This window comes from Miscanthus floridulus, chromosome 15, assembly GCF_019320115.1.
Source record: "Miscanthus floridulus cultivar M001 chromosome 15, ASM1932011v1, whole genome shotgun sequence".
In the NCBI taxonomy this organism is placed as follows: Eukaryota; Viridiplantae; Streptophyta; class Magnoliopsida; order Poales; family Poaceae; genus Miscanthus; species Miscanthus floridulus.
In genome coordinates this window covers 24,921,016-24,993,104 of record NC_089594.1, presented here as the reverse complement: position 1 = coordinate 24,993,104, position 72,089 = coordinate 24,921,016, and the positions used below count along the sequence as shown (strand labels likewise).

The following is a 72,089-nucleotide window of genomic DNA, read 5'->3' as shown; positions in this document are numbered from 1 at the left end:
TGCAAGTGGGTTTTATTCAACTCCTTAAAACTTAATGCACAACTATAATTTAAACTACAGAAAAGTAGGGGTTATGCACCGGGGCTTGCCTGGGTAAGATATATACTAAAAGTTAGTATCTGCATCTTCAGATCATCCACCATCAACTGAATAGAAAGCCCATTGCATCATCTCCTAGAGAGAATACCATTACACCATCTTCGGATTCCCGATCATCCTTCAATTGATCCGTTGATCCATCATCGTACCTATATAATATGCAATGCGATGCAATGCAAAGACATAATTAATCGACTGCAACCGTGACTCAAAAATACGATTCACGCCTCTCACGTTAACGATCTAGTTCTAACGACGACCGTACTTAGGCTACATATCCATGTTGTTGAATAACTCATTATTTCCTAACAATTATTTTAGTTATATAAACCCAAGTTGTTTCTTTAGCCTATTCTATCAATTTAATCTTTATTCGCAATAGGACATCATTGTTTATTTAGCAAACTAATTATTCCAGAGCTACAAAAATTACAGTGAGTACCTAATATTGCTAGGAGTCTACTGTACAAATTTCAGATTCAACAATATTACCAATTTATCCCAACAATTCCTACAATTTTATATTTTTACCCTATTAAGTATCTTAAATTAATTATATAGCTTCCAATAATATTATCGAACTATGTGAACAAAATATACTAACAGGTAGATCATGATTTTTTTAACTTAACGAAACTAGTTTGACATTTTTATGATTTTTCTACTATTTACTATGGATTCCAAACATTCAGCTGATTACTAATATTAACAAAATACCAAAGAAAGAAGAAAAGACCCTTGGGCCCAAAGCGGCCTAGCTTGCCTGGACCAGCAGCCATGACGGCCCAGGCGGGGCAGCCAGCGACAGGCCGGCCCAACAAGCCGGCCCACGGGGGAGAATCCAGTGATGGTGGCATCAAATTGTGAAAAGGCCCCTGTACTTACTCCTAATCCACTAAGACCCTAATTGTAAACCTATGAGCCTAGCGCTTTTGCAAAAAGAACACTATAAAAGGTTCTATTTACACATAAGTCCATTTCTACCTTTCCATCATCCTCAGAGCAGAGCACAGAGTAGAGGAGGCCATCTGCCGGCCATGGAAATGGCTCGTCGGTGGCGGTGCTGACTTGTTGCGGTGCGCGGAAGCATCAGCGGATCCGACCGCACCCGTGGACGGCCGGCGGTGGTGGCCACAGCGCATCAGCGGAGCGTCGGCACAGCCACAACGCGCGGAGGAGGCGCACGGAAGGGGGCAGCGATGTGTAGCCGAAGGTCTGGCGTGGCCGTGGGGGCATGCGCGCTCACGCGCACATGTGAAGAGCAGGGCAATGACATGGCCACAGAGGCTCTACAGAGCATGGGTCCTCGGCACCGATGGCAAGGCACGCATCCGGCCGGGGCGGTGCCATGGAGAAGGAGGCGACAAAATAGCGCAGGCACAGCGAGAATGTCCATGGGGTAGTGCGGCACGCTCGCGCGTGCTCGAGGTGCGCCATGGGCGGCGGCGGGGATGCCAGCGCATGGGCATGGGAGTAGCCGCGGCGTTCTAGTGTGATGTGGCTGGGGAGCGGCTGTAGGAAGGAGAAGCGGCGGCAGCACTCCACCACGGATTCGGTAATGGCGATGATAGCACAATGCAAGCAGAGAGACCAAGAGAGCTACCAAGCGGGGAGGGGCAGTGTAGTAGGCAACGTCGGGGAGAAGCTATGGTCCCGAGCGAGGAAGGAAGGTGCAGCACGGCAGCGCATGACCTCAGCGGACGTACAGCAGGACAGTGCCTCAGCTTCGGTGCAGACGGCGCAGGAGAGGTGGCCTAGTCCGCAGCAGGGAGCGGAAGCGTGGCTACGCTGGTGCATAGAGCGTGCGTACGCAAGAGCAGGAGGCAAAGCCGATGATGGAGGCGTTGCGGGACACGACACGGTGAGCACGGAGCTTCATAGGGCACGGCGTCCGAGAGCAAGTGGAAACACGGGCGGATGGAGTGCGCGGCTAGAGGCAAGAGCAAACGTGTGCGAGAGAGAGAGAGTGTGGAGCCGGGTGTGGCTCGCTAGGGCGCCGAGCGTGGTAGTAGCAAGCGAGGGAAAAGGGGCCTGCTGCCACTGAATGGCTCGGCTGGCGCGGCCACACGGGACGCGGCGGGCACGGGAGACAGCGGGTGCAGACAAGGCGTGCTGGCACGGCAGCACAGTAGATGCAGACAGAGGCACTGATTGCTACAAAATGATGCAACGGAGCAGGTAGATACAAGCAAGGCAGCCCACAGAAATAGAAAAGGATGAAAACAAGAGTGTTCGGCCAACTTTCATCAATTCAGGAGCAACGCAGAAATATTGAAGAGGCAGACAAATAGAGGCAGCAGCAGCAAGCGCGGCCATGGTCGGAAGGACAAGAGCGGGGCCGACGAGGAAGCAAGCGCACATGGGCGGCCGGCCAAGGCGCGCGTAGGGCAGTGCCAGCGAGAGCACATGCCATGGTCACTAGTTCGATGGAACAACGGAGGCAGGCGAGGATGAGACCGTGCAAGGAAGGCAAAGAGCCAAGACAAGGGCATTGGAAAGTAGGCGCACGAGATAGAGCGGGGAAAAGAAAAAGGACCTGCTGCAGCCTGAATGCTCGGTGCGACTGCCGCTCACCTAAAAACATCGAATGTGGTAGCTCATACTCGTACCAAGCCATGGAACAAAATATTAAAGTGTTATGTGATTATTTTACGTAAAACAATTTGCCACAAACAACGCTTAAAAATATACTTTCTGATTTTTACCATTGATGCGAGAAGCTGGTTTTTAAATTTTAAAATCCAAAAAATCATCTCAGTAATTTTTCTTAGGCCTAAATCATGGTGCTAAACAAGATCGTAACACTAGGGGTGTTAAAACCGTTGATCTGGTCTGCCTGGGTTTGTGTTAGGAATAAATTCCCAGCTGGTTGAAATCGATTTGAATCGTCGTTTCTCCCGGATAGTGAGAAACTTGGCTAGTCCCAACATCGTAGTAATTGTATTAGGGAATGTGATGGTTCAGATAAAGATGGAATTACTACACCTGCTATGGTTACTGTTGTATGCTCTTAAAATGATATACCACATGTTTGGCACAAGATAGTTGCTAATCTAGAGATGAATAGCTATAATTAACTCGATGACCAAAGTATAATTGTATAACTGAGTTAATCATTTTTATGCAAATTGTTGTCAAGCTACCTCCACTTATAAAGCCTTGCATAATCCTTGGAGTCCATTTATTTCTGGTTTATGACGGGTAAGTCTAGTTGAGTACCTTGTCGTACTCAGGGTTTTATTCCCATTGTTGCAGATGGTACCGTCTACCATGGGTATTACAAGAATTGCTTCTATCCTGCCATGGATGAGGAGTGAGCCTTGGGTAGACATCTTTAATAATCCTTCTATATGCTTTTGTGGATGGTGATCATGAACTAGCACTGTAATTGAACTATGTTGGCATATGCTACTTTTGAACTTTAATTTGCTTCCGCTACTATCTATCAAACTTGGTTTGTAATAACTCTATTTCGTACTCTGAGGAATGAACTGTATATGTGAACTTTATGTAACATGTGACATGTATGTTGAATCATATATGGTTGTATGTGGATCATTTATCAAGACCTATCATGGTACTCGACGGACTACCGGGTTTATATGGGCTCAAGTATGACAGTGCGACCACTTGCGGGCTGCCATTGTACTTGTGCTCTTATAAATTGGTCGGTTCTATGACAACACCCATCCTAAGAAAAGCATGATGAGCAGTAGTAAAGCATTTGAGTTATTGCACATGGATTTGTTTGGGCCAACACAATATACTAGCATTGGTGGTAACAAATATGGCTTTGTGATAGTGGGTGATTACACTAGATACACTTGGGTATTCTTTCTAGTAGACAAAAGTGATGTGTTTGCAACCTTCAAATCATTTGTCAAGGGCATTCACAATGAGTTTGAAACAACCATCAAGAGAGTTAGAAGTGACAATGGTAGTGAGTTCAAGAACATTAGAATTGATGAGCTATGTGATGAATTTGGAATTAGACATCAATTCTTGGCCAAGTACACTCCACAATCAAATGGCCTTGTTGAGAGGAAGAATAGAACACTCATTGATATGGCAAGGTCTATGCTTAGTGAGTACAATGTGAATCAATCTTTTTGGGCCGAAGCTATCAACATGGCTTGCTATTGTAGTAACTGCCTCTATTATCACCCATTGAAAGAGAAGACACCATATGAGCTCTTGAATGGCAGAAAGCCAAACATTGCATATTTTTAGGTCTTTGGTTGCAAATGCTATATCTTGAAGAAAGGTACTAGATTGGGCAAGTTTGAAAAGAAGTGTGATGAAGGATTTCTACTTGGTTATTCCACTACAAGCAAAGCATATAGAGTTTGGAATTTGGATAGTGGCACTCTTGAGGAAGTTCATGATGTTGAATTTGATGAAACCAAGGGTTCCCAATATGAGAATGAGAACTTGGAAGATGTTAGAGGCATTCAACTTTCAAATGCCATGAAGAACATGGATGTTGGTGAATTGAGGCCTAGGCAAGTGAATGATGATGAATATGATCAAATGCAAGTGCTCCCTAACTCAAATGTGCAAGATAATATAAATCAAGCTATTACAAGTGGCTCTCATGACAATGAATAAAATCAAGTGGCTAGCACATCATCTCAATCCAATGATCAAGCAAGTGCAAGCAATCAAGTTCCAATACTCCAACAAACCAATATTGCAAGGGATCATCCATTGGACACTATAATTGGAGATATTTCTAGAGGTGTACAAACAAGATCAAGATTGGCTTCATTTTGTGAGCATTTCTCATTTGTGTCATCCATTGAACCAAAGAAGATAGATGAAGTATTGAAGGATGTTGATTGGGTGAATGCTATGCATGAAGAATTGAATAACTTCACAAGAAATCAAGTATGGGAATTAGTAGAGAGACCAAAGGGACACGATGTGATTGGAACCAAATGGATCTTTAGAAACAAGCAAGATCAAGATGGGATAGTAGTAAGGAACAAAGCAAGATTGGTAGCACAAGGATATACACAAGTTGAAGGTCTTAACTTTAGAGAATCATATGCCCCGGTTGCTAGATTGGAAGCAATTAGAATCTTATTAGCCTATGCTTGTGCCCACAACATCAAACTCTATCAAATGGATGTCAAGAGTGCATTTCTAAATGGTTACATCAATGAAGAAGTATATGTTGAGCAACCTCCCGGTTTTAAAGATGACAAGAAGCCTGACCATGTGTATAAGTTGAAGAAGGCATTGTATGGCTGGAAGCAAGCACCTAGAGCATGGTATGAGAGATCGAGGGACTTCCTACTCTCTAAAGGGTTCATGATGGGCAAGGTTAACACCACTCTTTTCTCCAAGAAGATTGGCAAAGACTTGTTTGTGTTGTAAATTTATGTTGATGACATCATATTTGGATCAACCAATCAAGACTTTTGTGAAGAATTTGGAAAGATGATGGCTAATGAGTTTGAAATGTCCATGATTGAAGAGTTAAGTTACTTCCTTGGTCTTCAAATCAAGCAATTGAAGAATGGTACATTCGTGAGTCTGTACATCAAATACATGCTCAAGAAGTTTGGCATGAGTGATAGCAAAGCCATTAGTACACCAATGGGGACAAATGAAAATTTGGATAGTGATGCAAGTGACAATATGGTGGATCAAAAATTATATCGGTCTATGATTGGAAGCCTACTCTATGTGACCACATTAAGGCCGGATGTCATGTTTAGTGTATGCATGTGTGCAAGATTTCAAGCCTCACCAAGAGAAAGTCATTTGAAGGCTACAAAGAGAATATTGAGGTACTTGAAGCATACACAAAATGTTGGTTTGTGGTATCCCAAAGGAGCAAAGTTTGAGCTTGTTGGTTACTCCAACTCGGATTATGCGGGATGCAAGGTTGAAAGGAAGAGCACCTCAAGCACATGTTAATTGTTGGGAAGATCACTAGTTTCATGGTCATCAAAGAAGCAAAAATAGTGTTTCATTATCAACCACCGAAGCCGAATACATATCCGCCAGTAGTTGTGCACAAATACTTTGGATGAAGGCGACCTTGAATGATTTGGGAATCAAGTTCAAGAAAGTACCATTGCTATGTGACAATGAGAGTGCAATCAAGTTAACCAACAACCTGATTCAACATGCAAGAACAAAGCACATTGATGTTCGCCATCATTTCATAAGAGATCATCAACAAAAAGGGGACATTTGCATTGAGAGTGTAGGCACCGAAGATCAACTTGTCAATATATTCACCAAGCCATTAGATGAGAAAAGGTTTTCCAAGCTAAGGAATGAGTTGAACATATTGGATTTCTCAAATATGTGTTGATGAATCCCCCACTTATATGACATGCCTCTCCTTTGAGCAATCCAAGGTAAAAGTTGATTGGCATGGCATACATCCTTTGCTAAGGACATGTTTAGTGCATCTAGTCATCTTTCACATTTAATAGGCTCATTCATGAAAATCAAATAATTTTGATGTTTGTATGGTACCACTATTGCCTCTATGCTTGACTTGATCTAGTGGTAGCATATGACACATTTGTAGGCTTGTAAACCTAGTGTTTAATCTCGAAAATGAGCTATAAGTGTTTAACTCAACATGGTACAAGATAACCCTTATTTGGAGGTGTGAAGAAGCTTGTCCTCGGATCAAACCGAGTTAAATATCTTTGGTCAATGATCTAGATTGGACCAAATTTGGGAAGATGATCCTTACCCCATTGATTGACATTGATAATCTTAACCTATCTACATTTTGAACCTCTGTGTTTATTGATGACAAAGGGGGAGAAATAGTGTACAAAGATAGTGAAAAGACAACAAAGGGGGTGAAAAACAAAGATGTAAAATTGACATAAGGGGAGAGACATGACAAAGGAAGGGGATCAATTAAAATTTTGAGCACACAAGTATGGGGAGCAAGCTCATGAACTTGTATGGTGCATTTGAATGTGCATTTCATATATTTGCTTACATGGCACAAGTTTTAAATTTCAAATATCCATGCTTGTGTGGTGTATGCTAGTTGTAGGATTGAATGCTGAAATGAAAAACTATCATGCATAAGTTAAGTAACTAGACTCATGCTCATATTATGAAAACTAGACCCTTACTTCTAATATTGATCTCATGGGGTATTCTAGTTTTTGTGTATGTCTAGTTACTAATGGTGCTAAGGATGGTATATTGATGCACTTCGATTGGTATTATGCTTCAAAGGTCCATCTCTTATACCTTAGCATCATTTGGTAGACATTGTCTCCTATATTTCCTATCTAAGCATATGTGCAAGCTACAATCCAAACTCTTAGCACATATGTAGGGGGAGCAATTGCTACCATATGGGATTCATGAAACTTGTCCATATCCATTTACACATGGTAAATATGCTTGGGCAAGCAACATGGATTCAAATGAATTTAAATTCATATCTTTGTGAAAGGGTTATCATCAATTACCAAAAGGGGGAGATTGAAAGCTCTAGTTTGGTTTTGGTGAATTGATGAAACCCTAAGTGCTAACCTAGTTTATCAAAGTGATTATGAGATAGGTGGCACATTCCAAGTAGTGAAGCAAATGAAGATCATGACATGATGATGATAATGCCATGGTGATGATCAAGTGCTTGGACTTGGAAAAGAAGAAAGAGAAAAACAAAAAGGTGACACACTTGGTGGTTGGCACATTTGAGCAAGGGTGGAGAAGTTGGTGAAGTGAAGGAGATGATTGTCACTATGAAATAGTGGCCGGACGCAGGTCACGTAGTGACCGGACACAGGGTTCGAGCATCCGGTCAATTTATAAATGAAGGTGGTGCTCTTGGGCTCGATTTGTCCTATGACCAGACTCAGAGAAAGAACGTGATCGGACTCTAGCTAAACACTGTTCAGAGTCCGGTCCTACTGACGTGGAAATGCGCTGATATGGAAGAACCGCCTAATCTAATGCCTCCTAGGAGTGCTTGCCTTCCCTTAGACACCAAGCACTCAGGGGAGAACACTAAATTACTCAGTTCCGTCGGATACACCCCATGGGAGAACCCGAAAATCCATATTTTTGTCATCAGGATCACAAATAAGAGAATAAAGCTTACATCATTCTTAACCATTTCTTACATCACTTTTAATACAACATCAGAGTATAATATTTATTCTTATAACAGCGGAGTGTAATCATATTATCAGAGTTATGAACAATTTAAGTTAACAGCGGAATATAAACATGTTATTAGAATTACAGCAGAAATAATTATCTAAACATGACATGATGAAGCATTGATATGTGAACTAGGACAACAGATTATAAAACTTTCATTTGTAAAAACATTTAGTAAGATTTATAAATAAAAAACTATGATCGCAGCATAAAGGAAATCCTCTTTGAGCCCACCAGGAGGAATCCACACACAAAGGTCACCTCAAGCCTCCACCTATCACCTGCAACAGGGGGAATAAAACCCTGAGTACTTAATTGTACTCAATAAGACTTACCCGATAGGAGGAAAGAAAAGACTCTAAGGATATGCAAGGCTATCTGGCTTGTGGGTTTATTGCATTTGTAGGAAGCATTACTAAGCGTGCATCCTTATATTCGATTATTATTAATAGCCACAATAGTTCATTAACTAACCATTCTATGTAAGCACATGTGCTACTTTCACGCAGGCGATAAGCAATTAGATTTCCTTTTTCCCTCTTTCATCTTTCAGTTCTTACTATGATGCTAAACCGTAGACAAGCCATACTGAAACGCCGGCAATTCGCGAAACAATGCCCCCAGCTGGGTACCCCAAAAACACACGCCCTGCTTGTACCCAAGGCACAAGCAGGACCAACCCGTCACCCTCCTATCCTAGGGTTCTAGGTCCCCATCCAAACTGGGACTCCAAGTCCACGCCCCTGAGTCCCGGACACAGTGCGGTGCAAGGACCTCCTCCACAAAAAAGTAACCCTGACAGTCGGTCCGGAAAGAACCAGAACCCACGACAAGAGAGCAACAAGTCTTCCAAGCGCCCATACCCAAGTATGTGCTCGGGATAACTAGTCTTCCGGCGTGCGGGCACGGGAGGAGCCGTGGCATTCCAGTGCGAGGTGGCTGGGGAGCGGCTACAGGAAGGAGAAGCGGTGGAAGCACTCCACCATGGATTCGGTCATGGTGACGACGGCGCAATGCAAGTAGAGAGACCAAGAGAGCTAAAAAGCGGGGAGGGGTAGCGCAGCAGGCAACGCCGAGGAGAAGCTACGGTCCCGAGCAAGGAAGGAAGGTGCAGCGTAGCGGTGCGCGACCCCAGCGGACGTACAACAGGACAGCGCCTCGGCTTCGGTGCAGATGGTGCCAGAGAGGCGGCCTAGTCCGCAGCGGGGAGCGGGAGTGTGGCTGTGCCGGTGCGCAGAGTGCGCATACACGAGGGCTAGAGGTGAAGCCGATGATGGAGGCGCTGCGGGACCTGGCACGGCGAGGAGGGAGCTTCGCAGGGCATGGCATCCAAGAGCAAGTGGAGACGCGCGTGGATGGAGTGCGTGGCCGGAGGCAAGAGCAAACGCGTGCAAGAGAGAGATTACGGAGCCAGGCGTGGCTTGCCAGGGCACCGAGCATGGTAGTAGTAGGCAAGGGAAAAGGGGCCTACTGCTACTAGATGGCTTGACTGGCGTGGCCACATGGAACGCGGCGGGCACAGGAGACAGCGGGTGCAGTCAAGGCATGCTGGCACGGCAGCACAACAGAGGCAGACAGAGGCACTGATTGCTGTGAAATGATGCGATGGAGCAGGCAGATACAAGCAAGGCAGCCCACAGAAATAGAAAAGGATGAAAACAAGAGTGTTCAGCCAACTTTCATCAATTCAGGAGCAGCGCAAAAATAATGAAGAGGCAGACAAATAGAGACAGCAGCAGCAAGCGCGGCCATGGTCGGAAGGACGAGAGTGGGGCTGAGGAGGAAGCTAGCGCACATGGGTGGCCAGCCAAGGCATGCGCAGGGCAATGCCAGCGAGAGCAGCATGACATGGTCACTAGTTCGATCGAACAATGGAGGTAGGCGAGGATGAGACCGCGCAAGGCAGGCAAAGAGACAAGACAAGAGGCATTGGAAAGTAGGTGTGCGAGATAGAGCGGGGAAAAGAAAAAGGACATGCTGCAGCCTGAATGCTCGGTGCGACTGCCACTCAGCTAAAAACATCGGACATGGAAGCTCATACTCGTACCAAGCCATGGAACAAAATATTAAAGTGTTATGTGATTATTTTACACAAAACAGTCGCCACAAACAACGCTTAAAAATATACTTTCTGATTTTTACCGTTGAAGCAAAAAGATGGTTTTTAAATTTTAAAATCTGAAAAATCATCTCAGTAATTATTCTTAGGCCTAAATCGTGGTGCTAAACAACATCGTAACACCAGGGGTGTTACAACCAACCCCACTTAAAAAGAATCTCGTCCTGAGATTCGACGCAAGAACCAGAAGAGGGGAAACACGATTACATTTCGTAGATCAGAGGTTACACAAAAGATTACATGACTTCGAATACTAAACCATACGGGGATCTAGGGATACATGGTCAAGAGCAACCTGGTACAACCGAGACTTAATCTAGAAGTCGATATAGATGAGGACAATGGAGAAACAACAAGATAATGAGTATCCAAAACATGGTGTAGGTCCAATAAATCCAGAAATAGTAAACAGAGAAATAAAACATCATGAACCCTATGATTGACTACCCCAAAGGGAACTTGAACTTCTTCGATGATCTAGATCCTTTCTTCTCCTCAGATTACACCATCGCCTTAGACTGATGAATCTAGCTTCACAATGTCGACTGGATTTCATAACTCTGCTCCGAATGCGAGGGGAATGGGGACAAAGAAGAAGAGCAAAGACCAAGGGCATTTTATAGTGGTGAATGGAAGTGGGGCACAACACACTGGAGGTAGAGACAGCATGGATGGGATACACAGATGGTTCATGCTGTGGGGATAAACTCGACCATGGTGCGCTCCCTGCGCAAGCGGGTAGAGGATAAGGGGTCCGCTCGACGAGGCAGGCGTGCAGGTGGCCATGTTCCCAAAAGAAGAAAGAAGGGAGGGGGAAGGGGGTCCAGTATGAGGGATGAGGCATGAGAGTTGAGAGCCGACCAGATGTTGGGAAAAGGAGAAACACATAGTGCATAAAGACGGCGAGTGCGGCACGATGCCGCGGCCACGCGAGAACGGGGTGCTAAATGCCCGATACAGACAATGTTCGTAGGATAGGCAGCGAAATGATCCAACATGCGTAGCGCGGTCAACTAAACACCGAGCTTGGGACATGACATCCACTTAGGCTTTTACAATCACTCCTGGCTACCCGGGGTTAACTTTCCTTACTACTCTTCTTTTTCTTTCCTTTACTCGACCACATCCGTCTTCCATGTAAACCAAGACCATGCCATACTTTCTTTCTCCAAAACCATCTCCTCTTGTTTACTTCGAGAGAACAACATTTTATCAACCTAGTGTGGATTTCCCGTTTGAACATCTGAATATTTCCAAGGAGAATATTTTGTATCAAAAGCGATATGGCGGTGTAACTTGGTAAAGGTACTTGATCAACAACCTCGATACCAGCGCGTGCCGAGCAGCGCCACATGTGGCAGCTATTCCGCAGAAAGCCCTTGGTTTCGTCGTGGCACCATAAGCTATTAACCAGGCAACTATTACCAACTTACACGCCATGAAGGCGGTGGGGTCATAGACCACAGAGTAAGGGGAGTATTGTAAGAGAAAATTCAAACAACAAGGGTTCCCTTCACAACAAGAGACAAGGAATTCAAATCCAACGGTGGATTTGATTTAAAGAGATTCAAGTGTTCTGTTGGAACATCCACAGTTAGTCGATACAGTATCCAATATTATCCAATCACGGCTAATCTACTGGCATCTGAATGTCAACTCCTCTTGTAACCCGCTTAATATTGCCCTTAAAAACTTTAAGCATGTCTAACGAAACTTAGGGTAGATGAACACAATAAACGCAGTGAAATAAATAGAATGCATGTTCCAACGATCTTATACAGGTACAACGTATAGGCATTCAGGCTCCCATTCATGACACAGCATTCACCTTCCCTACAACGGATGATCTCAACAACTACGGACGACAACAACGACAAGAGTACAATACCGGAGGACAACGACGAAAAGCACTACTACTACGAGTACAACATTCCAAGGCAACTAAGCTACTCTAACCACACATCTTTGTTCCTGGGCGTGGTGGATTCTTCTACCGCCCTGACTATGGATCTACATCTTCTCGTGGCAATGGCTGAGTGAGAGGAACCACGGGTTCTACTTCTGACACTTCCGAGGGTGGAGCTGCTAGCTATACTACAACACTGGTTCTCCTTCTTTCTGGCGGGTGGATAGGGATCCCTTCCAAGATCGAGGCATCCTGCCTTTCAGCAGACAATGTCGCAGGACTGACCAATTTATAAGAGTACAAGTACAATGGCAGCCCGCAAGCGGTCGCACTGTCATACTTGAACCAATATAAACCCGGTAGTCCGTCGAGTACCACGACGGGTCTCGATAAACGATGTACAACAACCAAGATCGTACATGAATCAACATACATGTCACATATTACATAAAGTTCACAGATACATTTCCATCATCAGAGTATGAAACAAAGTTACTACAAACCAAGTTTGATAACAAAAGCGGAAGCAAATTAAGTTTGAAAGTAAAGTTTCCAACATAGTTTAGTATAGTGCCAACATATGATCACAGTCCACAAAAGCATGTAGAGGGATTAAATAAGAAGCCTGCCCAAGGCTTACTCCTCATCCACAGCGGGATAGAAGCAACTCTTGCAATAACCATGATACACAGTGCCATCTGCAATAATGGGAAAATAAACCCTGAGTACAAGAAGGTACTCAGCTAGAATTACCCGTCATAAACCATAAATAAAATGACTCCAAGGATCATGCATGGCTGTATAAGTGGAGATAGCTTGACAACATTTTGTGTAAACGTGATTAACTCAGTTATACACTTATGATTCCATTATCAAGTTGATTGTAACTATCCATCTCTAAATTAGCAACTAACCTATGCCGAACATGTGGTATATCATTTTAAAAGCATACAATAGTAACCATAGCCAGTATTGTAATTCCATATTCATTCGAACCATCATGTTCCATAACACAGTTACTACGATGTTGGGACTAGCAAAGTTTCTCACTATCCAGGAGAGACGGCGATTCGAATCGATTTGAACTAGCTGGGAATTTATTCCTAACACAAACCCAGGCAGACCAGATCATTAGTCGCCTTAGGTCACCTTTGGTACAACTCAGGTCCACATTTCGTAGGTTCATACTGCGCCGCACAATCGGGGACACCAAATGCTAGGACATTCCGGCCCAGCCTGCCCTTGGGCTCAGTCTGGCTCCCTGCAAGGAGAGCACAACAGAATGGGACCCGGCCTGAGTTGAGCTACTCGGCTTCACGGTCGGAATGAGTTATCCGGCCAGCTAAGTGATAGGCATGCGTTCAATCTCGTCAGAAGCGCCAACAACGATACGGTCCTTAATCAGCATAGATGGAATCACATGAGTCAACCTACGCATAGACTCCGCCCGGCCTTGGTTTTCTTTTACCCCACGGTTCTGTTCCACGATAGCAAATATAGCCAACCGTGCTTCGGTATCCACCTATATCTCGCAGGTGACAGGAAATCACCCGACTTCTACCGGTCAAAGCATGGCTAAGCTTATATTCGATCCTAGACCTACACAGGGTTAACGGTGTATATATCTGGACAAGGAATTTATATGCATTAAGTGGTTCCATTCAATTCTTATAACCTAATGCATCAATCATAAGGACTTAAGTAATCATTTGTAAAACGCTGGGAGGCTTAGAATGCTCTGGGGCTTGCCTTTCAGAAAGGACGTGGGGCGGTGATCAGGGCACTCCGGAAGCTCTTATGGGTTCTGCTCCTTGCCTTCGGGAGCTGAGGCTTGAGGATTCTCCTACTGGTCCCCTTCCTCTACCTCGTCAAACTCCAGCAATATTATTTCTTCCTCCGGTCCTAGATGCATGAATATGGCATAAGGTATTGCGAATGTATGCATGCCGACAAGTATAATATGATGATACGCGATGAATGCATTCTTGTATGAAATCTTAACATCCTGGTGCTGAAATAATAACAAGTGTATCGTATTTTACTGAGTAGGTGCATATCTCTTCTTCATTACTCAATCAAACACTTCAGCAGTTCATGTACTACACTACAAAATAGTAGCTACTTGTTTTACTCATAACTGAAGTTCTACTTATCCAAATGTGGTGATCTTGGACTTTCTGGAAAGCCTATAAAATTGTCTACAACTCTTATTTAATCACCAAAAGCTAATTCACAATTTATATTAACCAAAACAGACACTCAATCCAGTGCTGTCCAGAAATTCCAGAGAGCAAGCAATTCGGAAATACTAACTTTAAACAGCTATAACTTCTAAACCCTGTGGCCTATGGTCCTGAAATTTTAACACAAGATACAGAAAGAAGTTATCTACAACTTTGTTATTAACCATTTTTATAGCAAACACCGTTTTTACTATGCAACATACCTAATCACAGAATCTGTTCAAAAACCCTCCCAACTTGAATTATAAAGTAACAATACTTCTACTTCATGTAAGCATTCAAATTTTGACCACACAAAGTCTACCAACAGTTCAAGCATACCAAATACACTCAAGAAAACATAATGGTAAAGCCCAAACTATTTATTTAAATGCCTTTATTATTTTATTTAGTTACTTAGGTTAAATAATAAACATATACTAAATGTGTATCATAAATTCTCAAAAATTTACACTGCTTACTAATGCTACCAAAAGACTACTGTAAAAGTTTCATGCCATTTTACAAAGTAAAACATCCTAGGAAAAAATGACAAGCTAGCAAGGGTTATTTTTGTGGAAACGGAAAACCCTACAAAAAGGTGTCAAGCAACAGATTTTATATTTTTCATAAATACTACAAAATTTGGTTCACAATATTTGGATCTCTACACCCTACTTATCATTGTTTTCAAAGTTTGCAACGAAACTAAAAACAGATGAACTAGCATTCTCCATCGAGTCATAGACCGCTGGAGCCCTTGGTTCATTTGATCCCACACGTCAATACAGAGCTTGGAGCGGAACAACCGAAGTTCGCCGATGGTGACCCTCTCCGGTGGCGGCAGAGCAGGACGACGGCGCTACACCGGCGGTGACTGCTACGACTGGATCTAATGAGTCAATGAGCTGCTGCACGCGGCGGCGGTTCTAGAGTACCAACCGCTATGGCGAAAGGCGGTCGGAGGCGGTGCGGCCACGATGACTTACCAGGCGCGGTTAGTAAGCAAATGTGGTGCGGTGAGACTCTGGGATGATGGTGGAGTGGTTGCGGTGCTCGGCGGAGTTGGCGCAGTGCTCGGCAGAGTTGGCGCGGTGCTCGGTGGAGTTGGCGCGGTGCTCGGCGCAGTTGGCGCGGTGCTCGGTGGAGTTGGCGCGGTGCTCGACAGAGGTGCAATGGCACTGCTGCGGTGGCGGAGGAGCGTCATGATGCGGCGCAAGGCGAGCGGGGTGGCCGACAATGGTGATGGCGGTGCTGTCCGCTGTTGTGGCAGCTGCGGTTGCTGCTGGTGGGCGAAGGAAAAAGGCAGAGAGCTAAATGAGAGCGCGGGGACGGAGCGGGCGAGTGCTGGGGATGATAAGGTGCGCTCTGGCCCGACACAGCCGCGCTGTGGCTCAACGTGGCCTAGCTGCTCAGACTAGTGGTGACGCGCGGCTTCGTTCCCTCCATGCGGCGGCCATGCTCTGTTGCCAGTCGACCACTGAAGACCGAACGGGTTGGCCATCAGAACCCTGAACCGAGCCTGACGACGCGATTTGAAGCAATTAAATCTCCTAATCCGTAGCTTGTTAGTGCAACAACCTACACAGAACTCGTAGCCCTAAGTACCAGCTCTGATTTCTATTTAGAACCCATGCCCTAATTCTCAACCAAACTCGAGTTATTTCCTCCCAAAGTCGAACTTGTCAAACGGTTAGTACAGCTTACATAGAAAAAATTTGCTAAGTGTTGAAAACAGTGGATTGATGACTCTTGAGGGCCTAATTCAAGCATGTTAGGAGCTAAACTGGTCTATGACCCAAACATAAAAGTTGTTCCCCTTATCAAATACTACAACTTTGCTTTAGTGACCACCTACATGCAAAGTCTCTATCATGTGGTTCAAACTTGGTCAAACCTCTTACATTCAAATAGTGGCTTATACAGAAACTATGACTTAGGGACTCATTTAGCCCTAGCCATGAATACCAAAGTTGTTCATAATAATACTCTAAACATGTTTAAGCTAATTGCAAGGTCACACACTCATTTCATGCATTCATCACACATAGGGCTATCCAGGTCAACACATATAACATCACTTAAGTGCTTGATCATGAAGCTGACCTTCATGAACAAGGTTCCATTTGCTAACCTAAGTGTTGCTAATATGTTTTTGTGACTCATATCAACCAATTACATGTTTACTCTCATGATCAATTGCATATACACATGGAAACATGAAATAACAAGCAATGTTGCAAATGTTTCAAACACATGTTTCAATTGTAAAAGCTTAAATATGAATGCTTGATGCTCATGCTCATGCAATGCAAGTCAATTTATGCAAGGCTAACACCTAGGGTGTTACAACCCCTCCCCCTTATAAAAATCTCATCCTGAGATTTGCAAGACCTACCATTATTGGAAAAGGCGGGATAAACCTCTCGTAAATAATCCTCTCGTTCCCACGTAGCATCTTGTTCACTATGATTGTTCCACACCACCTTATAGAACTTAATGATCTTACTCTGTGTTATTCTTTCCATCTCTTCTAACACTCGGATTGGTTTTTCTTCATAGGTCAAATCCGATTGAAGCTGTACGTTGGTGGGTGCAATAGCTTCTTCAGGTACACGAAGACATTTCTTCAACTGAGAAACATGGAAGACATCAAATATTGCACTCATCTTAGGTGGAAGTTGTAACTTATAAGCAACATTCCCCTTTCATTCCAGAATCTTGTATGGCTCTACATATCTAGGCGAAAGCTTCTTTTTCATTCCAAATCTCTTCACCCCTTTCATGGGTGATACTTTCAAGAATACATAGTCACCCACTTCAAAAGTCAGTGGTCTTCTTCTTTTATCAGCATAACTCTTTTGTCTCGATTGAGCTGCCTTCATATGCTATTGGATAACACGCACTTGCTCTTCAGCTTCATTGACAAAGTCAATACCAAAGTATCTCCTCTCACTGGGCTCAATCCAATTCAATGGAGTTCTACATTTTCTGCCATACAAAGCTTCAAATGGAGCCATCTTGATACTTGCTTGATAACTATTGTTATAGGAGAACTCAGCTAAAGGTAACCATTTCTCCCACGAACCTTTGGAAGATATAACACAAGCTCTTAGCAAATCTTCCAAGATTTGGTTCACTCGCTCCATCTGTCTAGAAGTTTGCGGATGATATGCCGAACTTCTAATTAGCTTAGTTCCCAAAGCCTGGTGTAAGTGCTCCCAGAAACAAGCTATGAACTATGGTCCTCTATCTGAGATTATAGTCCTGGGTACTCCATGTAGTCTCACGATCTGAGAAACATACAGCTTAGCGTATTTCCCAACTATATACCTTATGTTCACGGGTATAAAATGTGCTGACTTGGTGAGACGATCTACAATAACCCATATCGAATCGTGACCTTGCGGTGTCATTGGAAGGCCTGTGATAAAGTCCATACTGATTTCTTCCCATTTCCAACCTAGAATAGGCAATGGCTGAAGTAATCCGACAGACTTCATATGAACAACTTTTACTCTGCTGCAGTTGTCACACCTAGCGACATAGGCTGTGATCTCTTTCTTCATCTTAGTCCACCAAAAATAGGTTTTCAAATCTTGATACATCTTACTACTACCCGGATGGATAGACAATTTGGACGAATGAGCTTCATCTAAAATTTGATTTCTAAGCTCACGGTCTTTCGGTACCACAAGTCGGTCCTCAAACCATAGCACACCTCTTTCGTCCAATCTGAAATGCTTGGTTTCTTGCTCTAGCATCTTTCTCTTGATGTGACTTATACCTACATCTGTCTGCTGCAACTCTATGATTTTGCTCTCAAGTGAACAACTGATCGTGATATTGTGCAGTACAACAGGATGTAACAAATTGAATCCATCTTCTAACAATGCTTCCACAGTGTTACAATGAGATTTCCGACTAAGTGCATCGGCTACTACATTGGCTTTTCTCGGATGGTAGTGCACTTCCAAATTATAGTCCTTAATCAGCTCTAGCCATCTTCGTTGTCTCATGTTCAGCTCTGGTTGGGTAAAGATATACTTGAGACTTTTGTGGTTAGTATATATATGACATACATTGCCCAACAAATAATGTCTCCATATCTTTAATGCGTGAACAACTGCTGCAAATTCTAAATCATGCGTGGGGTAGTTGACTTCATGTTTTCTCAACTGCCGAGAAGCATATGCAATAACTCTTCCTTCTTGCATAAGCACACACCCCAAACCTATACCTGATGCATCACAAAATACATCGAAAGGCTTCTCAACGTCGGGTTGTGCTAAGACAGGCGCGGTAGTTAACAGAGTTCTGAGGGTGTGAAAAGCTACTTCACATTCTGGTGTCCATTTGTACTTCTCATCTTTCTGAAGTAGTCTAGTCATGGGCTTAGCTATCTTTAAGAAATCTGGAATGAAACGACGATAATATCCTGCTAACCCTAGGAAACTCCGAACTTCATGAACCGAAGTCGGGGCTTTCCAATCCATGACCTCTTGTACTTTTGATGGGTCTACAGAGATTCCATCTCTTGATAAGATATGACCTAAGAAAGGTACTTTGCTCAACCAAAATTCACACTTGCTAAATTTCGCATATAGCTTATGCTCCCTCAATCTGGATAGAACAATCCTCAGATGCTCTTCATGGTCTGCCTCATTTTCTGAATAAATCAATATATCATCGATAAACACGACCACGAACTTATCAAGCTCGGGCATGAATACCGAATTCATCAGGTACATGAAGTAGGCAGGAGCATTTGTTAGTCTAAAAGACATAACCAAATACTCATATAAGCCGTACCTAGTAGAGAAAGCAGTTTTAGGTATGTCCTCTGGCCTAATCTTTATCTGACGATAGCCTGATCTCAAGTAAATCTTGGAGAATACCTTTGCCTTTGCCAACTGATCGAACAAGATGTTAATGTGAGGCAACGGGTACTTGTTCTTGATGGTTACAGCATTGAGTGGTCGGTAATCTACACACATTCTTAGTGACTTGTCCTTCTTTTTCACAAACAATGCTGGACATCCCCACGGAGATGAACTAGGTTGAATGAGACCCTTGTCCAATAGATCCTATAACTGAATCTTAAGTTCTGCTAACTCATTTGGTGGCATTCTATAGGGCCTTCTTAAGATGGGTGCTGTACGTGGCACTAACTCAATCTTAAATTCCACATCCCTAGCAGGTGGTAAACCTGGTAATTCCTCTAGAAATCCATCTAGAAACTCACAAACCACGGGGATATCACATAGGGTAGTGGTTTGGATAGCACAAGCTAAGTGTTGGAGTTCAAAGTTGCGGGAGAGTGGTACTAGAAAAGCATTCCCTCCCTTGGGTTCTCTCAACATAACAGTACGAGTGCTAGTGTTAATGAGAACACCATGATCCTTCATCCAATTCATGCCTAAGATTACACTTATTTGATAGCCCGGGCAATATTATCAAATCCGTTATGTACTCCCTCCCTTGTATAGAGATGAGCACATTTTTGACTATCTTATTTGTAGAAATAGTAGCCCCTACTAAACTTATATTATAACCCCCCTTGCTTACTTCAATTATTTCCTGATCATGTCTAGATGTAAATGCTTGACTCATAAATGAATGAGAAGCTCCCGAATCAAATAAAACAACAGCAGGATGCTTGTTGACAAGAAACATACCAGCCATGACAACTTCTCCTGCAGGCACTTCCTCAACAGCGATATAATGCACGTATCCCGGATGTGCCCTTGTGTTCGCCTACCTCTGATTATTCTGATTCTAGTTGCCATTCTTCTTTGGGTGGGGGCATTCCTTGGCCCAATGCCCCACTTGATTGCAGTTAAAACAGGGTTGATTACTCTTAAGTCCTATGGAGCTTCCTTGACTGCCATTTCCTTTTGGTAAGGCAATAGTGAATGCCTTACAAAACGCTTTCTAAGGCCTGTTGTTCTGAGTTTTAGGTGGTGGAGGCCTAAACTTGGGTGCAGGTGGATGGAATTGTGGCCTAGCTGTGATAGGAGCTCTGGACTATGAACATCCGAAGGCACCTACCTCAAATGCCCTCTTACGACCCTTAGCTGCTGCATGCATGTTATTATGGTTAACCTAGGTCAAAGCATCACTAATAAACTCATTGTAAGTGGTGCACTTGGAATTGGCCCTGGTCTTCATCAGTTTGGTACCTAGACCCCGCTTGAAGCTCTCTATCTTCTTCTCCTCGGTATCCATGAAACCTAGAGCATACCTAGACAGATTATTGAATGCATGCATATATTCTGTGAGGGTCTTTGTCCCCTAGGTGAGCCTCATAAATTCAGCTGCTTTCATGTGCATTAGGCCTCGGGGAATATGATGCCCCCGAAAAGCCAACTTGAACTGCTCCCATGTTACTCGCGCATTAGCAGGTAGAGAGGACAAGAAATGTGTCCACCAGATTCCTGCCGGTCCTTGCAACTGGTGAGAAGCATACTCAGCCTTTAGATGCTCGGTGACTCTTAGCAGATGAAATTTCTGCTCAATGGTGTTGAGCCACTCGTCAGCCTATAGTGGTTCCTCTGCCACCTTGAAGATAGGAGGCTTTGTATCTAGAAATTCCTTGAATGTACTGTGCTGATTTGGCTCAAGCCCTTGTTGCTGTGGTTGGCCATGAGCTGTGTTCTACACGATGAGGCACAGAGCTTCCTCCATTGTCCTTTGGCTCCCCAAGAATTGGGCAAAGAACTCCTGAGCGGATGATGGTGGTGGTGGTGGTAAGTCATCACCATTGCCATCATGGCTGCTACTAGCTCCTGCACGGGTGCGAGTCATCTGCGAAGTTGCAACAATAAGCGATTATTGGTTGATGCCACAAGATTGCAGATGAATTTATAATCATGCCAAACTGAAATTACTGGAGACAATCTCAAATTTATACAATAAGAACAGAGGCATAATAATTCATTCTCACAACATGACACCACCAATTTGATCACTTATCGGACTCATAGCACGTTAATATTCAAAACATGATCTTTGATAAATCAACTGGAATTTGCATTAACGTTTAACCAAACATGCGATAGTCATGCAAATAACAATATTACATGATAGTTCAATTCACCAACACCAAATTCAAACTACAAGCCCATTACATCACCAACGATGATACATTAAGCACTTCTACTAAGTACTAAGCAATCTAATCCTCATCATGATCACTATCGAGGTCAGAGATAGGATCATCTCCTTCCTCAGGCTCCACCTCTTCTTCTTCCTCGTCCTCATCATCATCTTCTTCCATATTTGGACCATCTTCTTCCCCATCCAGGATTGGGTTTAGCTGGTTGTTCAAATAGTGCACTTCATGCTGAAGGTTCATTACTTGAAATTGAGCCTGTGCAAGCTGTTGGCGTAAGCCCCTTTCGGCACGGTTCTGGGTGTTACTCATGTCACGGTGCCTATCTCGCTCTATCCTTATCATAGCGACACGGTTTTCTGCTGCATCACGCTGACGTCTAGCTATGGACACCTCAGCACAGGTGGCCTCCAACTGCTCCCGTAGTCCTACAAGCACTGCTTGATCATTAGCTCTAGCTTCTTGAGCTGCTGCTCACTGCTGATCCACTTGCTCCATTTGGGCATGGAGAGTGCCCAAAGCTGCATAGGCTTGGTCAGATTCCCATTGGGCTTTACTTGTGGCTTTCTTTTGCTTGCGCACACACTTCTTGAGCTTATGCTGTGCGGCTTCTGCTCTCTTGAGTTTGTCCATGCAAGTGCTGTATGATTCCTGCCAGAAATCCCTGGTGTCCTGGCGTGCACAAAACATCTTCATCACCGCAAACATTGCACTCATGGAGGGACCAGAGCTATTTGCTCGCTCATCCTGATCTCTGATCAATGCATTTTGGTTACGTTGTTCCCAATTTGTGGTGGACGGATCCACCCAAGGAAACATACTCGCTGCACTACCAGTAAGTGCATCTCCATGCTGTTGGCAGATTTGCCTCAAAACCTCAAAGGCCACAACTTGCGCAGCCTCCCAAGGAGTTTTCCCTTCCGATTCTACCTTCCACTCCTGCCAGAAGGGCGGTTGTGTGTAGGCTGGTATGGTTAGCCGCACCTCGTACCATGGCTGTCCCTCCAAGTACTCTTCAATCCAATGATAAAGGGGCGGTTCCTGGTACCCCGCAAAGTGCATAACTCTCCACAATAGTGTAGGCATTCCAAAAACCATCAGGAAATTCTCACATCCAACAGGTGCTGCCATCTGTACCATCAACATGTACACTTTGGTGAGATGAGGCCATAATGGATAAGAGTTACATAACCGAGTAAGAAATTTATAAGGGAAGGAACAATGTAATTATTTGAATGGTAATTATCATGATGCATGCTCGTTCCGTACGTCCTCACAAACTTAGGAAAATTTGTTTCTAACGGTAGACACGGTGGCATACATACGTTCTCTCATATATAGCGTAACTAGTAGAGCTACACGTTTCGTTGTTAGTGTACCTGCATAAAAGTTTCATTTCAGCCCATCCCATAATTAAATATGCAGAATGTAAATCTAAATATTTCCATATATGTGTACCCACACATATACTTCTGTATCAAGCTACCCGATAATAGTTTAAACCCACAATTAAATACGCACCATATACACATGCAAGCATGCATACATAGCCGTACCAAAGCTAACTCTCCCCGACCGCACGCTCACATCTTGCGGTCATACCACTCATCAACTTACCTTGGCGTAGAGGCATTTGATCCATACATTACCATTCAAGTGAATGGCATCCATACAATAGCACGCCGTATGGACGACGAAGTAAAAACCCCCATGTTAGTACTTAAATAGCCACCTAATAGTCCTTAATTTGGGCATAAGGAAAGTGATCATTGGCACACTTTAGATTTCAAATACCTATTTATATAGCTATTAGTTGCTAGAGAAGGGTTTTAGGAAAACAAAAACTTTTGTTTTAAATACACATGTGACAATTAACGTTGAATCTTGCTTTGATACCAGCTGTCGCAAAACTGACCAATTTATAAGAGTACAAGTACAATGGCAGCCCACAAGCGGTCGCACTATCATACTTGAACCCATATAAACCCGGTAGTCCATCGAGTACCATGACGGGTCTCGATAAACGATGTACAACAACTAAGATCGTACATGATTCAACATACATGTCACATATTACATAAAGTTCACAGATACATTTCCATCATCAGAGTATGAAACAAAGTTATTACAAACCAAGTTTGATAACAAAAGTGGAAGCAAATTAAGTTTGAAAGTAAAGTTTCCAACATAGTTTAGTACAATGCCAACATACGATCACAGTCCACAAAAGCATGTAGAGGGATTAAATAAGAAGCCTGCCCAAGGCTTACTCCTCATCCACAGCGGGATAGAAGCAACTCTTGCAATAACCATGATACACAGTGCCATCTGCAACAATGGGAAAATATACCCTGAGTACAAGAAGGTACTCAGCTAGACTTATCCGTCATAAACCAGAAATAAAATGACTCCAAGGATCATGCAAGGCTGTATAAGTGGAGATAGCTTGACAACATTTTGCGTAAACGCGATTAACTCAGTTATACAATTATGATTCCATTATCAAGTTGATTGTAAATATCCATCTCTAAATTAGCAACTAACCTATGCTGAACATATGGTATATCATTTTAAAAGCATACAATAGTAACCATAGCCGGTATTGTAATTCCATATTCATTCGAACCATCATGTTCCATAACACAGTTACTACGATGTTGGGACTAGCCAAGTTTCTCACTATCCGGGAGAGATGGCGATTCAAATCGATTTCAACTAGCTGGAAATTTATTCCTAACACAAACCCAGGCAGACCAGATCATTAGTCGCCTTAGGTCACCTTTGGTACAACTCAGGTCCACATTTCATGGGTTCGTACCGTGCCGCACAATCGGGGACACCAAATGCCAAGAAGTTCAGGCCCAGCCTGCCCTTGGGCTCAGTCTGGCTCCCTGCAAGGAGCGCACAACGGAACAGGACCCGGCCTGAGTTGAGCTACTCGGCTTTATGGTCGGAATGAGTTATCCGGCTAGCTAAGTGATAGGCATGCGTTCAATCTCGTCAGAAGAACCAACAATGGTACGGTCCTTAATCGGCACAAACGTAATCACATGAGTCAACCTACGCATAGACTCCGCCCGGCCTTGATTTTCTTTTACCCCATGGTTTTGTTCCACGATAGCAAATATAGCCAACCGTGCTCCGGTATCCACCTATATCTCGCAGGTGATAGGAAATCACCCGACTTCACCGGTCTAAGCATGGCTAAGCTTATATTCGATCCTGGACCTACACAGGGTTAACGGTGTATATATCTGGACAAGGAATTTTATATGCATCAAGTGGTTCCATTCAATTCTTATAACCTAATGCATCAATCATAAGTACTTAAGTAATCATTTGTAAAACACTGGGAGGCTTAGAATGCTCCGGGGCTTGCCTTTCAGAAAGGACATGGGGCGGTGATCAGGACACTCCGGAAGCTCTTCTGGGTTCTACTCCTCGCCTTCGGGAGCTGTGGCTTGAGGATTCTCCTACTGGTTCCCTTCCTCTACCTCATCGAACTCTAGCAACGTTATTTCTTCCTCCGGTCCTAGATGCATGAATATGGCACAAGGTATTGCGAATGTATGCATGCCGACAAGTATAATATGATGATACGTGATGAATGCATTCTTGTATGAAATCTTAACATCATGGTGCTGAAATAATTACAAGTGTATCGTGTTTTACTAAGTAGGTGCATATCTCTTCTTCATTACTCAATCAAACACTTCAGCAGTTCATGTACTACACTACAAAATAGCAGCTACTTGTTTTACTCATAACTAAAGTTCTACTTATCCAAATGTGGTGATCTTGGACTTTCTGGAAATCTTATAAAATTGTCTACAACTCTTATTTAATCACCAAAAGCTAATTCACAATTTATCTTAACCAAAATAGACACTCAATCCAGTGCTGTCCAGAAATTCTAGAGAGCAAGTAATTCGGAAATACTAACTTTAAACAGCTATAACTTCTAAACCCTGTGGCCTATGGTCCTGAAATTTTAACACAAGATACAGGAAGAAGTTATCTACAACTTTGTTATTAACCATTTTTACAGCGAACACCATTTTTACTATGCAACATACCTAATCACAGAATCTGTCCGAAAACCCTCCCAACTTGAATTATAAAGTAACAATACCTCTACTTCATGTAAGCATTAAAATTTTGACAACACAAAGTCTACCAACAGTTCAAGCATACCAAATACACTCAAGAAAACATAATGGTAAAGCCCAAACTATTTATTTAAATGCCTTTATTATTTTATTTAGATACTTAGGTTAAATAATAAACATATACTAAATGTGTATCATAAATTCTCAAAAATTTACACTGCCTTACTAATGCTACCAAAAGACTACTGTAAAATTTTCATGCCATTTTACAAAGTAAAACATCCTAGGAAAAATGACAAGCTAGCAAGGGTTATTTTTGTGGAAACGGAAAACCCTACAAAAAGGTGTCAAGCAATAGATTTTATATTGTTCATAAATACTACAAAATTTGGTTCACAATATTTGGATCTCTACACCCTACTTATCATTGTTTTCAAAGTTTACAACGAAACTAAAAACAGATGAACTAGCATTCTCCATCGAGTCACAGACAGCTGCAGCCCTTGGTTCAGTCGATCCCACACGTCAATATAGAGCTTGGCGCAGAACAACTGAAGTTCGCTGATGGTGACCCTCTCCGGGGGCGGCAGAGTAGGATGACGGCGCTACACCGGCGGTGACTGCTACGACTGGATCTAATGAGTCAACGAGCTGGTGCACGCGACGGCGGTTCTAGAGTACCAACCACTATGGCGAAAGGCGGTCGGAGGCGGTGCGGCCACGACGACTTACCGGGCGCGGTTAATAAGCAAATGTGGGCGCGGTGGGACTCTAGGATGACGGTGGAGTGGCAGCGGTGCTCGGCGGAGTTGGCGCGGTGCTCGGCAGAGGTGCAATGGCACTGCTGCAGTGGCGGAGGAGCGACATGACGCGGCGCAAGGCGAGCGAGGTGGCCGACAATGGTGACGGCGGCGCTGTCCGCTGCTGCGGCTGCTGCGGTTGCTACGGGTGGGCGAAGGAAAAAGGCAGAGCGTGAAATGAGAGCGCGGGGACAGAGCGAGCGAGTGCTGGGGATGATAAGGTGCGCTCTGGCCTGACACAGCTATGTTGTGGCTCAACGTGGCCTGGCTGCTCAGACTAGCGGTGACGTATGGCTTCGTTCCCTCCACACGGCGGCCATGCTCTATTGTCGGTCAGCCACTGAAGACCGAACGGGTTGGCCATCAGAGCCCCGAACTGAGCCTGACGACACGATTTGAAGCAATTAAATCTCCTAATACGTAGCTTGTTAGTGCAACAACCTACATAGAACTCGTAGCCCTAAGTACCAGCTCCGATTTCAATTTAGAACCCATGCCCTAATTCTCAACCAAACTCGAGTTATTTCCTCCCAAAGTCAAACTTGTCAAACGGTCAATACAACTTACTTAGAAAAAATTTGCTAAGTGTTGAAAATAGTGGACTGATGACTCTTGAGGGCCTAATTCAAGCATGTTAGGAGCTAAACCGGTCTATGACCCAAACATAAAAGTTGTTCCCCTTATCAGATACTACAACTTTGGTTTAGTGACCACCTACATGCAAAGTCTCTATCATGTGGTTCAAACATGGTCAAACCTCTTACATTCAAATAGTGACTTATACAGGAACTATGACTTAGGGACTCATTTAGCCCTAGCCATGAATACCAAAGTTGTTCATAACAATACTCTAAACATGTTTAAGCTAACTGCAAGGTCACACACTCATTTCATGCATTCGTCACACATAGGGCTATCCAGGTCAACACATATAACATCACTTAAGTGCTTGATCATGAAAGGTGACCTTCATGAACAAGGTTCCATTTGCTAACCTAAGTGTTGCTAATATGTTTTTGTGACTCATATCAACCAATTACATGTTTACTCTCATGATCATATGCATATACACATGGAAACATGAAATAACAAGCAATGTTGCAAATGTTTCAAACACATGTTTCAATTGTAAAAGCTTAAATATGAATGTTTGATGCTCATGCTCATGCAATGCAAGTCAATTTATGCAAGGCTAACACCTAGGGTGTTACAGACAGCGTCCTTCGCTTGGCCCCGGTGGCAAGACGGCAAGTGCGGCACGATGCCACGGCTATGCAAGAACGGTGCGATAATGGATCCGACACAGACGGCGTTCGCAGGGCACGTAGTGTAATAACCCAGCATACGTAGCGTAGATGACTAAATACAAGGATTGGGACATGACATCCACTTAGACTTTCACAATCACTCCCGACTACCCGAGGCTAACCTTCCTTACTACTCTTCTTTTTCTTTCCTTTACTCGACCACATCCATCTTTCATGTAGACTAAGACCATATCATACTTTCTTCCTCCAAACCCACCTCCTCGTGTTTACTTTGAGAGAACACTATGTCATCAACCCGTTGTGGATTTCTCATTTGAACACCTAAATATTTTCAAGGAAAATATTTTGTAGCAAAAGCGGTATGGCAGTGTAACTTGGTAAAGGTACTTGGTTAACAACCTTGATACCAGCACATGCCGAGCAGCGTCACATGTGGCAGCTGTTCCACAGGGAGCCCTCGGTTTCGTCATGACACCATAAGCTATTAACCAGGTAACTATTACCAACTTACATGCCCTAAAGGCGGTGGGGTCATAGACCACATAGTAAGAGGAGTATTGCAAGGGAAAATTCAAACAACAATGGTTCCCTTCACAACAAGGGACAAGGAATTCAAATCCAACAATGGATTTGTTTTAAACAGATTCAAGTGTTCTGCTGGGACATCCACAATTAGTCGATACAGTGTCCAATAATATCCAATCACAGCTAGTCTACTGATATCTAGATGGTAACTTCTCTTGTAACTCACTTAACATCGCCTTTGAAAACCTTAAGCACATCTAACGAACTTAGGGTAGATGAACGCAATCACATAGCGAAATAAACAAACTACACATTCCAACGGTCTTATATGGTACAACGTACAGGCATTCAGGCTTCCATTCACGACACAACATTCACCTATGGTCGGATGATCTCAACAACTACGGATGAAATCAACAGCAAGAGTACAATACCAGAGGACAATGATGAAAAGCACTACTACTATGGGTACAACATTCCAAGGCAACTAAGCTACTCTAACCACGCATCTTCGTTCTTGAGTGCGGTGGATTCTTCTACCACCCTGACTATGGATCTACATCTTCTCGTGGCAATGGCTGAGTGAGAGGAATCATGGGTTCTACTTCTGACACTTTTGAGGGTGGAGGTGCTGGCGGTACTACAACACCGGTTCTCCTTCTTTCTGGCAGGTGGATAGGGATCCCTTCCAAGATCGGGGCATCCTGCCTTTCAGCAGCCAGCGTCCTCTGCTTGGCCCTGGTAATAAGATAGGCCTCACACAGCTAATGAACATGCTGGTCTTGTCAACACAGAATTTTCATCTCCGTGCCGAGGACACACGCAGCAAGCCAGAAGGGTCTGCTTGATGGAGCAGATCCGCCTAGCTTCAGCGCAATGGTGGTCGATCTTGCGCAATCCTCCCGAGACATGCCAGTCAATTTGACCCTACAATTGACAAGGAGAGAAAGCTCATTAGTAATTAAGGGTGGAACGTGCCGGTGTTGCCAGACAGTCCCGAATGTGCGGCTCTGAGAGCCGATATGAGAGGAGATCAACTAAATAGTCAATTCCAGCATATTCATAAGAATAAATCGATTAAAGCTCATGTGGTCGTATAAGAAGAATCGGTTATCATTCAGGATAAATATTATTTAAGCAAATATTAATCAATGGCAATAAGATATCAATGATGATCGGTTTATGCTGAGCTAATGATTACAAGTAACCGAACTCCTTTTTGTATAAAGAGACAATTCAACACCACTTAACTATTTAATAAAGATAAATCTAATGAACATGTTAGATCTCATCCATCGCCATGACCAGTGGGGCATGAGGCAGAATCATGCAGGCCGTAGAAACAACAATAGACTCGACAACCCTAACTCATTACTAATATCAGTGGGGCATGAGGCAGAATCATGGAGGCCATAATACAATAATAAGATCATGGGGCTAACATATCTTTCAACTTATCTCTACTTCAATGATCTCGTAATGTGAACTGTTCATGAAAGCGCTCGATATCGGCTAAATAGCCGATTCAGGCATAGCGCACAGTTAAGGTCATGCCTTCTCAGGAACAGATCTATCAACTAACGATCCCCACTCCATGGTGCTAACAGTGGGGTGAGAGGCAGAATCCCACAGGCCGTGATAATGGGCCATGAAACGGTTCTCGCTAACCAATAGATCTACTCAAGATCGAACATGCCTTAACCGCACGCTATGCACGATTAAGATTGATGTAAAACAACCGATAAAACATAACTCATCGTTTAAGGTGTAGATTAGATCAACTTTAGATTAGCAAACGATGGGTTAAATATGATATAAGGCCGATCCATATCAATCTCAATCGGGCAGAGTGATATTGTTGTAATTAGATAAACGGTGAAAGCAATAAGCAATATCGGTAACTTAATGAATCTACCAAAGGCTGCCATACTAAGGTAGAGCCGATAACTTGACCTTGATCTAATTCAAGCAGTGGGGTGTGAGGCAGAATCACACAGGCCATACTTGAATTAGACAAGAGTCGATAACTAGCCTATACCAGAGTTGCAGTGGGGGTCGACTGGATTGATGTAGCCATACGAATAGAGGTATAAACCATGACAATACTTACAGACAAGCAGTGGAGGTCGACCAGATCGATGCAGCCATACTCGTTGAAGAACTCACCGAGATCTACTCTACTCCTACTCCTAAGGGGTGGCCAGAGCCAAAAAAAGTAATTGACTTGTATTTGATTGATTGATTCATTTTTTACAATAACCGGGGTTTGGTATCTATACCCAGAGTCTAAACACGAAACCTACTCGATCACGATTCGTTACAATCCTAGGTATAAAGGAAACATTCCTAATTTAAGATAACTTGGACTCTAATCTTTCCCTTTTTGAGAGTCCATCACATCCCGTCCTGGCGCTGATTGTAGCCTTTGTCCTTATCTGCTGGCGCCATCTGAAGAAAGCCGAGTCTAATTCTTGCATCCGAATCAGCTAGTTCCGATTTACACGTGATTGATTCCTTGATGACATGATCTTGGGAGCTTTTGAGTCACTGCGACTTTCTTTCCAAATTTCGGTGTAAACAGGTCTTCAGCCTCCTTTAGAGCTTCCGACATGGCAGTCTCCCAGCTCTCTGCAGCTGTAGCACTGGCATGCGCTTCGGCGAGCTGCACCTATAGCATCCAGGTGAAGATCTCGGCTTCCTCGGCTCGCCGGAGGTAGATTCTCAGTTCCAAGGCTTGCTAGTCATACTGCTCATCCAGAGCAAGTAGGTACGTGGTCAAGTGCACCACGGTTGGACTGTCCTCTTGCGTATCCCACCCTTGCAAGGCCTCCATGCGAGCCCTCCATGCCCGTTGATTCTTGTCCAAAGGTGGAAAGAACCTCATGGGGGTACGGGCAATGGGCTCCTCATAGATCTAGCAGAGGTACCACAAGTCTTTGCAGGCCACAACCTGGTAGGTGTCAACGAAGCTAAACCCAGTTGTGGTCACACTCAGGACGATCTTTGACTCCGAGCTTTTGTAGGGTGGCATGCAGGATTCTAGGAAAACCCTCAACGTTTAGGCAGTAACTACGAACCTAGGCTACTGCCATTTCTAGCAGTGGTGGTGAGGAAGGCTGAGTGAAAAGCTGGCTCAAAGGAAAAGCTAAGCGAGCTAAAGTGCGTCGAGTGGTGGTACCAAGGGCTAAGTTAGGCTCTGCTTATAAAGGCAGAGCATCCAGTGGTCCTGGCGTAGTCCACCAGGGTTCCCACGTGGGATCACTACGACAAATCGACCAAATTCCACGTGTTCGAGGTGAGTGACGTGCGATGCCATTACTGACTAGTACGACTGCAGGGCAAGGGTCCGATAAGAGCATAGAAAAGGGGTATGGGGAGACATGGGTCACGGCATGCATGAACCACGAGCGAACGCGGAACACGAAGCCATAGTGTAGACATAACTCCCGAACAGGAACGAGTCAGTCGTGCACAAAACAACACGCGTGACACCTATGGATGGCATATCTTCAAGTAATACGACACTATAATGCATAAACAGGATATGCATGAATGCAATCCTGTACGTCCTTCCACTGTTGCCAGCATATAGGGCAACCGTTCTTAGATTTTTGGCACATCGTTCTCTCCTTGTAACTAGTCGATACTATCGGACTATGCTCTAGTCAGTGTACCTACAGAAAACTTGGTTAAACCTACCTAAGTCAGCAGAGTGCCATCTATCCTGGATACATAACCATAGTAATAGGGCTACTTATATAACTTTGCATAAAGACGTCCTAACTTTTGAAAAGAATTTGTTGTCAAATTTTTATTTTTGGAAAGGCTTTCGAAGCTTTATTTTCTCATTTATGCTCTGATATCACATGTGGCAGAACCGCCTAATCTAATGCCTCCTATGAGTGCTTGCCTTCCCTTAGACACCAAGCACTCAGGGGAGAACACTAAATTACTAGGTTCCATCGGGCACACCTCAGGGGAGAACCTGAAAATCCACATTTTTGCCACCAGGATCACAAATGAGAGAATAAAGCTTACATCATTCTGAACCATTTCTTACATCACTTTTAATACAACATTAGAGTATAATATTTATTGTTATAATAGCGGAGTGTAATCATATTATCAGAGTTATGAACAATTTAAGTTAACAGCGGAATATAAACATGTTATCAGAATTACAGCGAAAATAATTATCTAAACATGACATGATGAAGCATTGATATGTGAACTAGGACAACATATTATAAAACTTTCATTTGTAAAAACATTTAGTAAGATTTATAAATAAAAAACTATGATCGTAGCGTAAAGAAAATCCTCTCTGAGCCCACCAGGAGGAATCCACACACAAAGGTTAGCTCAAGCCTCCACCTGTCACCTGCAACAGGGGAAATAAAACTCTGAGTACTCAATTGTACACAGCAAGACTTACCCAAGAGGAGGAAAGAAAAGATTCCAAGGATATGCAAGGCTATCTGGCTTGTGGGTTTATTGCATTTGCAGGAAGCATTACTAAGCGTGCGTCCTTATATTCGATTTTTATTAATAGCCACATTGGTTCATTAGCTAACCATTCTATATAAGCACCTGTGCAACTTTCAAGCAGGTGGTAAGCAATCAGACTTCCTTTTTCCATCTATCATCTTTTAGTTCTTACTATGATGCTAAATCATAGACAAGCCGTACCGGAACACCGGCGATTCACGAATCAATGCCCCTAGCTGGGTACCCCAAAAACACATGCTCCGCTTGTACCCAAGGCACAAGCAGGACCAACCCGTCACCCTCCTGTCCTGGGGTCCTAGGTCCCCTCCAAACTGGGACTCCAAGCCCCCGCCCCTGAGTCCTGGACTCAGTGTGGTGCAAAGACCTCCTCCACCAAAAAGAAACCCGAACAGTTGGCCTAAAAAGAGCCAGAACCCACGACAAGAGAGCAACAAGTCTTCCAAGCGCACATGCCCAAGTATGTGCTCCGGATAATAAGTCTGTGACTTGCCTAGAGCCTTATGCAACGGCCGGTCCTTAACCGACACAGACAGGGAAAGCAGTGTAACCAAGCCATGCCCCGCGTCCACGGTGACACAACATCTTACGCCCCCAATACCCAAACCATATCCCTGCCCGGTTACCATTTTCCTTTCCACCATTTTTATATTTTCCAAGTGATAATAATCCAATAATATACTTCCTATCTCTCGCGAGTGACAGCCATCACTAGACTTCTACCGGAGTCCTGTAGCATAGCAATCTACACGATCCTGTCATACTAGTAAGACTCATAGGATAAAGATATATATGCAAGTGGGTTTCATTCAACTCCTTAAAACTTAATGCACAAATATAATTTAAACTACAGAAAAGTAGGAGTTATGCATCGGGGCTTGCCTAGGTAAGATATAAACTAAAAGTTAGTATCTGCATCTTCAGATCATCCACCATCAACTGAATAGAAAGCCCATTGCACCATCTCCTAGAGAGAATACCATTACAATATCTTTGGATTCCCAATCATCCTTCAATTGATCTGTTGATCCATCATCGTACCTATATGATATGCAATGCGATGCAATGCAAAGACATAATTAATCGACTACAACCGTGACTCAAAAATACAATTCACGCCTCTCACGTTAACGAGCTAGTTCTAACGACGACCGTACTTAGGCTACATATCCATGTTGTTGAATATGACGTTATTTCCCAACAATTATTTTAGTTATATAAACCCAAGTTGTTTCTTTAGCCTATTCTATCAATTTAATCTTTATTCACAATAGAACATCATTGTCTATTTAGCAAACTAATTATTCTGGAGCTATAAAAATTATAGTGAGTACCTAATATTGCTAGGAGCCTGCTGTACAAATTTTAGATTCAACAATATTACCAATTTATCGCAGCAATTCCTACAATTTTATATTTTTACCCTATTAAGTATCTTAAATTAATTATATAGCTTCCAATAATATTATCGAACTATGTGAACAAAATATACTAACAGGTAGATCATGATTTTTTTAACTTCACGAAACTAGTTTGGCATTTTTATGATTTTTCTACTATTTACTACGGATTTCCAAACATTCAGCCGATTACTAATATTAACAAAATACCAAAGAAAGAAGAAAAGACCCTTGGGCCCGAAGCAGCCTAGCTCGCCTGGACCAGCAGCCACGGCAGCCCAGGCAGGGCAGGCGCGACCCAAGCGGCACAACCGGCGCCCTAGGCGCGGATGGCCCAGCGATCAGGGCAGCCCAGGCAGGGCAGCCAGCGACAGGTCGGACCAACAAGCCGGCCCACGGGGGAGAATCCAGCGATGGTGGCACCAAATTGCGAAAAGGCCCTTGTACTTACTCCTAATCCACTAAGACCCTAATTGTATACCTATGAGTCTAGCGCTTTTGCAAAAAGAACACTGTAAAAGGTGCTATTTATGCATAAGTCCATTTCTACCTTTCCATCATCCTCAGAGCAGAGCATGGAGCAGAGGGGGCCATCCGCCGGCCATAGAAATGGCTCACCGGTGGCAGTGCTGACTCGGGCCATTGCGCGAAAGCATCAGCGGATCCGGCCGCACCTGTGGACGGCCACAGCACGGCCAGCGGTGGCGGCCACGGCGCATCGGTGGAGCGCCGGCACAGCCGCGGCGTGCGGAGGAGGCACACAGAAGGGGGCAGCGACGTGTAGCCAGAGGTCCGGCACGGCCATGGGGGCACGCGTGCTTGCACACACACGTGAAGAGTAGGGCAACGACGTGGCCACAGAGGCTCTACAGGTCATGGGTCCTTGGCACCGGCGGCAAGGCGCGCATCCGGCCGGGGCAGAGCCGTGGAGAAAGAGGCGGCGAAATGGCACGGGCATAGTAGGAATGGCCACGGGGTGGTGCAGCATGCTCACACGCGCTCGAGGTGTGCCATGGGCAGCGGCGGAGATGTCGGCACGTGGGCACGGGAGGAGCCATGGCGTTCCAGTGCGAGGTGGTCGGGGAGCTGCTGCAAGAAGGAGAATCGGTGGCAGCACTCCACCACGGATTCGGTCACGGCGATGATGATGCAATGCAAGTAGAGAGACCAAGAGAGCTAGCAAGCGGGGAGGGCAGCACAGCAGGCAACGCCAAGGAGAAGCTGCGGTCCCAAGCGAGGAAGGAAGGTGCAGCGCGGTGGCACGCGACCCCGGCGGACATACAGCAGGACAGCGCCTCGGCTTCGGTGCGGATGGCGCTGGAGGTGGCCTAGTCCGTAGTTGGGAGCGGGAGCGCGGCTGCGCTAGTGCGCAGAGCGCGCGTACACAAGGGAATGAGGCAAAGATGATGCCAGAGGCGCTACGGGACACGGCACGGCGAGTAGGGAGCTTCATAGGGCACGCTGTTCGAGAGCAAGTGGAGACGCGCGCGGATGGAGTGCGTGGCTGGAGGCAAGATCAAACGCGCGCGAGAGAGAGAGCTCGGAGCCGGGCGTGGCTCGCCAGGGCGCCAAGCACGGTAGTAGCAGGCGAGGGAAAAGGGGCCTGCTACCACTGGATGGCTCGGCTGGCGCAGCCACACGGGACACGGCGGGCATGGGAGACAACGGGTGCAGACAAGGCGTGCTGGCACGATAGCACAACAGGGGTAGACAGAGGCACTGATTGCTATGAAATGATGCGACGGAGCTTGTAGATACAAGCAATGCAGCCCACAGAAATAGAAAAGGATGAAAACAAGAGTGTTCGGCCAACTTTCATCAATTCAGGAGTAGCGTAGAAATAATGAAGAGGCAAACAAATAGAGGTAGCACCAGCAAGCGTGGCCATGGTCAGAAGGACAAGAGCGGGGCCGATGAGGAAGTAAGCGCACATGGGCGGTCGGCCAAGGGATGCGTAGGGCAGTGCTAGCAAGAGCACCACGCCATGGTCACTAGTTCGACGGAACAACAGAGGCAGGCGAGGATGAGACCACACAAGGCAGGCAAAGAGACAAGACAAGAGGCATTGGAAAGCAAGCACGCGAGATAGAGCAGGGAAAAGAAAAAGGACTTGCTGTAGCCTGAATGCTCGGTGTGACTGCCGCTCACCTAAAAACATTGGACGTGGTAGCTCATACTCGTACCAAGCCATGGAACAAAATTTAAAGTGTTATGTGATTATTTTACGCAAAACAATTCACCACAAACAACGCTTAAAAATATACTTTCTGATTTTTACCATTGACGCGAAAAGCTAATTTTTAAATTTTAAAATCTAAAAAATTGTCTCGGTAATTTTTCTTAGGCCTAAATCGTGATGCTAAACAATATCGTAACACCAGGGGTGTTATAGCTGAGAAGAGGAGGAGCGGATGCAACGGCACGTTCGGTCATGATGGACCGAACACGTTCGGTCAAGAAAATGCCTCTCTAGAACATTACTGGAAACGACCGGACTCTAGTGATGCAGCGTTCGATCACTTTGAGCAGCATGTCCGGTCACAACTTAACACGTGGCGCGAAGCTAACTAGCCGTTGAGATCGCGTGGACGAGGTTGAACCAAGGAGCCACGTGGCGCGCATCATGCGACCAGATGCTGAGTGGCGCGCGTCCGATCACCCCGACCTGCGCATCCAGTCGGTGCGCAGTGGGCTGCTCTGTGAGCCTAATGGCTCTATTTGTTGGGGCTCTATTTGAAGGCGTATGGACGGCTCTAGCTCACTCTTTTGGCCATTTGCATTGACATAGCAACCTTGAGCTTAGCTAAAGCCATCCCACTCTCTTGGCCATTTGCATTGACATAGCTTGGAGCAGCAAGGATCTTCGAGCGGAGGTTGGTGATTGTCTCCGGCTCCGATCGTGGTGATTGTGAGGGGTTCTTGATCTTTACCCAGCGGAGAGCCAAAAGATACTCTAGTAAATTGCTCGTGGCTTGTGTGATCCTTATCTTATGTTGGTTGTGGGGCACCCTATTGAGGGTTTGGCGTGTGATGCCAATTAGCACGTGAATCTCCAAGTGAGTGAATCGCCACAACGACGACTAGCTTGCTGGCAAGCAAGTGAACCTCGGTAAAAATCATTGTGTCATCATTTGATTCCAAGGTGATTGGTCTTCATTCCTATTCATTCTTGTGATTGATTGGTTTATTCCTCGACTCGGCGGTATAACCATCTTGCTCTATCTCTTTACATTACCGTAAACTAGTTGTCAAGCTCTTTAGAGTAGCTAGTCATGAGAGCTTGTTAGTTTGATTAGCATGGCTCTTTAGTTAGCCTTTGAGAGCACACTAACTTAGTGTAGTGACATAGCCATTGTGTGGATAGAGACTATAGAAACTAAAATTTGTGGTAGTTGGCTTGCATTTTTAGTAGGCTAGCGCAACACTCGCTTCGCCTCATATTTGTCTAACCGGTTTGCTAAGTGTTGTTGTAGAAATTTTGTATAGGCTATTCACCCCCTCTAGCCATTAGGACATTTCATCAGCATCGCTGGGTCTCCTAGCTGCAGGCTACCCCTTCTGGCTTCATGGCTGCTACTAGAAGGGCTTACATTCCCCATGACGTTGTGCCACCCTCCCTAGCGCCTACAGTCGGTGCTCGGTGGTCGTGCACCCGAGCGGGTATGCTTGCATCCCTTGGATCACGCCGTGGAAGGGAGAGCTCACAGGGCGGAGCTCCAACTGGGGGATGCGCATGGCGTAGAGCGTGTCGACGTAGAGAATGTTGAGGCCGCTGCCTCCGTCCATCAGCACCTTGGTGAGGCGCTTCTTGCAAACAATGGGGTCGACGACGAGCAGGTAGCGACCCAGTCTGGCGATGTGGGAAGGATGATCCCTCTAATCAAAAGTGATCGAAGATTCTGACCAGCTAAGGAAAGAGGGGATGGCTGTTTCAGCGACACATGCCTCTCTATAGCGTTCTTTGTGCTAGCGCTTGGTGTAGATGGCATCGGATCCCCTGAAGAACATGAGGCATTCCTCGGGATCAGGAAAGTCGTCCGCATCCTTGTCCGCCACGCCTCCTATCTTGGCCGCTGCCTCCTTGCCCTTTCCTTTTTTGGTCCGCCGGCCTACCGTAGAAAGCATTTGAGGAGTTAGCAGTCCTTGTAGAGCTGCTTGACGGGGTAGGCGTGGTTGGTGCATGGGCTCTCCATGAGCTTATCGAAGTGGTCAGGCTAGCCCTACTAGGGCTGCTTGCCCACACGATCAGCCGCGGTGACCAAAGCAGAGTTGGACGGTCGGCGCCGATCCTTCTTGTTCTTTTTGTCCCTTTACATGGAGGGGCCCTCGTCTTGGTCCTCGCGCTTGGCCTTGCCCTTGTCCCGGCCTCCACTAAAGACCGCTCCGATGGCCTCCTCACCGGAGGCGTGGTTTGTGGCGATGTCGAGCAGGTCACGGGTGGTTTAGGGCTTTAGACAGCCGAGCTTGTGGATCAATGACTCATAGGTTGTCCCGGAGAGGAACGCGCTGATGACGTCTACGTCAACAACATCAGGAAGAGAGTTGCATCATTTTGAGAACCTATAGATGTAATCCATAGGGACTCATTGGGCTTCTATTGGCAGCTCTTGAGGTCCTAGGAATTCCCAGGACGGACATATGTCCCCTAGAAATTCTCGATGAAGATCTTCTTGAGATCCGCCCAATCACGGATGCTGTCAGGTGGGAGGAATTTGAGCCATGCTTGAACATGCTCCCCCACGCAGATGGCGAGGTATTGAATGATGAAGTGGTCATCATCCACTCCTCTAGCTCGGTAGGCGAGCCAGAAGTCTTCGAGCCATATAATGGGATTTGTTTCCCCGGTGTATTTGGCGATGTTGGTAGGTGGTCGAAAGCGCTGTGGGAATGGCGCTTTCTAGATGCGACAGTCAAAGGCCCGTGGTCCTAGGCCATCCAGGCTAGGACTCCGGTCGTCTAGTCAGCGACCATGCCTAGGGTGCGTTTCCCCGCTCCCCTTGATGGTCTGGCCAGTGGTGAGAGCACCCCAGTCGGATTGAGGTACTGCAGCTCTAGGCCCCACTCATTGAGGAGGCCGCGCAAGAACCAGTGCACGGGATATCAAGCCTATGCTCGTGGAAGGCGAGGAAGGAGACAACCTCGTCAGATTGTGGTCGCAGAACAGCTTCCCCTGGTGCAGGAGCCCTCCAATGTGCCACCTCCTTCAGTGAGAGCAGCCCCTTCTCGGCGAAGGCGGCTAGCACCACCTTGTCTATGTTGGATGGCCTCCAGTTCGACATCACGCTCTGGATTCACGAACAAATTTGTGAGTTCTCCTCTCCCTCGCTTTACCCTCTCTCTCATAGAAACCGTCGTGGCGCACGAATGGCATTGGCGAGAAGGAAGGAGGAGAGGCGGCAGGTGGAGAAAGGTGAGGAATGGGATGAAAACCCTCTTCCTTCATCTATTTAATGCGGATAAGCATGTGGCGGGATGCGTCCTGATGATGGGACATGCCCTGCCCAATGAAATGTTGCCCGGTTAAAACAGGACATGTCCTGGGTAGGGCCCACCACTACCATAACCCAGGCGCAGGAAACAAGGCGCAACAGCATGCAAACGACCCTCCGCCTTCCCAGATAGGGTTTGGAAGGGCCCACCAATAGGATCTCCATCGATGAAAGATCAATGGGCTACCTGAGTTGATCGAACGGCTCAGGCAACTACCGAGAGATAGGTAAGGAGCAGTGGGATGCCCCATGCGGGCTACGTTGACTCCATCGTGAATGACGGACATGGATCCCATTTGGACATATCCGATAAGAGCTCCTCAAACCCACCACTCGAGTCATCAAGGTATCTTTAACAAACCTTCATACTTTATTTTATTCTCTAAATGCATAATCATTCATTCATCCTTCCACATACATGCATTCACACATTCATCCATGCAATCATTCATTCATCCCATACATCCAAAGCATTGTATATGCAATTGATGCATCACAACGCTTCGTGTTGCGTCACGAAGCGGTAGTCGCCTCATTCGACATGAGCGACAACCGACCGGGGTTCAAAGGTTGGCCCATAAAGGGCTTGAGACTACCTCACGTCAAACAGAGCCAGGGGAGACCGCCTCAGAAGCAGACAGGGTCATCTCAACCTTCTCGTTCGATCCTAACCTCAAGCCATGCCCACAGAATCTCCATCAAGGGGAGGCTAGCGGGCCACCTAAGTCGGTCTCCGGAATGGCTCAGGCATCTACCAGGAGGCGGGTTAAGGAGTAGTGGAATGCCACATGAGGGCTATGCCGACCCCGTTATGAACGACGGACCCGGATTTCACTCGGACATACCCGTTAGAGAGCTCACTGAGCGCGTCACTCGAGCCATCGAGGCAAGCGACGCTAGCTCAGCACCTCCGGTTGCAGAAACCATGGATGGGGTAACGCACAAAACTAGACCAACCCCTCGGCCACGTCCGGCACTTGGGTCCGCGCTCCATCATGCCCAACCCCCCGGCCGCGCCCAATGTATGGGTTGGCTCTCGACGCCTAGGTTCATGCCCCCGGAAATGATGGCTCAGAATGTTGGCAAGTCAAAAAAATCCACCAAGCGATTCTAACCGAATCTCTCAGGGGCTACACCCACCGGGTGCGCTCGCGTGCACCCGCTAGCAAATCAAAAAATACCCCAGGCAATTTCTAGGACCACCAAGGCCATGCCCCTTGCTAGGCTCCATCTCTTCCGACCCTCGAGGGCTTGCTCCAATTTAGCTGACCCCTGAGGGTAGGCTCCACCTCAGCCGACGTCTAAGGGCTGGCCCCGCTTCGCCCGATCCCTCGGACACGGTCCCTAACGGAACCTCGCGCCACCGCCTACCACTACGGACTAGAAAGTACAACCCTAGGTCAAACTTCTAACATCGCATAGGGAGCGGTCGTGTCTCAGCATGACCTGTCTCCACTACATGATGTTCCAGGGGACTCACGTCGACCCACAGTGATGGACGCATGGTCACTATGCTGCCCACGTCCTGTACAATCGCTGATCAGCATGCTGGTTCATCCGTCTAACGCCTGGGTCCATGCTCTGTCGCGCCCGACCCCTCGTCCGTGCCCGACACATAGGTCCGCGCTCCATCACGCCCAACGGTGACTCTTGATCTTACACCCATCCATCGCTCTCAAATAACGAGTATAAACAGCCCCTTCACAACTTCATAGAAGTCCTAAAAGGGCTCGGGGCTCCTGTCGGGTTTATAAACCCAGGGTCCCCGATGGGCCTGCTTCCCAGCAAAAACTCATCCCAGCAGACAGCATTACAACGATGCGCGACTCCTGGGCCGGCCCAGATACCTAACGATAGGCCGAAAGAGCGATCCAGCCTCCGACCAGAAGGCCTGGCCAAGGAGGGGACGACGCTCACTTATGACTCTGACCAGCTCTTCCGACCAGAAATACATTACTTACAGCTCTTCTCCTACTGGCGTGGTTGGAGCCGACTGGGAAAGACTGACCGGGGACGCCCATTTGGTAAGGACCCAAAAATCAAGCAGAGCAGATAAGGCAAGGCGCTCAAGTCAACCGCAATACCGAGGACCGTACCCTGCACACCTACAGGACAGTACCGATAGGCCATGCTAGAAGGGTGCTTTGCAAACTTCCAGGCATGTCAGAACCCAAACAGTGTTGTGGGCACCGTCATTTGCCATACCAGGCGAACACGGTAACGCCTGCCACACGCGTCTAACATAAATAGTATTGTGGGCGCCGACGACCGTCTTGTACCTGATAGCGTGGGCAACAAGACTTAGAAAAACATGAGCACACACTCTCTCTCTCTTGTAAGGCCATCCCCTTCACCTATAAAAGGGGATGCGCTCTCCCAACAGAGGATGGTCATTTTGACTCTCTCTCTCTGCTAAGCTTTAGACATTCTGAGCACTCAAATAGCTCCATAGCTCTAGAACTCTAAAGCTACATAGTGCATACGTCATAAGGAAGTCATACCAGTATTGCATGTCTCGGGAACACTAGTGCCAACACCCACCACCTAAGCCTTGTATATTGTTGAGGGCCACTACCTAAGCCTTTGGTTCCATGGATTAAATTTGTGATATTTTGGGTAGTAAAATGGACTTTTTGCGAATTCCAATTAGAAACCAATTATCGAGCCTCTAAGAGAAGAAATAGATCAGGTAGCTTGGAGCCCCTTGACCCATTCATTGATTATCTCATGCTGCTTGAGTGTTGAGCTCCAAGCACAAAACAAAAGCCAAGAAACTAGAATATGGTTTAAATATTTAAGAGGTCATATATGGGATGTTGCAATAAATTTGTTGACCTATTCTCTCGTTTCCTTTTCTTAAAAATTTTGGCCAACCATTCTTGTGGCATTTGCTAGTGAGCCCCATTAGCAATGTTGCTTGTCTTCTTTCATCAAATATGGTTCCACCCATATGGATTATCGCTAACTTCGTATGATAAAGTCAAGGGTGGGCTTTGTCATAGTAAATTTGTTATTTGTGATCCATTGAAGTTGGTTTGCGTTCAATAATTTGGTTCTTTTCTCACTAGTGGCTAGAACTTGTGTAGAGAAAAAGTGAATGGGTTGGTGTGGTTAGGGATTGCAACGGGCCTATCCCTATCGAGTTTTGCCTTAACGTTCTCATCATCGACATAATTTGATGCCCTGCTCCCCGTCCTTGACTGCGCTTTTGGGGCAAGTTTTCCCCCATCTGCGTCCCCAAATGGGGATTACACACCCGATGGGGTCTCTGTCCCTGATAATTCCTCATAAAGCAACATCGAAAGAAGACCACAACATTTGTAAGCTGCAAAAATTAGCAGAATTCAATAGCAGCCAAAGAATTGGAAGTACATACAAACATATACCAAATGAGAACAAACATGACATAAACAACAATTCATCCATTCACCATTCATTCTTTTGCAAGTTCATTAGTCTCATAGATCCATAGAAAGACACTAAGACAGACTACATATTAAAGTTTCTCGAAGTGACCAACAACAAATTGACATCGGCATCAAGTTTATGGCGGCAAGACAAACAAGAGGATCCCATAGCTGCCATGGAAGCTCTGGCTTGGCTCCTTGGTGCTTGCTGCCTGCGGTGGGTACTAGCTAGTGGAGAGAGGGATGGTAAGAAAAGTTAGAAAGTGGCAGCGCGACGAGAGACGACTCGGGAGGCGGAACCGCGGCGGTGTGGTGTGGCACCAATGGAGAACGTGGCCGTGTGGGAGACCGCGAGCCTTGGACGTGTGTGGGCATGAGGTGTCTGGCTGATCAGGAACGAGAAAGAATAACTGAAGGGGTCGAGGGGCTAGGGTTTGGAGGAATTTATACGTCTTTAGTGGGGTTGGGCCAAATATAGGATGTTGGGCTTCTTTCAACATATATCATATGCATAGCACAGGCAGGAAAGGACATAACGTGGACCCCGACGGGATCGAGTTTGGGGACAAGGAGCATGTTTCCTTCAGCGCTTCCGTTGATGGGGGATGAAAACTAGCCATTAGTATCTCCATGGCGAGTAGAAACGTACCATCCCCGTTCCTTAATGGATGAAATCCCTTTCGAGGATCGGGTCCCTGTTGCCATCCCTAGGTGTGGACGAAGAAAGGTGGGGTGAAGTTGAAGTACATTAGAGTAACATGCTAACCTACTATATTAATTGAGTTCCATTTGATGATGTCTATTGAAAAGACAACCATTTTAACAATTTGATACCAACGATACACTTCGTGTGGTTGGAGTCAAGGTTGGGAATTGTGAATTGAATGTTTACTATTGGGTGTAACTTTGTGCGCGAGCAACAATCTAAGGACGCACAATGGATTCATTCTCCAAATTTTATTCTTGTAGGATTGCACTCATGTCAAGGGGGCCTAAAAGTAGGTTTGGATCCATGGCCGGGAAAAATTGAAAAGCAAATTAGAGTGGATGCAGCTAGGTTTTGTCCATATGTGAGCAGTAGAGGAGGCCATGGTGTTGCAAGTGGAGCTAATCATCGTGGTAAGCCCATCATGGATAGCAACATCGGACACAAGAGCAACATTTTGTCGAATGAAAAATTGGCTTTGTCGTCAATGAACGCAAGTAAAACTAACAAAAGAGATAATGCTGCAAATGATGCAAATCGGTGAGATAATGTTGCCTCGTTGTTAGTTGGACAAACCCCTTTAAAGGATAGTAACACTAGGCACATGAACTCTTCTAGAATGAATGTAAGTTTGGATCCTTTACTAAGGAATGCTCGCGAAAACAATAGAAGAGATGATGGTGTTTCATACCTTGCTTCAAAACTAGATAGACGAAATCCTTTGAAGGATAAGAACATCAAGCACAATAACTCCTCTACGGTGCATGTGTGTTTGGCACCATTGTCAAGGACTGACAACAAAAGGAGTGTTCCAGTTGAAGCAAATCGACAAGTCAGTCACGCCTTGCGACCAATCAAGCAAGATTCCCCATAACAACACCAAACGAGTAGAAGCCATCATGCCAAACGGAAATGTTACTAGAAGAGATGATTCCATTGTAGTATTGAGAAGCTTAGAGGACCATGACCCCTTGAAAGCGAAGACAACAATGAATAGATCAAAGCATATTAATAATTCTCAATCACCTCAATTTAAGGCAATGGCAGGACTGGTTCACAGACCAAAGAATTTTGATGGATTGGATGGATGCAATGATGCCTTACCTTCTGGGTTAAAGAGGCAAGTACGTCTTGATAATGGAGGAGGTTTTATCATCGATAACCATAGTGATAGGGAATTGACGATTAAAGCAACGGAGGAAGCATCTCCTAAGTGGATGAAGAAACAAAGAAACAAAGAAGCCAAAGGAGATGATACTAGTGGTAGAAATCCTATGGATGAAATCAATGGAGATGTTTATCCTTTTGGTGTTAAAGATTATAGTGAAAGGAATCTAACTTATGGTCCGATGAAGAGACAACGGGGCTACACGAAAACAAATGAAGATGAAGCCATTGATAACGGTGATATGGAACTCATGGAGGTTGAAGATGTGGAGGCCCATGATTGTAGACCGAAGAATAAGAAGAAAAGAGGCATAGAATCAAATGAAGTTGGTGATGGCAAAGCCGATGATAGCTTTGCTAAGAAAAAATTAGAATCATTGCCAAAAGATGATGTGTCAGTTGATTGTACCAATGAAGCTACACAGCCGGAGAAACTAACTCATAGAAAGTTGAAGAAATGGAGACAAGACATCATGAGAAATGAAGATGAAGAATTACATGTTGATGGTGGTGATCATAGTCCTTTGGATGCTGATGACGATAGTTTGAGATTGACATCACAAGCTCCTATTCCGATAGATTGTCTGGCCGAAGTGCCTGCACCATTTGTTTTGGAACATGTCAAGAAGCAATGCAACTATTGCTCAAAGCCTATTGATGAACCTATTTGGAGATATTTTTAGAAGATATGTTGTTGATTTTATAGTATTATTCAATTCTTCTTACTATGCTAACATTTTGTTGATTATTTCAACAGTGGAATCTTTAAGATAGACAGAGAGGAATACATATCGTTGGCTGGACATTTGTCAACCAAATCGTGTGACAAAGTATGGGAACTTTCAAGATCATTGATGCCGGTTGTTGAAGTGACAAAGCTTTCCAGGTCAAAGTTCAAAATATGGGAGACATCAAAACCCTCTTGTGACAGCATTGGCTTGTATTTCTTCCCTAATAAGTTGAGGTATCTTGCTTTATCCCTGCATTTCATTGCATTACTTATGCTATCGTTTTTACGTGAAATTTCTTAGTATTGTTTTTTTTTTGTGTGTCATAGGCATGATGAAGATCTGGTGAAGGAAGTCATAGAGGATGATCTGGTCCTGCAGACTGTTATTGGTGAAGCTGAGATGCTGATATTTCCTTCTACTCTACTGCCTGAAAGATACAAGAGTACGTGTAGTGCTTTTTCTTTCTTCAAATAGGATCTCTTTTAATGGACAAAATATGATTCTGCACCTGATTTGCTGTGCCAAATATCAAGTTTGAGAGTAGTCTCAATAAGTATTCATTAGACCTAGCTTTTTCCTTACATTTCTACTGTTCCGGGGTTTCGTCACATCATGTTAAATTTTGCAGCTTTTCAAAGGAAACACTACTTGTGGGGTGTATTCAGGCCAAGACAAGGTCAATGTGCTACAGTTGCAGAGCCAGTACATGATACAGTGTGTTGCGCACAGGAGAAAGAGGAGAACAGCATGCCTCAAACCAGCAAGATGAGGTGCAAGAAGTCCACTGGAAGTCGCCTGCTAAGAGCATGCAGCAAGCTGCAGCAGCTAGAGGTGTTCCAGGGTCCCCCGACATGGACTTTGGACCTGGAGCTCCTGAAGAAAGACAACTGGGAGATGCATTGCGTCACACTCTGCACCGTGCTGAAGCTACTGCAGTTGCTACCAGTCCTGCTGCCGTAACAACTGAAGCTGCTGCAGTTGCTACCGATCCTGCCGCCGTAACAACTGAAGCTGCCACCATACCTACTGAAGCTAATGAAAATGATACCAATGCTGCTACCATACCCGGAAATCATGGGCGGAGCGACTCAATTGTGGGGGTTCCCCCTGGCAAGTTTTTTGTTTCGTTGCTGGACAAACTCCAAAACTCGAGCAGCTCATTCAAGAGATGCAGCGTGAAGGTTCGTTGGTACTTGCTATCCGGGGGGAGCCGATTGGTGGTGGTCTATGGCCAGGAAACATCGCCTCCACTAATATAAGCAGGGCATGAGCTGCTCGCCGGAAAACAGCTGACCAACCAAAAGGTTTCATGTCAGCCTGAGCAGAGGGCTGCCTGGTTCAAGCTGTTTTCCGGTGAAGCACTAGCAGATGTGCTTGACTTTTGCTTTGGAGTTAGGGAAATTAGTGTACTTGCACTACCCCAGCCATTTTTTTCCGTGACGGCCATAACTGTCAGGGAAAACGGCGGAAACCGTCACGAAAGACTATCCGTGACGGTAACCGTCAGGGTTGAGCCGTCAGGGATAGATAGACAGGGAAAGTGGTCCTTCCCTGACGGAAAACCGTCAGTTACTATTTCTTGACGGCTGAAACCGTCAGGAAAGGCCTAGGCTGACGGTTGCTAGACACCCGTCAGAAAATATTTCCTGTCGGGTATGAAACCGTCAGGGATGCTTCAACCTTTCCGTGTCGGTTACGTTCCCGTCAGGATATATTCAAACTTTCCCTGCCGGAGAGTAACCCGTCAGGGAAAAAATTTATCTTCCCCATCAGTTACCTACCGTCATGGTATCTCTGACAGGAAATGATTTGGTTGCCAATTTGCACATTCAAAAATATAGCTTATTTGAGCCATTAAAATTACTGTTAACAGCAGCTGATTTTACCACTCAATGCAACAATATTATATAGCAAGTCATTCAACCATTCATCCATACTCAAGTAATATAAACATTACAGATGGTCTTAAAACATCATCCAAGTTGTTCATAACAAATACAATTCAATCCAAAGCTAAATTATAGTTACTGCTGGCTAGTTAGCCTTCTAGTTAGGTACCTATCTGCTAGCACAATTTGAAGTACGGTTCCTAGTTAGGTACCTAACAGCCACAGGTTCAAATGGCAGTTTCCTAACAGGCGCCTATGAAGACAATATCTAGCTCCCAACACAACTTGCTATTGCACAAACACACATGCCCTCAATACGCAATCTGGGACCCTTCAAGATGATATGCCTTGACCCTTTAGGAGGCCATCTGCTGGTAGCTAGCAATCTGCTGGTACCAGAATGCAGCTTTGATGGCAATATGTAGCTGTTTCTACGCAAGCATGCATGTGGTGCATAGACAATATGTAGCTACTACTTCACAACTAGTAGTCTAGCACACATGCCTTGAATAGCAGAATCCACATTTGTTGCATGACGACCAAAATACCTCTGTGCACATCACATGCCCTTCCAACTTGCTAGTTGTAGCCATAACTAGTCCAATGAAGAAAAGACTACAGCCTACAAAATATTTCCTGCCATCACACAAATCAGGCCATCCATGTTGTCCAGGATGGCTGAAGCATGAAAGGATCCATCTATAGCCCATCCCTGGTTGTTGCCATAACCTGTAGTCCGATGAGCAAAAGACTACAGCTCCACAAAATACTTCTTGCCATCACACAAATCAATGGCCATCACTGTTGTCCAGGTTGGCTGAAGCATGAGAGGATCCATCTATAGCTCCTCCCTACATCCAAAACAAAATAAATAGGACCATTCATGAGAATATGTAGACCATATAAATTCTAGAAATGATTAACTATGAAAGGAACATACAGATCACAAAAAACATATATTTAAAGTATGACAATGTGATAACTTAATATGGATCATGAATATCTATCTGTACTTTGTTAATAATGAGCTATATGTACTTTGTTAATAATGAGCTGCGAGTGAATAATGAGCTGTAAGTGAAGAATTACCATCTTTAGTCTTATCTGAAATATCAAAACATGTGTTCCAAATAGCTTCAGCCACATTTTTTCATTATGCATCACATCTATGTTGTGACGAAGCAGTAATTTAGTGAAGGAAGCTGCCAAAGGCCACTTATATATGTCCAGTTGTGTTCTTTGCCAAATTTGTCTCTGTCATCAACCAGTCTGTACAGCTGAGCCTTAACCTCCTCTCCAGTTAAGTACCTAGGGGGGCCTTCTTGCGCTACCTTGCCCTTGCGAAAGGCATTTTCTTGGATCCGAAAGGGATGGTCTACAGGAAGAAACCGCCTATGGCAGTCAAACCAGGTAGCCTTACAGCCTTTACGTAATCGATATGAATTAGAATCACACATGCATTGTGGACATGCAAATACCCCATGGGTGCTCCATCCAGCAAACATGCCATATGCAAGAAAATCATGTATAGACCATAAGTATGATGCTTTCATTTTAAACCCTCGCTTCACTGAAGCATCCCATGTCTGTACCCCATCCCATAGCTCTATCAATTCATCTACCAAAGGTTGGAGCAAGATACTTAGGTTTTTTCCAGGGTGTTCTGGTCCAGGGATGACCATAGCAAGGAATATATACTCAGGCTTCATATACAAACACCAGGTGGAAGATTATAGGGAACCCAAAATACTGGCCAACAAGAGTAAGAGGCTGCATTCAGTTTATATGGTGTGAACCCATCAGTTGCAATACCAAGTCTTACATTCCTAGCATCTTCTGCGAAGTCTGGGAAATCAGCATCAAATTGCTTCCATGCCTCTCCATGACATGGATGCAACATTTTAGTAGAGCTTGCTAGAGTTTCTTTGTGTGAACGCATGAGTTTTGCTGTGCCCTCATGTGCATATAATCTTTGTAACCTATCTGTAATAGGCAGGTAGCGCAACACTTTACGAGGAACCTTGTTTGATCCATCCTTATAGCGGGAGGTACCGCATATGTCACACTTATCCTTATCCTTGTTATCTTTGTAGTACAACATGCAGTTTTTATCACAGACATCAATTTTATGGTATGGCATACCAAGGCCCTCTAGCAGTTTTCTAGACCGGTAGAAGTTGTTAGGAATCCTAGAATTAGGAGGAAGGAGTTCATGCATGAGTTCCACAAAATCATCATAACATGCTACTGAAAGATTGTACTGTGATTTAATGGCCAATAGACGAGCAACAGCAGAGAGACTAGAATGCAAGGTTTGCTCATGTACTTGCTCATCTGCACTAACAACCATTCTATAGAAGGCTTTGGCAAAACCAGTTGGTGTTTCATCATCTAATGGTGGATGCTCACCAGCTAAGTCAACTAACATAGCATCCATTGATCTGTCTCACCAAATCCCTCATGTTCTACCTCAGAACCAATCTCAAGGTTCTGATTTCCCCGCCTCTCACCATGTGCTGTCGAAGTTTGGTAATTTTCCTTGAACCCATTGTGGCACAAATGTAACTCTATCCTAGGCCTTTTATGCCTGAAAATTTTTTGGCATATGGAACCAGGGCACCTAATTGTATCAGACTCAACTAATTCAGGGATTGAGAAGGCATGATCCAAAAACTCTTTTGTTTTGTCAACCCATTCATTTGATAGCCTACCACGCTTCCAACCACTATACATCCACCCACGATCTGTCATATCTTATCTGCCAACTTGAGTCAGAAGATAGGAGCTAACCAGCAGCTTGCAGAGTCACACTAGTCGTCCAAGACTTCGACCACAGACAGAACCAAGTAAAGCAGCAACAGGCAACCAGATCACAGTGAGGAACCTGTTACCAATTCAGACATAACACAAATTACTTTAGTCAAACAAAATAAAAATTCATATACAGCTAGTAATAGAACACTAAAAGACATAATAACAAATAAATTTCCTATACAGCTAGCACACCATAACCAGTGAATCACAATGCAAAATAGAGCAGCTATAGCAAAATAAGTCACTAGAAATTTGTGTTGTCTAAATTTGTGCCAAATAGAGGAGCAAAATTCATTGACAAAATTATATGACAAGTGAATTAATCTGTATATACATAGCAGCAAAAATAGTCACAGGAAATCAATCAAAAGCACATCTAAATGCAAGCTTTGAAAGGATTGGAAGCAAAATCCTCAGGTTACAACCAAGCTTCGATTGTGTAATATTGGTGCAGGGATTGCAACAGCTAGCAACCAGAGAGCAGTCAATTCACCACAGCAAATCTAGCACAGATCAAGAACATATATGCTACATGGTGGCCATGGTCTGACCTTGCTGTCCGTCAGTGAGCGCCCAATTGTTCTTCCAGACGGGTGGCAGAGTTGGTGGTCCAGAAGCTAGAGTTCCTCCGGCTCGTCCGGTGCTGCAACAACAAAGAAGCCCCACTGCACTTCAAATGCCACTGCGGGCAAAATCAAGTCAGATGCGCATCAATTAACAAGGGCAAAAAGAAAGATACAAGATGCAAAATTGATTGGGGATCTGAAGATGGGAAATAAATCAAGAAAAGACGAGCACGTACGACGGCGGAGGGGGCTGCTGCCCTTCAGGTCGGCGTGCAGCACCTCAGGGCTGAGGGTGGGGCTGCGGGTGGCTGGGTGCAGGCACCGCAGCCGGCGGCGCTCTAGTGGTCGGCGACGTCATGGCGGGCGGCGGCGGCAGCTGGCGGCGGCGTCGCAGCGGGAGGCTGTGGTGGCTGGCGGGGGGTCTTTGCGGCCAGCGGCACCCGTGGCTGGGGGCGGCGCCGCGGCGAGCCGCCGCTGGTGGATGCACGCGGCCACTACGCGCCTGGGCGACGACCGGAGCTGGAGGCGTGGTGTGTGGATGGATAGGGTCGAAACATTTTTCTTTAGATTAGAATGGGGCTGAGGCTGGTTGGAGGGATAGGGGTCACGGGCGCGCGGCGGCGAAATAATTGTGGTGGACTCCCGCGGGCACGTGTCTCTTTTGGGTGGGCCAGAGCACGCACGAGGCATGTTTCTGCGCGCCAAAAGCTCTGGAGGAGCGCGCGAGACCCTTGTTTCTGCGCGTGGAAGGCCCGAAAAAACTCTCCGTGACGGCAGGCACCGACGGGTGAGAACTCTCCGGACGGTCTAGCTGTAACGCAGGGGAAGTTTCTATGCTGCTGACGGAGGATGCGCAGCCGACGGGAGAGCTCTCAGCCGACGGGAGAAAAGTGATCTGGCGTGGTGTTGCCCTTTATCAGCTTTTGTATATATACTCTTGTGGATGCCTGCCCTTTATCAGCTTTTGTATGCTCCTGTGGATGCCTAAGGGACGCCTGTTTGTAGGGTTTCTGTGTCCCTGCTAGTAGCCTAGTTTAATGCATGTTTCGTCTTGTAAATATTTTCTACCCTAATTTAATGGATGTTTCATCATCCTCGTCCGTTATGTTGCACTAGACGCTAATGCAAATTAGATTTGTATAGTTCAGCTAGTTCGGCCCGTTGCTACCTGAATACTGTCATGTACATTGTGTTGACTTCAGACGTTTGCTATTTGCTTGAGGTCGAATGGAGTTTTCTTGTGTGGCAGTAAGGATGAAAATGGTCGAACTCGGTCGAAAAACTCATCAACCATTTTCTACTTTTACATTTGAAATACGAAAGCGAAAGCGGACAAGCCGGACACGAAAACAAACACGAACTTACGAAATATCTAGAATTTCGGAAACGAACCAATTCGAGCGGAATTATATCGAACACGGTCGGTATGCGAAAATTCAATACGAAATACCGACCCACAGTGCATAACATTAAACAAGTGCATGACCAAATACATAACAAGTTCACAACTAATAAGTGCATGATCTAGTTCAAGTGCATAGCATTAAACAAGTGCACGACTCGTTCGATTAAAGTTTAGCTGGATCCAAACACGACCTATATATGGCAGTTGGGCTGATTTTCCCCTGCCAACCGGCGCACTCGATTTTTGGGTCCAAGCACGAGCCCAGCAAAGAAGCCCAATAGGCAGGCCATCAGCGCACTCGTCCGATTCCAGCCGTCTGCTTCTGTTGCCTCAGTCCTCACGAGCGGAGCGGCAACCGGCAGGTGACTCTGCAGAACCCTTTTAGCCCCTCCAACTCTACAGAACCCTAGCCTGGCGGCCGCCATCTCCGTCGCTGCAGGCGCCCCGAGGTCAGTCAGACTCCTGCTGCTCCCAAACCTGGTCCGTGTGTTGGTGAGCACTCGGTGCCGGATCTTGTTCCAGGCAGGGTCGGTTCCTTCTCATGCGTTTCTCCTTGGATGGATTGCTCGCAAAAGATTTCTTCTTCTGCTTTGTTATTTCTTCCATTGCGCGACAGAGATTAGTTACGGATGCAGATTAGGCCCTACATTTTGGGATTTCAAGGTGCATTCGTTCGGAGGATGGAGAAGGGAGCAGCGGTTGAGCGAGCAGGGCCGCTGCAGCACTGCTCGGCTGAGCGGAGCAGAGAGGAAAAAGAGAGAGACGGCAGACTCGGCTGGACCAAATTCGGTTCCAACCAAATTTAGAATACGGAACACTCCGAATAAAATGTAGAAAAATAGAAATTGGTCGAACAAAGCGTAAACTGAATTCGATCCGATTTCGAATTTAGTATTCCGTATTTCGAATTCGAATTTAGTATTCCGTATTTTGTCCGAAAATATGAATTCGCTCGGGTCAAATGTAGAAAACAATGCGGTTCGGTTCGGGATATTTCCTTTCCGTTTTCATCCTTATGTGGCAGTGGCACATGGGGGAAATTATTTGTTTCAGATATCATAATTTGTCGTGTAGCATGTTGATAAACCTTCGTCGCAGAAGAAGTGAATAAAATGTAAATAACACTGAACGCAGGAGCTTTGATAGGTTTGTACCGGGTGCATTTTCAGTTAATACGCGCCTTGGCAGTATGATGTATGGGGTGATTTCGCCAATTTTTGCATGTGATACATCATGTATTCAAAGCAAGTATTTTGTGACTATAATAAAAATCATTAAGCTATTTAAAAAGGAAGAATAGTGAGCAAGATTCTCAAAAAAATTCAGTCAGATCCTAAGATATATCAAAATTCATCTCGTACCAGGGCCCATTTGGTAGAGCTAGCCACAAGAAATCCACAAAATTTTAGAGCTACCTGTTTAACTAGCAAATGCACACGTGTGTTGCAACAGAACGTGTATATCTTGTTGTGGGGTCATCTGAATGACTTGTGGCCTAAAGATTTATGTAACAACCGTGTTTGTTTGCCTTCCCAGCCAGGCCTGGCTCGCTCTGGGCATCCAGGCCCATGGCAGACAGGTTGAAGACGTGCAACGGGTCCTAGCAGTAGCGCTGGTGTTTGGTTCCTGATCCAGTAGCAGCCACGATGATTTTTAGCTTTCACCCGCACGCCCGCGTACGCGCTCTCGCATCGCCTTAGCCAGGCTCTGAAGGAACGACTAAAAATTGCGCATGGGGTGAGCCAGGCCTGGCGGCAGCTTTTGCACGGCTTCAGCCTGGCCGGCGCTTTCGCTCAGCAAACCAATCATGGGAATGTTGCATCTGTGGAGCTTGGATCGACACGATGCGGGCAAAACCAAACGCCCCCTGTAATGTTACTGGACGTACATGCGTTTCTAATAACTCGTGTGAGTATAAGTCATGAGTCCCTATTTGTTAAATAGAGGTCAGGAGAGTCGAGAGGACATGCACTTTATTAAATATTAAAAAGAAATACAACTTTATTAGAGATTAAAAAGAAAGGAAGACGGAAGAATCAATTCGTTCTTTATTTATACTGGCAAATATGTCCGTGCGTTGCAACGGGAGAAAAAAAATCAAATATAACTCCTTACCAAGATTTTTTTTGCTCTTTAATATTTAATAATTAGTTATAGTTTTGGGATTAATCTAGATTTTCCGTGTGATCATAAAAATGTAGAATGTATGTACATCTCTCTATTAGTTATATGATTTTTATGGAATCCTGAAACGTGTTATGGCAGCTTGTATTTGTATTCAGGTTACTCAGAATCGGATAGAGCTATTTCGATTAGGATTCCTATAAATATCTAGGTTACTTTAATAACTCTGTCCAATATGTGTCATATAAAACATGGGAGTTGCAGAGATTTGAATATGTGGCAGAATCGCCCAAAATAACACGCTTTCGGAGGCGCTCGTCTTCCACTAGACACTAAGCACACTGAAAGTTAGCTATATCGGATAGTTCCGTCGAGCACACCCCACGGAGAACTCGAATCAATCCACGTTTTACCTCCAGAATCCAATAATAAGTACGAGCTTACGATACTTAGTCTATTTCATACAACAAGAGTTCATAGAAATTATTTATTACAATACCAGGGTTCAGAGTGCGATAATTAAACAGCAGAATGAAAATAAACATCTAGTGAAAACGATACAAGGATCCGTCTGTGCCTACCAGAAGAATCCTCCACACAAGAGCAACTCCTCAAGCTGCACCTGCAACAGGGTAAAATAAACCATGAGTACACAATATACTCACAATATACTAGTGAGAATAATTTCTTGACTCCAAGAGGGTAAGATAGGCAATATGGGTTTGTTGTTTTCTTTTTGTTTGCGAAAAGCATTACTATAAGTATGTCCTTAAGATCAAAGTTTAATTAGCAGTCATGATTACTTCATTAGCTAACCATTCTAGGTAAGCACATGTTCTACTTTTCATAAACGGTTGAGCAATCAGAACCATTTTACCATCTTACATATTCCAGTTCTTACTACAGTGCTGGATCATACCATGTGCGCACGCGGGGAGGCAAGTGTGGGCGCGGCCTACGCGGTCGCAGCGCCATTAAGGGCAGAGCGAGCGGCAGCAGCGTAGCCCGGCGTTGCGGTGGCGTCGGTAGCAGCAACGCGAGGCAGGGCAGCAGTGCGCGGACGCGACGATGAAGTGATGGCACCGGTAGTGGCTTCATCGCGGCGTGGGGCGGCGCAAGCGGCAACAGCAGTGGATCGCGCGCGGTGGGGCCAATGGCGGCCGGGCCACAGCCAGGCCTGAGGCAGCCACAGTCGGCCACGCGTGGCAGCGCGCGCACGCGCGATCAACGCGGTGACGCCGGGCTTCTGAGCTTGGTGACCACGTCCACCCGGCGAGCCAGCCCGAGAATGTATCGTGCACGTATTTTAAAGCGCACATAACAACTAAACGGTTGCTTTAGGAACCAAACCACCTTCACCATGCTCAAGAGGGCTCATCAGGCTACCAACTCGAGCTAAAACACAACACCACTTCTTAACTCGATTTCACAAAATAAATTCCCAAACATAGCATTGTCTTGCTGTCTATAAACTTAAAAATACTCTTTGAGTTGAACTTTGATTAGTTGCATTTCTAGGCTATTAGAAATGTTGGTTAGCAATGTTATTTTTCCACAGCAAGTATTTTATTGTCATCTACAAAGTTTATTTTCTAAACTTTATTTAAGCGCCATATATATGTTCTATAATATTTTTGTTCAATAAAAATTAGTTTTAAACCCTTGATATACATGAGTTATGGAATAACTTTTCATTTAACATTTTTATTGATCATCTTAAGTTACAAAAATCTTGTCCACACATTCCACCTCATGTATTATCACATGAACATGATACTTATGACATGGTTTAGTAATTTGTTTATGGCGTAACACTGAGGGTGTTACAGAATAGTTTCCATATTCACAAAGTTAGGGAAAGACTTACAGAAAAAATAGACGAAAAAATGGTCTGAAATTATTTTAATACTTTAATTTTTTTCTAATGTAAATTATTTTTCACAATTTACAATTTCATGATAACTATTTATCTAAATAATGATTGATTATTTGTTATATTGATTTATATATTTGTTGAATTGAGTAAATATCCGAATAGAAATCCGAATCCGTGACATTCGTTTTATGTTCGTATTCGACAAGATCCGTATCCGTATTCGAATCATTGGAACTTGGCTATGAACGTGAGCATGGAGATCGGAGTTTGGCACGTACATGTACTCCTCACGTACATGTATATGCAAGCAAGGTTTTTTTTATCGGCCGAAATTCACGGAAATTTCTAAAATTTCTGTTCTATCCACAGGGTCCGATAAAATTTGATATCGGTCAAATTTTTCCCTTCTTTTCTGCTCCCACACAGACAACCTAAATTCTGTCGCGCAACGGTCCCACACTTATAATATTTTATTCTAGTTTTTATCTATGAACAAGTTATGTTTAATAGCTTAGGAATAGTTTTAAGTTAAATTCTACGATTTTTTTTCAAAACAAATTGATTTTTTTTGAATTTGTTCTGATATTTCCGATATATCCTGCTTATCCTATTTATCCATGACATCCGCTAAATTTTTATTTCCGATAACGAAAACCTTGCATGCAAGAGTCCATGTTCAAAACGATGCTTCCAATATGGAGGTGAGTTCCGCGTATGTGAACTCCTTATGTACATGTACATGCAAGAGTCCATGTTCCAAAATATGGAGGAAGAAAAAAGTACTATATTTATACATGATGTAAGATCTCGGACGACAGAAGGCTTATATGACACAGCGTCTGGATCTAACGGTTATTTATGAAGGAGAGTAAGATCTTAAACGATGAAAGATTCATATGACACGGCGTAAAGATTGAAGGGTTATGAAAGAGGGATAGCCCCCACAAAAAAAAAACTTTCTCTTTTCTAGTGTGATGACGATGATAATAGAGCACAGATATAATTTAATCTATAAATCTATATAAATAAAGTACTCCTTCCGGTTTAAGATTAAAACACACTTCTGGTTACGTTCCTAAAACTTGATTTATTTTAGAAGGAAAGAAGGAAGTATAAATCGAACCTGGATCATGGAGCTCAGACTATTCCAAACGGGCCCCAGCCCCAGGCATAACACTGGATAGAGCAGAACAGCGTGCATGTCCAAATTCCACAGAGCGAGTCGCACAGAAGATGTCCCACACGTGCTAATCGTGATCCCGCACGTCAACATGCACCCGTGATTGTCCGTCCGACGATATAGGTTTAATCCGGATAACTAAAATAGATAACGGATGCAGATAAAATACGCTCAATATCCTTGGGATATTGGATATCTACGAGTCGTTTTTTTGGTTTATTAAAAGAGTTTTACCTCTACTTTTAAGAATTAAGAAAACAACATAACCAATCATTATCGAATTATACTGCCGGATCTGAGTTGTATATAGGAGATGATGCTTTGTAGAATTGTAGTCCTACTATTTCGTATATAGTTTGGTCCACTAGACGTAGAGGAGAAGAAGATCCTGACCTCAGATGAAAGGAAATGATATATGGGCTGAATCGAAGAAGTATGTATGTAACGAGGAAATGGCGAGTATTTGGGCTGGGCTGGATGGGTAATGGGGAATTTGGTGGCCCAAGAGGAGATGGATACTACATCAGTTGACGGGGCCGGCGGTGCTGATCATGACTCTCCTCGGCTTTGGGCCCAGCATGGCAATCAGTGCGTGAGCGTCACGTAAGAGAGAAAAAAAAAGGAAAGGGGTGAAAGAAAAAAAGAAAGGAATATACAGCGTCGGCGGATGGAATCCCGCACCGAATCGGCTCAGAATCCACACAGCGCAAAATCCTCGATCGTCGAAGGTCGGTTTCCGTAATGTCCGCGCTCCGTTTCCAAATTCCAATGCCGCCTCGACTCTCCGTATGCCGCACGAATCGGCGGTTCCTGGTACCCAAACCGCCTCCAGGCGCCTATATAATGAAGTCCAGGGCCCGGCCGGACGGCTGCCCTTTTGTTCTGCTCTTTCCACGCCTTGTGATTCAGCTTTGTTGAGAGGAGAGTCGGCGGCCGGGAGTATTCGGTTTCAGGCGTTCGGGCATCGATCTTACGCCATCAGGAGACCGCAGGGCTTTGAGGTATGCGTGCACACCCGTTAGTCTACTGCTAATTTCCGTTCATTGTTTTGAGTTGATGTAATTTATTTATTTCTCACAAACATGATGTGAGTAAGTTGTATACTTAGGTATTTGGAGCACTCAAAAGGATTCATGTTTGAATCCATATTTACGTTGGCTGTAGATCTATATAATAGATGGGCTCAGTGTTAGAAACTTGTCAAACGAGTGGGATAGATTGTTTTTACACAGTATTATCTTTAATTTCGTGAGACGTGCAGAAAAAACAGTGCTTAATTTTGTGAGCCAAAAAGGAGCGGAGTGAAGCACATATATATATATATATATATATATATATATATATATATATATATATATATATATATATATATATATATACCAATGGTAGTGTTCTAGGCTTACCCTTCTTACTAGATTACTAGAAAGATTTACCAATGTTTTTCATGAGTTTGCTTGGTTCTTAGTGCTAAGTCGTCAAACAATAAATGTTAAATTGGTCAGCATTGCAATTTTGTTATATAAATGAACATAGCACTATAGTCATAGCTTTGTTTTCTATGTTGGTAACAGGGATGCCAAGCCATACAAAATCTTTCAGCCCAAATAGACGGGCGGCAACTGGATCAATGAAGAAGTCTCCAATTCTGAACAAGTCTTGGAGGGAGTTTCAGAAAACTCGAGCGAATATGCGTCATGTTGCAAATAAAGCCAATCATAAAGTGAATGTTGGTTCACAACCGGGCAAACAACTTCCTTCGAAGAATATCAACATTGGTCAGCCAAGTGCAAAAATAGTGAACAATTCATCAGTGGCAAAGGGTGCTAGCAAGTCAAATCATGTTTCTACATCAAAGGGTATGAAGCAGCCTACTGCCTCAAGCTTGGAAAAACGTTCGATTTCGGTAGAGAAACCAATGGCTCTCTCGAGGTCAACGGTCGATGGAAAAGCCAGATTGAACGAAACACATGCCTTAAAAAGGAAACGAGAGGCGAATGATACTTCACAACCAACTCACTTGAAGGCTATGCCAGGGTTGGTTTCAAAGACAACCGATAGATTCGGTCATTATAGTGACTCGTCGTCTCACTTAAACAAGCGAGAAAGTTCTGATAAAGACATCACTAGTGCAAAATATAGCACTACAAAATTGGAGTTCCCAAAGGTTATACATGTGGTTTCTAAGGACAGCTGCACGATTGAAGGTAACGACAAACAAGATGAAATTGTCATTGACAATGACAAAGAAAATGTGAAATTTGGTGAATATCATAAGGAGGGAGACGCTACGAAGGCAAAACATACTCTGGATTCTACATTGTCAGACATCCATTCCAATTCAGGGAGCATCCCTTCATATCCATTTGGTAGCGACCTTCTAGAATTTCAAAGGGACAACCATTCTATGAACTTGACTTTTGAAAATGTTGAGAAAAGAGGGCTTATAGAAAGAAACATGGGCCAATTTGCTAATTGCTTTGGAAAAAACAGTAATTCCATGTCCAAGAAGAGGAAGGAACCATTATCTGCAGAAAATCCTGAGGCACTCGATGATGATAGTAATGTTGGAGTACAAGTGGATAATATGAGTTGTAAGCAGATGAAGAAACTCAAACAATCCAGAGTAACTTGGAAAGATGAAGCAGAGGATGGCGGTGGTGATCTTAATCATGTGGGTGTGGAGGATGACACCGCTAGTATTTTTAAGAATGGTCACGCTAAAGTCTCAGTGTCATCATGTGTTGAACAACAATGCTATAGTTGTTCGAAGCCCATTGACAAACCTACTTGGAGGTATAATAGATGTTGTATTTTGAAATCTTTAAAGTATTCTTGTATTGTGCTTTATGTTCTAATGTCTTCATTATTTATGTCAACAGTGGCATCTTTAAGACAGACGATAAGGAATATGTATCATTGGATGGACATTTGTCGACCAAATCATGTGAGAAAGCATGGAGTTTGTCCAAACAATTGCTTAAAGTGGTTGAAGTGCAAAAGCTTTCGAGGTTGGAGGTGTGGCCTAAGGCATGGGAGGTATCAAAACCGATTGCCAACGACATTGGCATCTATTTATTTCCTCATGAAATGAGGTGTGTTTCTTAACCTTTTCGTAACTTTTCACCACTATCATCCAGGAGAATTAAAATGCCTAATTCCCTCTTTTGCATCCCTAGGCAAGACAAAGTCTTGGACCAACTAGATAGAGAAGTCATGCAAAATGATTTAGCTTTGCGGGCTATTATTGGTGAAGCCGAGATGTTGATATTCCCTTCTATTCTACTGTCCAATCATCACCAGAGTATGTAATCTTTTTTAATGTTTTCTTCCCTTACTGATTGCTTTTATGGTCAGTCGAAGTTAAGCCCATAGTCACAAAAATCCTAGGTCGATAAGGTTGAGGAACATGATATGCGTGCTTGAGAGGGGTTTTTTACAAGGCATAGTCCAAAATGACCCCGCGTACTCACGTCGAGGATGATGTTCCTAGGTAGAGGGTCATTGCCTTTGACCCTGTTTTATGTGATGTGACTATGGGCAAGCCTAGTTATATTAGTGGTTATGCATGACACCTTGTTCCATTCTTTGGTTCATTGACACACCGGTCTCTCTTATTTTGCAGCATTTCAGAGAAAACACTATCTATGGGGAGTATTCAAGCGTAGGGAAGACAAAGGTGTTGTGGTTGAAGAACCACTTAGTGTTGTGGGGTGTTGTGAGATGGAAAAGGAGCAAAATGTTGTCTTAGACCAGCCTAATCATATGCTACCAGGTGAAGAACCAAATGAAGAAATGATTCGGATGGCGAGCGCCATACCTTTGGAAAGACATATGTTGCCTCCTAATAAAAGTACTCAAGAAGTTGAAGCTAGCCGTCTCAAAGGGCCAACCAACAAGGGCTTTGATCCTAAAGCTCCTAGTGAAGAAGGGGGACAGGCAGAAGCTACTCCTGTTGCTACTGATGCCGCTGCATTTCCAGCAAGCCAAGGACAAATTAACCCTAGTATGGGACATACCCCAGGCAGGCTGATGGGTTTTGTTGTCCGAAAAACTCCAAAACTTGATCAAATTATCCGAGAGATAGAACGGGAAGGTGCATTGGTATTTGCTATGCAAGGGGAGATGGTTGGTGCTGGATGGGCAGGCAGCAAGGCTACTGTCCCTCAAAAGTAGATACCAAGGCATGAGGTGCTCTATGGAAACATCTAGGTAGCGAACGTTCCTAGTCAGCATCAACAGAAAGCATACCGGATGTGGGCTATTCACTGGTGGGTCAAGCTTTTGCACGCTTTGTACTGCTGCATATGTATCTTCAAATGAAACTTGCTGTTGGTTCAGATTCCCTACTAGTAATACATCTTACTGTACTGTAGTTTTGGTTTGGTTTCGACCAAGACATCAGTTGTGTGTGTGCACGGATGCCCATTCACCGGTTTATATATCTTTTCGCCTCTTTAATCTTTATATATATATATATATATATATATATATATATATATATATATATATATATATATATATATATATATATATATATATATATACTCTTCTGCGTTATTCCCTACTAGTATAGATGAACGCTAATCATTGGGTTCCATGTTTATGAGTTGGCTAATCAAGCAACGTAAACCTCTATATAAATAGAGATGTGTATCGATCTTTATTTATACACACAGAAGAACCGAGGCCAAATAAGTCAATGTATCTAGATGCAATCGATATAGAACTGTTCCTGAAAAATATATATGGGTCACGTTCTCAACCTTACATCTTCCCTTATCTCTTCCTCTCTTATATTTCACGCGCCCACTGCAGGTCTGCATGTCGGCGTTTGATTTCCATCTCTCCTGCCCACTTGCATCCCTCTCTCATGTAGTCCAGTACTAACGATCTACCCATATAGGAATATCTTTTTGATGACAAATATGGATTTGGATAGTTTTTTTTTGCGAAACAGATTTGGATAGTTTTTTATATCGTATACGAATATAAAGATACTATTAGGCCTTGTTTGGATGTTCATCTATCCACCTTAATCCATGTGTGTTGAAGTGGTTTGATGTGAAATCTCTACACGTAAAAAGACTCTAAAGTTATCATCTACCTAGTGATACCAAATCTTGATACCTACTCACGCGTCTACGTCAGATACGAATATACTCCACTCACTACCAAAATGGTGGAATTCTCCTAGTGTTTTTAAATGGTAATAATACTCTATCACTAGTCATAGCACATGAGAATCTCACTAGGAGACAATTAGTAGAAAAAATTTATACTAAATTTTGAATACCAAAACACTAGGAGAACTCCACCTCACTAGGAGAACTTTAATATTTTGGTTGTGACTCGGAGCTCACACATCCGCGTCCTATCCAGTTGCGATACGAAGACTAGATCCACGTGCCCACGTCCGATACGAAGTCCTTGGGGTTCACGCGTCCACGTCAGATTATTAAGGTTCAATTCAAAAAATTGTGACCACGGTGCAACGCACGGGCGCATATCTAGTTTAGTTTAAATTCCATACTAAACCACTTAGACATACCTGGATTGAGGTCAATACATGGGTTTTCAAACAAGCCCTTAGTTGGATATCAGATATCCGGTTAGATAATCCAGATTGCTAGGTCATATGTTCTATTTGCATATCCACTAGGAATGGACTGCAACTCTAGCCGGGCCTCTACTTAGACCAACGAAATTAAATTTGAGGGTTTCAAATAAAAATAGAGGTCTAGCTGTGCCTCTACTACAGACCTCAAATTTGAGGGGGCACTCAAAACCTCCTCCTGGTCCTCATTCCTTTGGGTTCTGGTGCCGGACCTTGAATCACTGTTTTGGACGTTTTTGTGTGCACCATTGGTCCTGCTTGGTCCCGCTCATCTCCCTTGCCCACCTCCTTCCCCTCGCGCACGTGCCGCCAAGTTTCCCAATCCCACACGTACAACCCTCACCCCACCCGCGATCATCGTCCGCACCTGTCCCAATCTCGCGTGCACAGCATTCCTTGCCCGCTCCCACGCTCATGCGTGTTTCTTCCTCACCCGTGAGACTAGCGACGGGTAGACGTCGCGGCCGGCCCTCTTGGCAGCAAGGTCGCGGCCAAGTCTTGACTCCTCTCAGCGGCAACATATATAGAGGTCATGGCCGGGTCCCGCTCCTCTCATCGCTCTTAGGGCCAATGCTCTGCCTCCCCTGATTCCTAGTGTTTTGGCCAAGAAAGTCAATGACAAGCGGGTACCATATGTCATTCTCTATTGAAATGAATTTGGGGACGATTTTATGGACCACTGATGGAGTGCACCCTAGAAAACAAGCCCTAAAAAATGGGGGTGTCCTCAAATAAAAAAGGAGAGGCCCTGGTTTGTGTAACACCCTCGGTGTTACACCCTAAATCATTTACTAAAACATGTCATGAGCATCATATTTATGTGTTAATGCATGTGATAGAATGTGTAGATAAATTTCTTGTAACTTAAAATGATCAATAAAAATGGTAAATAAAAGTTGATTCAATAGCTCATGTATATCAAGTAGGGTTGAAAACCAATTTTTATTAAGCAAAAATACTATAGAACATGTGTGTGATACTTAAATAAAGTTTGAAGTACAAACTTTGTAGATGACAATGAAATACTTGCTATTGAAAAATGATATTCCTAACTATCATTTCTACTAGCCTAGAAATTGCAAATTGAAATCAAGTTCAGCTCAAAAACTAAGAAAATTTTCAAGTTTGTCAACAACTAGACATAGCTATGTTTAGCAAATTATTTTGAGAGATTGGGTTAAAGGGTGGTGTAGTGTTATAGCTAGATTTGGTAGTCTCATATGTCCTTGTGTATGGTGAAAATGGTTAAGGTCCAGAAGCAACCATTTAGTTTTTATAGGCGCTTTAAAATTCATGCATGACACGGTTTTTGGCTGGTTGGCCGCGAGGACGCGGCCACCACACTCAGGCGTTCGGCGTCACCATGCTGGCTGTCCAGCGCGCATGCGCGCTGTCGCGCATGGCTGGCCATGGCTACTCTGGCTTGACTGTGGCCTAGCCGCCGCTAGCTCCTGGCGCGTGGAGCTGCTGCTGCTGCTTGCGTAGCCAGGCGGTGCTGTCGCCGGCCCTGACGTGCTGCCTGCCACACTACGACTCACCCCGCACCACGCCGTAGCCGCTGCCGGTGCTGTCACCTCGCTGTCATGTCCATGTCTCACTCTGCATCTCTGCGCCACTGCTGGCCCAATGCGATGCCGCCTCTGCCACGTGCATGTGGTCGGGCTCACCGCCGCCTTGTCATTAATGGCACTGCGGCGCGTGGGCCACGCTGATCGCAAACACGTGCGCCTATCTGCTAGCGCCTGTGCGTGGGCCTCCACAATCTCACCGACCGCATCCTACCAAGGCTAGGCCGAGCTGAGCCCACCTGTCGTGCCCCGTCTCTCTCTTTCTCCCTCCGCTGCCGCCGTCGAGCCATGCCATCAAATTACCGAGCAAGCGATCACCTCCATTTGATTCATCACATCCAAGGCCACACCATCATGTCCTCCCGCTGCCCGAGCCCACACATCCATGAAGCGCGCAGGGCCAAACTTCAATTTTGGAGTTTTCCCACCACCGTGCCGATAAGGCCGCGTCCGACCGTGAATGTGGGCAGCCCTCCTACCGTCCCTTCTGAACCAATTCACCTGCACCACTAGCTTCGCCTTGTCTCCCTCTCCACCTTGCACATGTCAGTGGAACCGCTACCGCCTCCCCATCATCGCTGACGCGACCGTGCCACCGTGGTGCGCCGCCACACGGCTCGACCACACATGGCTAGCCCTCCTCCATCATCCTCCACCCCAACCATCACATCGGCTACGTCCGCGGTAGTCTACTAATGCTCCCTCGCTAGCTAGTTAGGTTCTTAGGTGCTCTAGATCACCGGGGCAGCTGCGCCGCCATCACGGACGGTCGCGCATCGCTGCAGCTCGCTCCAACATGTCCTGCCACCCCTCGCCGCTACTTCACGTAGCCACCAAGATTAGAGATGGTGATCGACCCGTTAGGTGGGCCCACACAGGTCCCAGGTGGCTAGCGTAGGCGCTCAATGCCGCCGCTCGCCGCGCCGCCTTGCACTGAGTTGCTGAGGGTGCGCGTGGGGGAATTCTAGGAAAGCTAGGGGATTAAGTGAGAAGTTCTGAGAGAGGAGAAAATAGTGTTAGTAATTAGTTGTAATTCAGGAGAAGTGTGGGGTCTCTTTTGCAAAATCGCCATCACGCGCGGGATTCCGCCGCCGTGGGCCGTCTCGCGCCGTAGGCTGACCTCACGTGGGCCGCGCCTGTGGGCTGCGAGTGTGGGCCGCTCGGAGGTTTTGTTTTTCTTTTCCTAAGGAATTAGAAATAATTTTCTAATTTAATTTTTGAGCTGATCTTTGGTAAATCATATAAAATCATGTAGGTGTCCAAAAATTGTGAAACAAATTTTGTTAGGTTCCTAAAATTGTGCTCTATGTGTTAGTGTATTTAGTTCATATATATACATGTTGATACCAGGAGCTATTAAATCATTTGAGAGTCCTAAAATTTTTATGGTAGCTTCATTGTATTATTATGTGCTCACTGTAATTTTTGTAGCTTTAGAATAGACTAAGCATTAGGGTAGTTAAATGCTCTTTGTTTCAAATATACATTAAATTATTAGTAGAAATAAAGATATATCCTTCATTTGTAAAGCTAGGTGTTTGTTAGTTGAACCCAACACTTTGCTTGGTAAAGATGATAGTTAGCTTGGTACCTTAGTCATTAGAGCTAGCTTAGTAGCTTAGTATGTGTATTCTTAGTTTAGGAGTTATTGCCTAAATGCTAAGTATTGCATCATCATCGCATGCATGTAGAGAACGAGTTGGCGGAGATTGTGACCACCGGCGATCACGAGTTCAAGGAGATCATCGAGGAGTACGAGGAGGAGATTCTCGTGTAGGAGGAGGTCCCAGAGCCACCATTGACTGACTCAGCTGACACCGCGCTTGCCCAAGGCAAACCCCGGTGCATAACCGCTTATTTGTTATAATCACTATTTTTTTATATGTTATGTGCACTAACGTTACAAGAATGTTATGGAAACCACATGCTTAGATATACCTGTCCTATGAGTCCTACTAGTACAGGTTCGAGTAGCTGCTATGCTTAGGCTTTTGGTAGCGTGAGTAACCTACCATTACTCATAATAGGTGATTATTATTACTCTCATAATAAAATGATGAAAAGAAAATGGAGACCGGGCAAGGATATGGTATGGGTATTGGTGGGTGTAATAGGTTGTGTCCTGCGGTCAACGAAGCTTAGTTTGGTTACATTCTTTTCCCTGTTCATGTTGATTAAGGACCGTCCGTTGTGTGGATGGTAGTCAAGTCAAAGACTTATTAAACTAAGCACAAACTTGCTTATGGGAGCGGGAAGGCTCGTTATGCTCTTATCGTGGGTTCTAGCTCTTTTCGGATTGATTGATTGGAGACGGGGAAAGGTGGAGGTCTAAGCACCATGCTGAGACCGGGTCTCATGTGTGGGGGCTTGGAGTCCAAGTTTGGACGGGGACCTGGACCCCTCGATAGGAGTGGAATGGGTTGGTCTTGTTTGTGCCTGGGGTACAAATAGGGCGTGTGTTTCGGGGTACCCAGCTGGGATACATTGATTCATGAATCGTCGTTTCCGTGAGACGGTATAACTTGGCTATGGTCTAGCACCGTAGTAAGAACTGGAATATGCAAGATGGTGAAATGGTTCTGATTGCTTAACCCTTTCTTGAAAGTAGAATAGGTGTTTACCTAGAATGGTTAGCTAATGAAGTAATCATGACCGCTAATAAAACTTGACTGTAAGGATGAACTATTAGTAATGCTTTGTGTAAAAAAAAAAGAAAACAGCAAACCCATATCGTCTATCATACTCCTTGGAGTCGGAAAACTATTCCCACTAGTCGGATAAGTCTTGCGAGTACATTGTGTACTCAGGGTTTATTTTAGCCCTGTTGCAGGTGCAGCTTGAGGAGTAGCTCTCGTGTGGAGGATTCTTCTGGTGGGCACAGATGGATCCTTGTATCATTTTTGCTAGATGTTTATTTCCATTCCGTTATTTAATTATCGCACTCTAAACTCTGGTATTGTAATAAATAATTTCTAAGAACTCTTGCTGTATAAAATGGACTAAGTATTGTAAGCTCGTACTCATTATTGGATTCTGGATGTAAAACATGGATTGTTTTGAGCTCTTCCTTAGGGCGGGCTCGACGGAACTGTCCGATGTAGCTAACTTTTGGGGTGCTTAGTGTTAGTGGAAGACGAGCGCCTCCAAAAGCATGTTATTTTAGGCAGTTCTGCCACAGGTGGTATCAGATCCAATAATGAGTCTACGAGTTTAAAAAAACTCTTTTCAAAACCTAAAATTTGACCAACAAAAGCTTTGTGAAAAGTAGTATGCGATAAATTACGTAAATAAGTATAAGCCCTAGTAATATGGTCTATCTAGGATAGTGGCATTGGTTTTATCTAATCAATCTTATGTAGGTACACTAACTCACGCTGCGTAAGAATCGTTAGCTTACGAAAAGTGAGTGTGCGCTGTGCCAAAAATTATATACGGTTGTCGCTATATTTTGGCTTGAGCGAACGAATAGGTCGATCCATGTATCATGAAAAGAGAATCTTGCTTAAACTAAACTCCCCCACACGTATAATTTTTGTTTAGTAAATTGATAGGATAATAAATAAAGAGAAATGCTTTAACTCTTAAGGAAAAGTCTCGCTAGTAACCATTTATTGGGCCTTATCATCTTTTTAGCCTTTTGTTTCTAAATAGGGAGGCTTTGTCCCTAATGGTGGGTTCCTATCTGTTTACAGATGAACCTGAGGTCTGGCCGGGGGAGCACCAGTGCTGGGATGGGCCGTGGTCTTAGTGAAGACCAGGGCAAAAATGGTTGTGGTGATGATCATGGCAATGCCAATGGGGAGAGCCACGAGGGCCCATTCCTTGGTCCTCCTCCTCCGCTACCACCACCGCCTCCAATGACCCATGTCGAGATGATGGCTGCTCATCGCGAGTTAGCCCATGCCTTGGAGATGCTAGCACAGGCTATTGGTGGCTTCGCCATGGAGGCCTCGGTGGCAGTGGCGGGAACGGGGGTGGTGCCACGGTCTCGAGAGGCCCTTTTCCTATCAGGACATTTTGGGGACACACCCACCCATATTCATGTCAACTGCTGAGCATCTGGACGTGGAGGATTGGCTTCATATTCTGGAGTAGAAGTTTTAGCCGCTCAATGTGACTAATGAGCAAAAGGTGTGCTTTGCTGCACAACATCTTCTACGATCTACCAGTGCTTGGTGGGACACTGTCAATGCCATACAACTTGTGGACCACCATGTGACTTGACGGGAGTTTACCACTACTTTCTGTCAGTACTATATTCCTGCTGGTTTGCTGAACAGGAAGCTATCCGAGTTTCTAGAGCCAAAGCAAGGAAACATGACTGTGATGGAGTATATGAACAAGTTCAACCATCTTACACAGTTTGCTAGGACTCATGTGGATATTGATGAGAAGAAGATGGACCGTTTCAATCATGGTCTCTCTTGCATCTTGCAAGAGAAGCTGTATATAGGGGGCTATCAAACCTTTGGTGCTTTGATGAATGCTGCCATTGCTATGGAGGGACTTCAGCATGACTCTCAGGCTGAGTGGAAGCACAAGAGGGTGATCATTGGGTCTTCTAGTTACCCACAGTCGTAGAAGGTACAGATTATGAGGAGGGTGTCCTATCACTCTCCGGGTGGACAGTCGTCTCGCCAGACTCAGCAGACTCACCAGGCACCTCCCACTCAGTACCGTGCACCTACTTAGTAGGTGCAACAGCCTCAGGGATAGCAGGTTCCGCCTTGTCAAGGATAGGGGAACAAGCCGGGTGCTTGTTTCAAGTGTGGCAAGGAAGGCCACTATGCTCGTGAGTGCCCCTAGAACCGTTTTACTTACTCTTCTCAGTCTTCAGCCAACTCTCATTTGGTCAAGAGGACTATCATTAGGAAGAAGGTGCCCGTGAGCCGCTTGGGATAGGTTAACTTCACCGAGGCTAAGGAGATCCTATAGGGAGAGCTTATGATGGCTGGTATGTTCACCATTGATTCTCACCCAGTATATGTATTATTTGATTCTGGTGCATCACATTCATTCATGAGTATGGGGTTTGCATAAAGGCACAATATATCTACTACGGCTATTCCTATTGCCTATAGAATCAGAACTCTAGGTGTGCAGTTGTGCGTTAACACTCGGACGGACATAGTGAGACTAGTGCTAGCAACTCACTCTTATCGTCTCTAGTTCATGTTATTGCCTGGGCAAGGCATAGATGCAATTCTGGGAATGAACTGGTTGAGAAGTTATGGGGTAGTCCTGAACCTTAAGCAAAGAATTGTTGAGCTTAAGCTTTCTTCTTTTGAGGATAGAATGTCTCTCCTTATGCCTTCAATCCCCACCTTATCAGTTGTTGCTCATACTGAAGCTTCTCCTGATCTTGCTTCTATTCCTGTGGTTTGTGAGTTTCCGAATGTCTTTCCTGAAGATCTAGTTGGGTTACCACCGAATAGGGATGTCGAGTTTTCCATTGAGTTAGAATCTGGTACTGCTCCTATTTCATGGCATCCCTACCGCATAGCTCTAAAGGAACTAGCAGAAATAAAGAAACAATTAGAAGAATTGTTGGAGAAGGGATTCATCCATCCTAGTTCTTCACCATGGGGCTATCTAGCTATTTTTGTGAAGAAGAAGGATGACACTCTTCGGTTGTGTGTGGATTATCACCCTCTTAATGTGGTAACCATTAAGAACAAGTATCCTTTACCTTGTATTGATACTTTGTTCGATCAGTTGGCTGGTTCCAAGGTGTTTTCAAAGATTGATATTCGTTCTGGGTATCACCAAATTAAGATCCGGTCACAAGATATACCAAAGACAACTTTCTCTACTAGATATGGGCTTTATGAATACCTAGTCATGTCTTTTGGTCTCACCAATGCTCCTGCATTCTTCATATACCTCATGAACTCAGTCATTATGCCGGAGTTGGATAAGTTTGTAGTGGTGTTCATTGATGACATATTGATATATTCTAAGGACAATGAAGAGCATGCACAACATCTTTAGATAGTACTAACTCGGTTAAGGGAACACAAGTTATATGCCAAATTCAACAAGTGTGAGTTTTGGTTGGATCGAGTACAGTTTTTGGGACGTGTCCTAACACTTGAAGGCATCTCTGTGGATCCTGGCTAGGTGCAGGACGTGTTCAATTGGAAATCTCCAAAGTTAGTGCATCAGATTCATTAGTTCCATGGTCTTGCTGGGTACTATCGGTGCTTCATCCTTGATTTTTCCAAAATAGCTCAACCAATGACCAAGTTGCTCCAAAAGGATGTCAAGTTTATATGGAGTCCGGCTTGTGAAGAAGCTTTCCAAGCCCTAAAGAAGTTTCTTACCTCTGCTTCTGTTCTTGCTCAACCATATATTGATAGGTTGTTTGATGTGTATTATGATGCCTCTAGGACTAGACTGGGATGTGTGCCTATGCAAGACGGACACGTGATCGCTTATGCTTCACGTTAGCTGAAAAAGCATGAGTTGAATATGAGGCAACGGAACTGGCTTGAGTTAATCAAAGATTATAACTTAAAAGTTCATTATCACCCTAGAAAAGCTAATGTAGCAGAACTGACCAATTTATAAGAGTACAAGTACAATGACACTCCGCAAGCGGTCACTCTGTCATACTAGAGCCCATATAAACCTGGTAGTCCGTTGAGTACCATGAAAGGTCTCGATTAACCATCAACATACAACCAAGATTGTACATGATTCAACATACATGTCACATGTTATATAAAGTTCATAAATATAGTTCATCCATCAAAGTATGAATTTAGGTTACTACAGACCATGTTCAGTAAAATAGTAACGAAAGCAAATTAAAGTTTGAAACGAACATCTACCATCATAGTTCAAATACCATGCCAGCTCATGATCACATCCACAAAAGCATATGAGAAGTATTAATAAGAGATGCCTGCCTAGGGCTCACTCCTCATCCACGGTGGGACAAAAGCAGTTCTTGCAATAGCCATGATAAATTGTACCATCTGCAACAATGGGAATAAAACCCTGAGTATAAGAAGGTACTCAGCTAGACTTACCTATCATAAACCAAAAATCAAGTGACTCCAAGGATTATGCAAGGCTTTATAAGTGGAGCTAGCTTGACAACATTTTGCATAAAAAGCTTACCAATTCAAGTATATAGTTATAATTCGGTCATCAAGTTAATTATAGCTATTCATCTCTAGATTAGCAACTAACCTGTGCTAAATATGTGGTATATCATTTAGTAGCATACAATAGTAACCATAGCTGGTGTAGTAATTCCATGCTCATCATAACCATCATTCCATAATACAGTTACTATGATGTTGGGACTAGCCAAGTTT

The 72,089-nt window shown here is 44.5% G+C and overlaps 1 protein-coding gene and 2 pseudogenes across 1 annotated transcript; 2 read left to right on the top strand and 1 right to left on the bottom strand.

The window, feature by feature from the left end:
• Positions 1 to 43,189: 43,189 nt before the first annotated feature.
• Positions 43,190 to 47,135, top strand: LOC136508752 (protein PARALOG OF AIPP2-like; annotated as a pseudogene).
• A 1,648-nt stretch (positions 47,136 to 48,783) lies between these two features.
• Positions 48,784 to 50,350, bottom strand: LOC136507230 (uncharacterized; annotated as a pseudogene).
• Positions 50,351 to 51,199: 849 nt separating this feature from the next.
• Positions 51,200 to 61,947, top strand: LOC136507229 (uncharacterized). The gene is made up of 6 exons (XM_066502021.1): positions 51,200 to 51,527; positions 58,492 to 58,599; positions 59,154 to 60,375; positions 60,462 to 60,674; positions 60,759 to 60,883; positions 61,205 to 61,947. The coding sequence occupies exons 1-6, from the start codon at positions 51,200 to 51,202 to the stop codon at positions 61,753 to 61,755; spliced, it is 2,547 nt and encodes an 848-aa protein (XP_066358118.1). The 3' UTR covers positions 61,756 to 61,947.
• The last annotated feature ends 10,142 nt before the right edge of the window (positions 61,948 to 72,089 follow it).

Excerpts from the sequence above, each read along its gene's own strand:
- LOC136507229 (XM_066502021.1), top strand. The coding sequence starts at position 51,200 with ATGGGAAATAAATCAAGAAAAGACGAGCACGTACGACGGCGGAGGGGG. Across the intron at positions 58,600-59,153 it reads TGAGGTATGCGTGCACACCC|GGATGCCAAGCCATACAAAA; the intron begins GTTAGTCTACTG and ends TGTTGGTAACAG. Across the intron at positions 60,675-60,758 it reads TTATTTCCTCATGAAATGAG|GCAAGACAAAGTCTTGGACC; the intron begins GTGTGTTTCTTA and ends TTGCATCCCTAG.